The sequence below is a fragment of the Triticum urartu genome, chromosome 6A (genome assembly GCF_056163025.1).
Source record: "Triticum urartu cultivar PI428250 chromosome 6A, HENAU_Tu73, whole genome shotgun sequence".
NCBI lineage: Eukaryota > Viridiplantae > Streptophyta > Magnoliopsida > Poales > Poaceae > Triticum > Triticum urartu.
Window position 1 is genome coordinate 90,920,663 of NC_141878.1, and position 72,089 is coordinate 90,992,751.

Genomic DNA, 72,089 nt, shown 5'->3' on the forward strand with positions numbered 1-72,089 from the left:
AAGGACCCACGGAGAGAGTTGGGGATTTCGTTATTCACATATTTGAGTTTTCTCAAATTATGTAAACAGGATCATTTGATTTTATTTATTTTATCATCAATTATTTCTATTACAAAAATATGAGAGAGGGAATAAAATGACTTTCCCAAAATATAGAAATATTGAGGATTTAATAAAAAAATCAAATAAGTTTTATTTCGAAGTTTTTCGGTATTTTATTTGAATTTAGGAAAATGCGCGTTTTTCGAAATTGCATTTAGGGCCCAAATAAATGTTCACTTTTTCGGGCTTGATTTTAGAAGCCCGGGAAAATTTATTTCGGGATTTTTGGAGTCCGTTTAGTATTTCTTTTTATTTTTCTTCCGAGCGGAATTTATTTTAAAAAAAAACGCGGAACCGACTATGGGCCGTATTCGGCCAAGACTCCCTGGCCGGGGCCTTTATAAGTCGCCACCCTGGGGTAAGAGAGGCCAGCCGCCCAGCCCGAGAGCCCAGCCAGCCGAAACCCTAACCCTAGCCCAGCCCCCCCGCCGCCGCCAGCCGCCGCTGCCCGCCGCCGCCGCGGCCGGAGCCGCGCGCCGCCCGAGGTTCGCCGCCTCGACTTCCATGCTGTTTTTATTTAAAAAAAAATTCCGTTCGTTATTTTTCTTTTTCGTCGGATTTTCCGCGGTTATTTTCTGATCGCGATTTCTGATCCGATTTTCGTTTTAGTATAACTTTTCGCTCGTTTATCGGAATCAGGCGATTCAAGTGCCTGGAGTTTCGTTTAGAAACCCTCTTTCCGAATAATCAACTTAAACAAGTTTTTGCTACTGTAAAATTTTCCCTAGATCCAGATTACTAGAACGAAGTTGTTTTCTTTCGCCGTTTGAATTCTTTTGCTTCGTTCGATTTGATTCTTTTGCAAACCAGGGTTCTTAAGTTGAACTTTCTGGTTAGATCTTCTATTTGAGTTTTACCTGTGCATTAGATGAGTACTTATTGTATGCTTGTTGTTTATCTGTGATAGAATACCCAGAGTGCGCCGCCTGTTACTTCGAATCTCTAGGTTTCGCGGATCATCAGCAAGGCAAGTAACACTTTGATCATACCTTTTTCTACAACCCAGTTTTATTGCATTAGATCAAACCTCACACATTGCATGATTAGGATCTAATTAAACTATGGGATGGGAAGTAGATGCGGTAGTACCTATTACTTGTTTATTATCAAACCTTTGGGAGTTACTTCTACGTTTGCTTATGCCATGCTATGCTAGTAGACGTGGATTGGGTGAGTGATATCCATGACAGATGTGAGTTTGTTAATTAAGGGTTTATCTAAGGTGGCAACCTAAACACACATCTGGGTGGATTGAGGCACCTTGGGTTTCCAGGACTTGCCTGTTTTTCTTTGGGCCGCCACCCAGGCTCAAAGGGATCATGAGATTATTCATACTAGAAACTTCCGTGTGCAGCCACAAGCCATTATGGGCTCTGGCATAGTTGAGTAAGTCGCGCGAACTCTTACAGGGTAGACTAGCAGATGTAGGGGAAAGTAGGTGTACCGGTCTATCCATCGTAAGGTGCTAGTGCTTTTGAAAGACTGTGTCTCAGTCATCCGTTTCTCAAACACCATGTAGTGCGAGAAATCAAACGGAGGCGATCGAGTCTTGTGGGGAAAAGTGCGCAAATCTCTGCAGAGTGTATCAAACTAATCATGATTAGCCGTGTCCCTGGTTATAGACATCTTGAGTATCTGGTACCTGGATTATCATGTGAATCTCAACATGTTACTCTAAAGTTAAATTGTTGGGTTTAATTGTTACTTTAAATGGGATTGAGAATGCTGTCAACCATTCTCAATGTTTAACAACCACCATGATAGTAATTAAATTTATTCCTTTGAAGTAGGGAAAAATTGGCTTTACGCAAAAACTGTAACCATAGAGCTTTCCACCAGCCAAATATGCATATAGTATAGCTGTTGCATTCCATTACTCTCTATGTGTTACCTTGCCAGCATATTCCATGTGCTGACCCTTTTTCGGGCTGCAACGTTAATGTTGCAGACTTTTCAGACGATGATTAAGGAGTTTTTAGGTCGTGGTTCCATACTCAGTGATGCCATTGGAGTTGATGGACTCACTTATCTTCCAAGCCTTCCGCTGTTATCGTCACTAGATGGCCTTAAGCCATATTTATTGTAATAAGTTCTCTTTTGAGACACTCGATGTAATAAGTGTGTGATTGCTACTCTGCTATAAATCCTCTGAGTACTGTGTGGTGTCAGCATTACTGATCCAGGGATGACACTGGAGCACAGAGATCAGACTGTTTGAGGTCTGGTCGCTACAGAGATGGTATCAGAGCACACGCTGACTGCAGGACACGACCACTAAGCTAAAGACCTAGATCACTACTCACTCTCTTCTCTTCTGACTTCTCATCTTTTGTACTCTTTAGGATGGCGGATGCAAGGAACAAGTTCACACAACCAGATGAAGATACACCCTTTGGACGCCACTTGAAGGAAGTCACTAGATACCTGAACATAGGAGTACCAAGCTTCATGGGAACCTACAACGCCACTTCACCTGAAGAAGAGCGCTGGATGATTCAAGTTCAAGTTCCAGGAAGGACGTTCATGCCAGTCACTGAGCCCATAGAGTTTTCTTTTGATGCACCAACTTGGAGTCTAGGAAAGAGTATGGCAGCTCACATCGCCATGGGACGCATTGGAGAAGTCTACCGCAAGGATCTCAAGGATACTATCTACCAGATTTGTGGGCGCCGAGATGAACACTGGGAGATGATCAGCACTAGGAAAGATAGATCAATTGCAGCTTTTATCCAGGAGTTAAACCATCACATTCAACGACAGGAGAATCAGATGTGCGCCGACATGATAGATCTGAAGAAGGCTAAGACTAGAATCAAGGAACTGGAGGAAGAACTGAAGGTTACACGTGAAGATTATGAAGAAGAAATTGAAGTATTGGTGGATAAGAATGCCGACCTAACCATGAAGCTAGCAGTATTTATGGGAGGCCCGATGCCAGTAGATGAAGACGAGGAGCCCAAGGAGATTAGCCCGGAAGACTACATCATCATTGACGGCACCGACTCGGAAGCAGATGGTAGCGATGATGACTATGTTGATGAAGCCGGAGCAGATATCATGGAGTCTACAACCGTAGAATATTTCTAGTAGACCACCTCATCAGTAGTAGTAGTCCACCATGTAAATATAGTAGTCCGAGCACTTTTGCGATAGTTAGATCGATTGTATGCCTTTGTTTGTTTGAATGAAGTGAATTGTGTGCTTTTGCCTCATGTGCATATGGGTAGTGTTTTCTCATTAGACCCCCTCTATTCTTATATCTCGTCTTTTCTAAACCCTCAGATGCCTCCGAGACGTGACCCCGGATTTGCCTTTCCGCCAGAGCTCACCCAGTTGATCCAGCAGCAGAACACCTTGATGCAGTTGCTAGTTAGGGGAACAACAACAACAACCCACCACCACCACCACCACCTGTTGACCACTTAGTCCGTTTTCTTAGGCTGAATCCGCCGGTGTTTTCCAGCAGCACCGAGCCGATAGTAGCAGATGATTGGCTCCGCAAGATAGCTAGGGAGTTGACCACATCAGGATGCACAGATGCGGAGAAGGTGAAGTTTGCCGCACATCAGTTAGAAGGACCCGCAGCATCCTGGTGGGAGAATTTCACAGCCACCTTCCCAGTCGACACTGTCACATGGGACCAGTTTCAGCAGGCTTTTCGTACTGCCCATGTTTCAGCAGGAGCAATGGCCATGAAGAAGCGTGAGTTTCGTAACTTGCGCCAAGGAGGACGGATAGTTGGCCAGTATGTGGAGGAGTTTAGTAAGCTAGCACGTTATGCCCCAGATGACGTTGCTACAGATGCAGCTAAGCAGGAGAAATTCCTAGAAGGACTGAATGATGAGTTGAGTATGCAGTTGATGGTAACCACCTTCAACAACTACCAGGAGTTGGTAGATCGTGCTCTAATGATTGAAGGGAAGCAGCAGCAAATCGAGAACCGCAAGAGGAAGTATGGACAAGGAAAGTATAATTCAGGAGCTCAGCAGAAGCCATGTTTTACCCCTAGACCGGGAGGACATTTTCAGCATACCCATGGAGTAGGTAGCTCGCACAATCACAATGGCACCAAGAATGGTAATGGGAATGGAGGAAGCAACAGACATAACCGCAACACCCCATCAACCCCAGCCAAGAAGGACTTGAGCCACGTCACTTGTTATAAGTGTTCGAAGCCAGGACATTATGCAAATGAATGTCCTGAAGGCCAAAACGGCAATGGAAGTTCTGGGAAGAAGCCGAACCCTTTCAACAGGGGACAGGTGAACCACGTTAATGTGGAGGAGGTTGAAGCTCAGCCCGATGCAGTAATAGGTAATTTTTTGGTTAAGTCATTTACTGCACTTGTTCTTTTTGATACTGGTGCATCGCATTCATACATATCAAGGGGATTTGTGGAAAAGTATAGCCTGCCCACTAGGATTCTTAAAACACCTATGCTAGTAAGCTCACCAGGAGCAGAGTACATGGCCAGTCAAGGATGTTTTCAAGTGCCATTAAGTATAGGAAGGCATGTTTTCCCAACGGATTTAATTATTCTGGAATCCCAAGGTTTGGATGTGATTCTTGGTATGGATTGGCTGTTGATGTATGGAGGAAACATCGATTGCGCCAGTAAGACAATTTTGCTCACAACGCCAGAAGGAAGAAGGATCAAGTATGTATCCCGACATGTGCCAAAGAGGACCCAATTAAATTTCCTAACAGGAGTTGTGCAGGAGGAAGTACCCGTGGTAAAGGATTTCCCTGATGTATTTCCCGAAGAGTTGCCAGGCATGCCACCAGATAGAGATATTGAGTTTTTGATTGAGCTATTGCCAGGCACTAGGCCAATATCAAAGAGACCATATAGGATGCCAGCAAAGGATTTGGTGGAAATTAAGAAGCAGATTAAGGAGTTATTGGATAAAGGTTACATTCGCCCAAGTTCTTCGCCTTGGGGATCACCAGTACTATTAGTAGAGAAGAAGGATGGATCGTTAAGGATGGTTGTTGACTATCGAGGATTGAACGAAGTAACAATCAAGAACAAGTACCCACTACCAATGATCAATGATCTGTTTGATCGATTGCAAGGAGCTAAAGTGTTTTCCAAGATCGATTTGCGATCAGGGTACCATCAGTTGAAGATTCGAGAGCAGGATATTCCGAAGACAGCTTTTACCACCAGGTATGGGCTGTATGAGTATACCGTTATGTCATTTGGACAGACTAACGTGCTTGCCTATTTTATGAACATGATGAACAAAGTGTTTATGGAGTTTTTGGATAAGTTCGTCGTAGTGTTCATTGATGATATCCTGGTTTATTCGAAGAATGAAGAGGAGCATAAGCAGCATTTGCGTTTGGTACTTGGAAAGCTCAGAGAACATCAGTTATATGCCAAGTTCAGCAAATGTGAGTTTTGGTTGAAGGAAGTAGGATTCCTCGGACACGTTATATCCGGAGAAGGTATAGCTGTTGATCCCACTAAAGTTGATACCGTGACCAAGTGGGAAGCCCCAACTACCGTTGGAGAGATCCGGAGTTTTCTTGGACTCGCAAGATACTACCGGAGATTTATTGAGAATTTCTCAAAGATTGCAAAGCCTATGACGGAGTTGCTGAAGAAGGATACTAAGTTCAAATGGACTGGGGAGTGTGAGGCTAGTTTTCAGGAATTGAAGAACCGTTTGGTTACCTCACCAGTGTTGATTTTGCCAGATCAAACCAAGGATTATGAGGTGTATTGCGACGCTTCACGTCGAGGACTTGGAGCAGTGCTTATGCAAGAAGGGAGAGTTGTTTCGTATGCTTCACGACAACTGAAGCCTCACGAATTGAATTATGCCACGCATGATTTGGAGTTAGGAGCCGTAGTGCACGCATTGAAGACATGGAGACATTTCCTCATCGGAAATCATTGTGAGGTGTACACGGATCACAAGAGTTTGAAGTACATTTTCACGCAGAAGGAGTTGAACCTCAGACAAAGAAGATGGTTGGAGCTCATCAAGGATTATGATAAGAAATTGCATTATCATCCCGGAAAAGCTAATGTAGTAGCTGATGCATTAAGCCGCAAGAGCCATGTCAATACGTTAATGACGGGAGAAATTGTTGGGGAATGTAGTAATTTCAAAATTTTCCTACGCACACGCAAGATCATGGTGATGCATAGCAACGAGAGGGGAGAGTATGATCTACGTACCCTTGTAGATCGCAACGGAAGCGTTGACACAACGTAAAGGAAGTAGTCGTACGTATTCTTCCCGATCCGACCGATCCAAGCACCGTTACTCCGGCACCTCCGAGTTCTTGGCACACGTACAACTCGATGACGCTCCCCGGGCTCCGATCCAGCAAAGCTTCGGGGAAGAGTTCCATCAGCACAACGGCGTGGTGACGATGATGATGTTCTACCAACGCAGGGCTTCGCCTAAGCACTACAACGATATGACCGAGGTGGAATATGGTGGCAGGGGGCACCGCACACGGCTAAGGAACAATCACGAGGATCAACTTGTGTGTCCTAGGGTGCCCCCCTGCCCCCGTATATAAAGGATCCAAGGGGGGGGGGTGCGGCCGGCCTAGAGGAGGGCGCAGGAGGAGTCCTACTCCTACCGGGAGTAGGACTCCCCTCCCCGTTCCTTGTCCAACTAGGAGAGGTGGAGGGAGAGAAGGAAAGGGGGGGCGCTGCCCCTCCCTCCTTGTCCAATTCGGACTAGGGGGAGAGGGGGCGTGCGGCCTGCCCTGGCAGCCCCTTCCTCTTCTCCATATTAGGCCTATGAGGCCCATTAACCTCCCGGAGGGTTCCGGTAACCCCCCGGTGCTCCGGTTTTATCCGAAACTACCCCGGAACCCTTCCGGTGTCCGAATATAGTCATCCAATATATCAATCTTTATGTCTCGACCATTTTGAGACTCCTCGTCATGTCCGTGATCATATCCGGGACTCCGAACTAACTTTGGTACATCAAAATGCATAAACTCATAATAACTGTCATCGTAACGTTAAGCGTGCGGACCCTACGGTTCGAGAACAATGTAGACATGACTGAGACAAATCTCCGGTCAATAACCAATAGCGGGACCTGGATGCCCATATTGGCTCCTACGTATTCTACGAAGATCTTTATCGGTCAGACCGCATAATAACATACGTTGTTCCCTTTGTCATCGGTATGTTACTTGCCCGAGATTCGATCGTTGGTATTCCAAATACCTAGTTCAATCTCGTTACCGGCAAGTCTCTTTACTCGTTCTGTAATACATCATCCCGCAACTAACTCATTAGTTGCAATGCTTGCAAGGCTTATGTGATGTGCATTACCGAGAGGGCCCAGAGATACCTCTCTGACAATCGGAGTGACAAATCCTAATCTCGAAATACGCCAACCCAACATCTACCTTTGGAGACACCTGTAGTACTCCTTTATAATCACCCAGTTACGTTGTGACGTTTGGTAGCACCCAAAGTGTTCCTCCGGTAAACGGGAGTTGCATAATCTCATAGTCATAGGAACATGTATAAGTCATGAAGAAAGCAATAGCAACATACTAAACGATCGAGTGCTAAGCTAATGGAATGGGTCATGTCAATCAGATCATTCACTTAATGATGTGATCCCGTTAATCAAATAACAACTCCTTGTTCATGGTTAGGAAACATAACCATCTTTGATTAATGAGCTAGTCAAGTAGAGGCATACTAGTGACACTTTGTTTGTCTATGTATTCACACATGTATTATGTTTCCGGTTAATACAATTCTAGCATGAATAATAAAAATTTATCATGATATAAGGAAATAAATAATAACTTTATTATTGCCTCTAGGGCATATTTCCTTCAGAAATACCCAAGGAGTTAGCAGAAAATCTTCGTGAACTATGCTTGGGAATAGTTCCGAGAGGCTATGTAGCAGCGTTGGAAATTCAGTCAACTTTGATGGACAGAATCAGGGAAGCTCAGAAATCTGACGAAGAGATTGCCGTTATAAAAGAGAAAATGAGCCAAGGAAAAGCTAAAGGATTTCGTGAGGATGAGCACGACACCCTATGGTTTGAAGATCGTGTTTACGTGCCCAATAACCCGGAGATCAGGAAGTTGATTTTGCAAGAGGCACATGATTCACCGTATTCGATTCACCCAGGAAATACCAAGATGTATTTGGATTTGAAGGATATTTTCTGGTGGACCGGAATGAAGAAGGATATTGCGGAGTATGTAGCAGTTTGTGATATATGTCAGAGAGTAAAGGCAGAGCATCAGAAGCCAGCAGAATTGTTGCAACCATTGCCGATACCCAAATGGAAGTGGGATAAGCTAGGAATGGATTTTATCACGGGATTACCAAGGACTCGTTCAGGCTATGACTCGATTTGGGTTGTAGTTGATCAATTGACGAAGGTAGCACATTTCATCCCAGTAAAGACCACTTACACCAGTGCTAAGTTGGCAAAGATATACATGACCAGGATCGTATGTCTGCATGGAGTTCCGAGGAGCATCGTATCAGATAGAGGAACCAAGTTTACCTCAAAGTTCTGGAAGCAGTTGCATGAGACTTTGGGTACTAGGCTAGAATTTAGTACAGCTTTTCATCCGCAGACAGATGGATAGACCGAGAGAGTCAATCAGATTTTGGAGGATATGCTGAGAGCTTGTGCGCTAGATTATGGATCTAGTTGGGACGATAATTTGCCATATGCAAAGTTCTCTTACAATAATAGCTATCAGACCAGTTTGAAGATGGCCCCTTTCGAAGCTCTATACGGAAGGAGGTGCAGGACACCGTTGTCATGGGACGAAGTTGGAGACCGCCAGTTGTTTGGACCAGATCTGATTAAAGAGTCTGAACAGAATGTGAAGTTGATTCGCGATAGGCTCAAGGTAGCCCAGTCCAGGCAGAAGAGCTACGCAGATTCTAAACGCAAGGAGACAGTTTACGAAGTCGGAGACAGAGTTTATCTTCGAGTATCCCCACTTCGAGGGATTAAGCGCTTTGGAGTTAAGGGGAAGTTAGCGCCACGATTTGTAGGGCCATATCGAGTTTTGGAGCGTATGGGAGAAGTGGCCTACAAGTTGGAATTGCCAGAAGGATTGACAGGAGTTCATGATGTGTTCCACGTTTCTCAGTTGAAGAAGTGTCACGCAGAGATGGCTGACATACCTTTGAGAGACGTAGTGCCATTGGAAGCAATTCAGTTGGATAACGATTTGACCTATGAGGAGAAACCAGTCAAGATTCTCGAGTTTGCCAGCCGAGTTACTCGCAGCAAGGTTATCAAGTTTTGCAAAGTTCAGTGGAGCCACCACACGGAGGATGAAGCCACCTGGGAGCGAGAGGAAGATTTGCTCAAGGACCACCCTCACCTATTTTCTAGCCAACCCGAATCTCGAGGGCGAGATTCATCTTAAGGGGGGTAGGTTTGTAACATCCCAAATTTTCAATTTGGAATGTTATACATTAGGTCATCATGCATATCATATTTTATTTTGCTTTTGGTTTTGATCCTAGAAAATCCTAAGCAACTCAAGGACCCACGGAGAGAGTTGGGGATTTCGTTATTCACATATTTGAGTTTTCTCAAATTATGTAAACAGGATCATTTGATTTTATTTATTTTATCATCAATTATTTCTATTACAAAAATATGAGAGAGGGAATAAAATGACTTTCCCAAAATATAGAAATATTGAGGATTTAATAAAAAAAATCAAATAAGTTTTATTTCGAAGTTTTTTGGTATTTTATTTGAATTTAGGAAAAATGCGTGTTTTTCGAAATTGCATTTAGGGCCCAAATAAATGTTCACTTTTTCGGGCTTGATTTTATAAGCCCGGGAAAATTTATTTCGGGATTTTTGGAGTCCGTTTAGTATTTCTTTTTATTTTTCTTCCAAGCGGAATTTATTTAAAAAAAACGCGGAACCGACTATGGGCCGTATTCGGCCAGGACTCCCTGGCCGGGGCCTTTATAAGTCGCCACCCCGGGGCGAGAGAGGCCAGCCGCCCAGCCCGAGAGCCCAGCCAGCCGAAACCCTAACCCTAGCCCAGCCCCGCCGCGGCCGCGGCCGCCGCCGCCAGCCGCCGCCGCCGGAGCCGCGCGCCGCCCGAGGTTCGCCGCCTCGACTTCCGTGCTATTTTTATCTATAAAAAATTCCGTTCGTCGTTTTTCTTTTTCGTCGGATTTTCCGCGGTTATTTTCTAATCGCGATTTCTGATCCGATTTTCGTTTTAGTATAACTTTTCGCTCGTTTATCGGAATCAGGCGATTCAAGCGCCTGGAGTTTCGTTTCGAAACCCTCTTTCCGAATAATCAACTTAAACAAGTTTTTGCTACTGTAAAATTTGCCCTAGATCCAGATTACTAGAACGAAGTTGTTTTCTTTCGCCGTTTGAATTCTTTTGCTTCGTTCGATTTGATTCTTTTGCAAACCAGGGTTCTTAAGTTGAACTTTCTGGTTAGATCTTCTATTTGAGTTTTACCTGTGCATTAGATGAGTACTTATTGTATGCTTGTTGTTTGTCTGCGATAGAATACCGGAGTGCGCCGCCTGTTACTTCGAATCTCTAGGTTTCGCGGATCATCAGCAAGGCAAGTAACACTTTGATCATACCTTTTTCTACAACCCAGTTTTATTGCATTAGATCAAACCTCACACATTGCATTATTAGGATCTAATTAAACTGTGGATGGGAAGTAGATGAGGTAGTACTTATTACTTGTTTATTATCAAACCTTTGGGAGTTACTTCTACGTTTGCTTATGCCATGCTATGCTAGTAGACGTGGATTGGGTGAGTGATATCCATGACAGATGTGAGTTTGTTAATTAAGGGTTTATCTAAGGTGGCAACCTAAACACACATCTGGGTGGATTGAGGCACCTGGGGTTTCCAGGACTTGCCTGTTTTTCTTTGGACCGCCACCCAGGCTCAAAGGGATCATGAGATTATTCATACTAGAAACTTCCGTGTGCAGCCACAAGCCATTATGGGCTCTGGCATAGTTGAGTAAGTCGCGTGAACTCTTACAGGGTAGACTAGCAGATGTAGGGGAAAGTAGGTGTACCGGTCTATCCATCGTAAGGTGCTAGTGCTTCTGAAAGACCGTGTCTCGGTCATCCATTTCTCAAACACCATGTAGTGCGAGAAATCAAACGGAGGCGATCGAGTCTTGTGGGGAAAAGTGCGCAAACCTCTGCAGAGTGTATCAAACTAATCATGATTAGCCGTGTCCCCGGTTATGGACATCTTGAGTATCTGGTACCTGGATTATCATGTGAATCTCAACATGTTACTCTAAAGTTAAATTGTTGGGTTTAATTGTTACTTTAAATGGGATTGAGAATGCTGTCAACCATTCTCAATGTTTAACAACCACCATGATAGTAATTAAATTTATTCCTTTGAAGTAGGGAAAAATTGGCTTTACGCAAAAACTGTAACCATAGAGCTTTCCACCAGCCAAATATGCATATAGTATAGCTGTTGCATTCCATTACTCTCTATGTGTTACCTTGCCAGCATATTCCATGTGCTGACCCGTTTTCGGGCTGCAACGTTAATGTTGCAGACTTTTCAGACGACGATTAAGGAGTTTTTAGGTCGTGGTTCTATACTCAGTGATGCCGTTGGAGTTGATGGACTCACTTATCTTCCAAGCCTTCCGCTGTTATCGTCACTAGATGGCCTTAAGCCATATTTATTGTAATAAGTTCTCTTTTGAGACACTCAATGTAATAAGTGTGTGATTGCTACTCTGCTATAAATCTTCCGAGTACTGTGTGGTGTCAGCATTACTGATCCAGGGATGACACCGGAGCACAGAGATCAGACTGTTTGAGGTCTGGTCGCTACAGAGATGGTATCAGAGCACACGCTGACTGTAGGACACGACCACTAAGCTAAAGACCTAGATCACTACTCACTCTCTTCTCTTCTGACTTCTCATCTTTTCTACTCTTTAGGATGGCGGATGCAAGGAACAAGTTCACACAACCAGATGGAGATACACCCTTTGGACGCCACTTGAAGGAAGTCACTAGATACCTGAACATAGGAGTACCAAGCTTCAGGGGAACCTACAACGCCACTTCACCTGAAGAAGAGCGCTGGATGATTCAAGTTCAAGTTCCAGGAAGGATGTTCATGCCAGTCACTTAGCCCATAGAGTTTTCTTTTGATGCACCAACTTGTAGTCTAGGAAAGAGTATGGCAGCTCACATCGCCATGGGACGCATTGGAGAAGTCTACCGCAAGGATCTCAAGGATACTATCTACCAGATTTGTGGGCGCCGAGATGAACACTGGGAGATGATCAGCACTAGGAAAGATAGATCAATTGCAGCTTTTATCCAGGAGTTAAACCATCACATTCGACGACGAGAGAATCAGATAATATCAACGTTGTGCTAGTTGAGTAGTTGTGAAATTTAGAAATGCTTGTGTTGAAGTTTGAAAGTCCCGTAGCATGCACATATGGTGAACGTTATGTAACAAATTTGAAACATGAGGTGTTATTTGATTGTCCTCCTTATGAGTGGCGGTCGGGGATGAGCGATGGTCTTTTCCTACCAATCTAACCCCCTAGGAGCATGCACGTAGTGCCGAGGTTTTTGATGACTTGTAGATTTTTGCAATAAGTATGTGAGTTCTTTATGACTAATGTTGAGTCCATGGATTATACGCACTCTCACCCTTCCATCCTTGCTAGCCTCTTTGGTATCGTGCATTGCCCTTTCTCACATTGAGAGTTGGCGCAAACTTCGCCGGTGCATCCAAACCCCGCGATATGATACGCTCTTTCACACATAAACCTACTTATATCTTCCTCAAAACAGACACCATACCTACCTATTATGGCATTTCCATAACCATTCCGAGATATATTGTCATGCAACTTTCCACCATTCCGTTTAACATGACACATTCATTATTGTCATATTGCTTAGCATGATCATGTAGTTGACATAGTATTTGTGGCAAAGCCACCGTTCATAATTCTTTCATACATGTCACTCTTGGTCCATTGCATATCCCGGTACACCGCTGGAGGCATTCATATAGAGTCATCTTTTGTTCTAGTATCGAGTTGTAATCATTGAGTTGTAAATAAATAGAAGTGTGATGATCATCATTTTCTAGAGCATTGTCCCAAGTGAGAAATTATAAAAAAAAGGAAGAGAAAGGCCATAAAAAAGAGAGAAGGCCCAAAAAATGAGAGAAAAAGAGAGAAGGGGCAATGTTACTATCCTTTGCCACACTTGTGCTTCAAAGTGGCACCATAATCTTCATGATAGAGAGTCTCTTGTTTTGTCACTTTCTTATACTAGTGGGAAATTTCGTTATAGAACTTGGCTTGTATATTCCAACTATGGGCCTCCTCAAGTGCCCTAGGTCTTCGTGAGCAAGCAAGTTGGATGCACACCCACTTAGTTTCTTTTGTTGAGATTTCATACATTTATAGCTCTAGTGCATCTGTTGCATGGCAATCCCTACTCCTTGCATTAACATCAATCGGTGGGCATCTCCATAGCCCATTGATTAGCCTCGTTGATGTGATACTTTCTCCTTTTTGTCTTCTCCACATAACCCCCCTCATTATATTCTATTCCACCCATAGTGCTTTGTCCATGGCTCATGCTCATATATTGCGTGGAAGTTTATAGGTTTGAGATTACTAAAGTATGAAACAATTGCTTCGCTTGTCATCGGGGTTGTGCATGATGAGAGCATTCTTGTGTGACGAAAATGGAGCATGACTAAACTATATGATTTTGTAGGGATGAACTTTCTTTGGCCATGTTATTTTGGTAAGACATAATTGCTTAGTTAGTATGCTTGAAGTATCATTATTTTTATGTCAATATGAACTTTTTTCTTGAATCTTTTGGATCTGAATATTCATACCACAATTAAGAAGAATTACATTAAAATTATGCCAAGTAGCACTCCGCATCAAAAATTCTGTTTTTATCATTTACCTACTCGAGGACGAGCAGGAATTAAGCTTGGGGATGCTTGATACTTCTCCAACTTATCTATAATTTTTGATTGCTCCATGCTATATTATCTACTGTTTTGGACATTATTGGGCTTTATTATCCACTTTTATAATATTTTTGGGACTAACCTATTAACCAGAGGCCCAGCCCAGAATTGTTGTTTTTGCCTGTTTTAGGGTTTCGACGGAAAGGAATATCAAACGGAGTCCAAACCGAATGAAACCTCCGGGAACGTGATTTTCTCAACGAACAAGACCCAGGAGACTTGGACCCTACGTCAAGACACAAAAGAGGAGGCCACGAGGTAGGGGCGCGCGCCTACCCCCCCCCCCCCCCCCCCGGCGTGCCCTCCACCCTCGTGGGCCCCCTGTTGCTCCACCGACGTACTCCTTCCTCCTATATATACCTACGTACCCCTAAACGATCAGATACGAAGCCAAAAATCTAATTCCACCACCGCAACTTTCTGTATCCACGAGATCCCATCTTGGGGCCTGTTTCGGAGCTCCGCCGGAGGGGGCATCGACCACGGAGGGCTTCTACATCAACACCATAGCCCTTCCGATGAAGTGTGAGTAGTTTACCTCAGACCTACGAGTCCATAGTTATTAGCTGGATGGCTTCTTCTCTCTTTTTGGATCTCAATACAATGTTCTCCCCCTCTCTTGTGGAGAACTATTTGATATAATCTTCTTTTTGTGGTGTGTTTGTTGAGACCGATGAATTGTGGGTTTATGATCAAGTCTATCTATGAACAATATTTGAATATTTTCTGAATTCTTTTATGTATGATCGGTTATCTTTGCAAGTCTCTTCGAAGTATCAGTTTGGTTTGCCTTACTAGACTGATCTTTCTTGCAATGGGAGAAGTGCTTAGCTTTGGGTTCAATCTTGCGGTGTCCTTTCCCAGTGACAGTAGGGGCAGCAAGGCACGTATTGTATTGTTGCCATCGAGGATAAAGAGATGGGGTTTTCATCATATTGCATGAGTTTATCCCTCTACATCATGTCATCTTGCTTAAGGCGTTACTCTGTTTTTAACTTAATACTCTAGATGCATGCAGGATAGAGGTCGATGAGTGGAGTAATAGTAGTAGATGCAGGCAGGAGTCGATCTACTTGTCTCGGACGTGATGCCTATACACATGATCGTACGTAGATATTCTCATAACTATGCTCAATTCTGTCAATTGCTCAACAGTAATTTGTTCACCCACCGTAGAATACTTATGCTCTCGAGAGAAGCCACTAGTGAAACCTATGGCCCCCTGGTCTATCTTTATCATATTAATCTCCTACTACTTAGTTATTTCCTTTGCTTTTTAGTTTGACTTTATTTTACTTTAGATCTTTATCACAAAAATACCAAAAATATTATCTTATCATATCTATCAGATCTCACTCTTGTAAGTGGGCATGTAGGGAATGACAACCCCTATTCACGTTGGTTGCGAGGATTTATTTGTTTTGTGCAGGTACGAGGGACTCGCGCGTAGCCTCCTACTGGATTGATACCTTGGTTCTCAAAAACTGAGGGAAATACTTATGCTACTTTGCTGCATCATCCCTTCCTCTTTGGGGAAAACCAACGCAGTGCTCAAGAGGTAGCACCGTTAAGCGTAGCTTTGCATAATTCTCGTTTTACTTGTCATTTGCAAGCCGTGCATCCGTTTCCAGTGATCCTTATATCGATTTCGACCAAAATCACCCCAACTTTGCAGCAGCATACTTGGTTTGCCAAGTTGATGCATTGATCATTCTTTTCCTTTCGGAGTACCCATATGCATTGCACATCATATCTTGCATTTTATGCCATGTCTTGCATCATGTTGCTTCTGAATTGCACCATGATTGATTGTTCTTCCGTTGCTTGTGTTCTTTCTTTGGGTAGAGCTGGGAGACGATTTCGTGAACGAGGAACCTATTGAGTACGCTAATGAGGAGGAAGCTTTTGTCAACTCTGAGAACTTTGCAGGCAAGATGACCATTTTCCTCGATATCACTTCTATCTTTGCTTGCTAGTTGTTTGTTCTATCGCTATGTCGCGCTACCTCCCACTTGTTTATCATGCCTCCCATATTGCCATGTCAAGCCTCTAACCCACCTTCCTAGCAAACCGATGTTTGGCTAAGTTACTGCTTTTTCTCAGCCCCTCTTATAGCATTGCTAGTTGAAGGTGCCTTGCATGTTGTTCCATGTTGGAACATCGATGTGTTCGGATATCATAATATCTCTTATTTAATTAGTGCATCTATATACTTGGCAAAGGGTGGAAGGCTTGGCCTTTCACTCGGTGTTTTGTTCCACTCTTGCCGCCATAGTTTTCGTCATACAGGTGTTATGTTCCTTGATTTTGCGTCCCTAACAAGATGAGGGTTTATGGGCCCCTCTTGACAGTTCGCTTTGAATAAAAATCCTCCAGCAATGCCCAACCTTGGTTTTACCATTTGCCTAATCACAACTAAAACTTGCATAGGGACTTTCCGGACCCCGTGGACTTAATCAACCCCCGGGCCAGTGCTCCACATGAGTGTTGGTCCAACCTAGAGCACTGTGCGGGGCCGCCCCTTGGCAAATTGGGGTATTTGGTATATACCTGTACGCGTAGCTCATCTAGTGTACCCTGAGAATGAGACCGCGCTACTCCTATCAGGCTAGGTCGGTGCATCGGGAGGTCTTGCTAGACCAGTTTTACCTTTGTCGAAATATCTTGTGCACCGGGATTCCGAGTCTGATCGGAGGGTCCCACGATGGAGGATTGTCTCCGCGAACCATGAGATTGTCATGGGCTAAGTTTGGACACCCCTGCAGGGTTTAAACTTTCGAGAGCCGTGCCCGCGGTTATGTGGCAGATGGGAATTTGCTAATATCCGGTTGTAGAGAACTTGAGACTTGAATTAATTAAAAGACACCAACCACGTGTGTAACCGTGATGGTCTCTTTCCGTTGAGGTTTGGGAAGTGAACACGGTGGGGTTATGTTTCAACGTAAGTAGTTCAGGATCACTTCTTGATCACTTCTAGTATTCGATCGTTGCGTAGTTTCTCATCTTACTCTTGTACTCGTATGTTAGCCACCCTATTTGCATAGCGCCTGCTGCAGCTCCACCTCTTAACCTTATCCTACCCATAAGCTTAAATAGTCTTGATCTCGTGGGTTTTGGATTGCAGAGTCCTCGTGACTCACATATACTACCAAAACAGTTGTAGGTGCCGATGATACAGATGCAGGTGATGCAACCGAGCTTAATGGGAGTTCGAGGAGGACCTTGGTCGTTACTATGTTCGTTTCCTGATGATCAGTAGTGGAGCCTAGTTGGGACGATCGGGGATCTAGAAGTTGGGTTATCTTCTTTTCTTTTGGATTTGTCCGTAGTCGGACTATGTGTGTACTCTGAAAGATGTATGATTTATTTAAGTATTGTGTGACGTGGCGATTGTAAGCCAACTCTATTTATCCCTTTCTTGTTCATTACATGGGATTGTGTGAAGATGACCCTTCTTGCGACAAAACCACAATGCGGTTATGCCTCTAAGTCATGCCTCGACACGTGGGAGATATAGCCGCATCATGAGCGTTACATTGTATATCTGCAAATTGTTATTTTGATAGTTGCCTTGTATATAAAAATGGAGTACGTTATACAAGAAGAGAAGAGGTGCACACACGCACTCGTCCTCTCTCACGCATGCATTTGTAGCTACGAATTGTAGTGTTCTTAACCATCTGATTGGCTCTATCATAGGTTTCGCGTTGCTCCTTGGACTTGAGATTGAGAAGTTTAAAACGCGGAGGCTAAGCTGGAGGCGCGAGGTTTTGGTTAATGTGCGGGCCGCACACGGCACCAACACGACACGAGCTTCGTCTACCTGGTGCGCATGCAGTCGAGTGAGTTGTCCAAGTATAGACACAACCAGGCTCTCCTTGGTATCTGCGCCTTGACTTATGCGCAGAGAAATTAGGATCGGAGGGAGTACTACTAGTAGTAGTAGAATACTACTTTGATGTGTCACGTCAACTCGCACAAGTATGCAACACTTCCTGAACAAACAAGCATATAAGCAGTTGCCGTTATACTTCTTACCCAAAGGATCTTTATATCCAGTAGACACAAAATATCCGTTCGACTGTTGGAAATTACTTTAGCTGCTGATCTAATGTCGAAGTAATTGCTGCATCGCCACCAAAACCCACCATCTGTTAAGCTAAAGTAGACAGAGGTAACCCCTATATTAGCATATTACTAAGATAAACAAAAGGCACTGTAGAATCATTTAGGACATGAGCTTGTCAATCTGAATGTGGAGGGACACCAACTTAGCCCCGGCCAACAGCTTGGGCGAAACTGTGAAGAAGGTCAGCTCTTGCACGATGACGTCGCCGGGATCCTTGCTGCTTCTCACCTCCATTTCCACCTTGACGGCATCGGTCCTACCTTTGGGCTCCCCCGGTGGGCCGTTCGCCCAAATCTTGGCCACGTAGTGCGGTAGTGGGGGTGCCCCCGCTCTGATGCAGATGACCGACATAGCGATAGGTGTGCCGATGTCGAGCATGCCGCCGACCAAGAAAAACATGTGGCCGTCCTCTTCCGCGAACAGCAAGAGCCGTGGCTCCGACAGTGGCACTTGCAGCTGTTGCACCTTGCCGTACTAGATCCTGTGCACGGGCATGGGGTGCACGGTGCAGCTGTGGTGAGAGAGCGCCCGCGGCGAGCCTTCGTAGCCGTAGATGGGCATGGGGCATTTGCATGGCGCGAGCGGACACACGCTTTGGTGATCGGCGAGCTTGTGGTAAGTGACGTAGAGCCCACAGCCTTCGTGCGGGCACTCCACCCTCACCGAGGAGAGGATGGTGTCCACCACCGTGTTCCCCACATCGAAGCCACTGCCGCGCTCGCACTTCTGGCACTGCTGCTGGTTCCCGGGGCGCTCGACGCGGCAGTCCGCGCAGGCCAGGTGCCCTCCCTTGCACTACACAAATCAACCGAACAGCACATCAATCAAGAAACATGCACCTTGGTCAATCAGCCGAACGGACGAGGTGTATTCGAACCTTATACACTGGATTCTTCAAGGGGCAGTGGAGCATGGTGAGGTCCATCGAGACCATAGAGAGCTCCATCGTCGGGTCCTGTTCCGTCTGCATGATCTCGCCCTCCTCGTGCACAACCTTCTCTCGCTTTAGGTCCGGGGCATTACGAAGCTTTACCGTCACATATTCATACTACTTCAAGGTGCATCAGATCAACACACACAAGTATCAAAAGGAGAGTCACGGCATGCATGCATGCATTGTAATTAATGCATCGGTAAACACAAATTATTAAAATATATCGAGTGTAGTGCTTTGATGTGTCGCGTCAACTCGTACAACAACGAGAAGTTAGGTTACTAGAACGCCCTCTCCCTCGCGGATTGAGGTCCGGTGCCTTAACTGCACCTGCCTTTCGCTGTATGACACGTGGGCCACCCACCTGTTGGGCCCACCTGTCATACATGCTAAGGTAGGATCAGTAAGTCAATGAAGCTGCATCCCTCCCTAGCCCATGAGCATGGTGGTTGGCAAGACTAGGAGAAGCTTTCGCTACACGCTCTCCCTCCCGCACGCGATGGACATGTAGCAGTTCATTCGGTGTTAGATGCCTAGAAGCATACTGTAGTACTCCTTCACTGCAGTAGTACTCCATCATTGTTCGAGTTCCTGAAGAGGTGAAGAGCCAAGCGCAGTCCGGATGCTCGTGTGGCAGTTTCATGTGTAGAGTAGTCTAGGATATCGTGTACCATGCCTCTAAGCTTAAAATCGTTGGGGTAGGCTCCATGCTATGAGGCCGTCTCAAAGAATGTGCACCTCGAGGCCGCGCTCGCCGCGCAGCGCCTCACCATGCAAGAAACGGTCAACCCGCACATCCACGTCTACAAGGAAATCGTCTACATAGGCCACTACAAGGCCAGCGAGGACAGAAAGACGTTGGCCTTCTTCTAGCGGCTGGAATCTTTGGACGCCATTGTTCAAAAGCACGTTGACCTGGCCATGAAAGCCTCTACTACTTAGCCACCGTTCGGTGGGCCAGCGCCCTAAGTTGAGGAGGTGGACATCGTCGATGGATGCATCTCTTCTTCTTGCCTCCTGTAACCAGCACTCCATCGCCTCGTGGCCTTAATGTTTTATTAGTATAGTACTCCCTCCATTCCCAAATATAAGTCTTTCTAGAGATTCCAGCAAGTGACTACATACGGAGCAAAATGAGTGAATCTACACTCTAAAATATGTCTACATAGATCCGTATGTTGTATTCCATTTGAAATATCTAAAAAGGCTTATATTTAGGAACAGAGGGAGTATATGTTATTTTTATTCCAGTCGTAATGTTTTCACTGTGAGGTGGGGCCGCAGTTGAGAAAACCGACCATTGGCAAATCCCCACCCACCCATCGAGCGTCGGCTTAGTTTAGAATTAGAAGAGAGGAACGAGGGAGAAGAGCTAGCTGTAGCACGAACACTGTTGTCAGATGGGACTCGTGTTGATAGAATAGGAGTACTGAGCACTCGTACCTCTTTTTTGAGGGAAAAGGTAGACATGTGGGAGAGCCAGCATCCGGGTCGACGTGTCATGCACCAAATTAGAATGCGGAATGGAAGGGGGCATTACCCCGGTCGTAGCGCCAGTAATTCATAACTATAATGAGTAGTCATATAACAAGTCTTTCCAGTAGTAACGCGCCGTCAAATCTCATAGCCCGGCCTTTCCAGCAGTAACTAAGTTGAAACCACTACTCCCTCACCCTCCTCGCCTCTCTGTCAAACCGCCTACGCAAAAACTGCCATGGGTAATGCCCGGGAAAAGCCGCACCCTCAACTTTTAACTACGTGAAAATAGTTTGAGCTTGTTCATTCTATATAAATACTAGTAGTACTGTATGGTTATTCACCCGTGGAGTTGTTCAATGAATAGAGGGCTGGGGAGCACAATTGAACAATACTACTACTAGTAGTAAGTAGGAGTTGTATAGTTAGTCACCTTAAATAGAGAGTTTCTTTTCTTTAATGCCATGTACACAAACTGAAACGCTTGTTGTGGAGAGAAAAAGATAATCACTCCACCATATATGTACGCAGGGGCCTACCACCCGTTTCCAGGCACCGGCGACGTCTTACTGGCTCCCACAATGATAAGCCACCCGTTGGCATATGTCGCACCTACCACCCGACATTTGGCGCCCACCGTGGGGCCAGGTGCACCGTCGTCCGGAGACCTGTTCTGGACGGGAACCCTCTTCCTCCCCAGCGAGCGTAGCCAGCCCGGCACACCCGATGGCGCTTGCCACGATGCGCTGCAAGGCGTCACCAGCATCTGCGCGGCGAGCAGCCTCGCCGATCTCCTCGACGAAACCCTCATCTCCGACGAGCTCGCCTCTGATGCGGGCACCGACCACCTCGCCAACCTCCTCGGCCAGCTCCATGTCTCCAGCGAGCCCGCTGTGGATATGGAGTCGGTTGGCTCCACCGACCCGATCCGTGTCGACTCCGACACGGCCTCCTTCGACACCTTCCCCACCAACGTCGCGTTCTACAACGACCCGCTTCCTCAGACCGACGGCCGTGATACGGTCACCACCGAAGTGATGGTCATCGGCCACGGCAGCCCGGCCGACGAGAGCGCCCACGACGCCCCGCACGCGGTGGCCCACGACTTGTCCACCACCCTCCCGGCTGATGCCGACGACGAAGCACTGGAGGCCCACCGCCTCGCCCTCCTCGCAGAGGGTCGGAGGCTGGCTTCCGTGAGACGCCTCACTGAGGCCTACCAGCGCGAAGCTGACCGTGCCGCCTTCGGCACGCCAGCCCCGGGCGGGCCAAGCCGGGCCGGCATTGTCAAGCAACGCGGCGCCGTCATTGCCGACACGCTGGGAGTCGACCGCCCGGTCTATGCCACTCCGCTCGAGAACTTGCGTGGTGCCCAGGCGGCCGTAGATGAGTTGGACGGCTTGGAGGCCGAAGACCTCCCCCACATGACCCGGCGCATCCAGCAACTGATTGACGCGGCCGCACGGCGGCACGAAGCTGACGCCCGCGGGAAGCCCTCCCCCGCGCCGAGATCACGGCGCGATTTCCCGGACACCGACTACGAGCAACACCCGCGCGCGGCGCGAGAAAGAGCCGGCGGCCAGCCGAAGCCGGACCCGAATCTCCATCGAGCGAGACGCGGACGGCCATCCCTGAGCCATGGAATGGCGGGGCAACCCGCCTCCGCCTCGACCCCGTGGAGAGAGATATCCCACCCCGCCGCCAGTGGCGCACCCGACTCTCAGCGGCCGACTAGGTCGCCGCGAAGGAGTCGGCGAGAATGACGCCCGCCATCGGATCGACCGCCTGGCGCGATCCCTGACGCTGGAAGAAGAGGACGATGTCGGCCCGCCTTGTTTCGGCCCCCGCATCCGCGATGAGCCTTTCCCCAAAGGGTTCTCGCTCCCAAGAGACACGCCCAAGTACAACGGCTCCGTGAAGCCAGAAGATTGGTTGATCGACTACTCCACGGCGGTCAGCATAGCCAACGGCAACCGGCGCGTTGCCGTGAAGTACGTGCCCCTCATGCTGTAAGGCACGGCGCGGACCTGGCTCAACAGCCTCAAGCCTCTCAGCATCAACAGCTGGCTGGACTTCACCGAAGCTTTCATCCGCAACTTCACCAGCACCTACAAGCGGGCCCCCAAGCCCAGACAGCTCTCCCTGTGCGTGCAGGGCCCAGCCGAGTCCACTCGCGACTACCTCACGCATTGGGCCGAGCTCCGCAATTCTTGCTGTTGGGGAACGTTGCAGAAAACAAAAAAATTTCCTACGGTTTCACCAAGATCCATCTATGTGTTCATCTAGAAATGAGTGATTAGATGCATCTACGTACCTTGTAGATTGCGAGTGGAAGCGTTCAAAGAACGTGGATGAGGGAGTCGTACTCGACGTGATTCGAATCACCGAAGATCCTAGCACCGAACGGACGGCACCTCCGCGTTCAACACACGTACGGAACAGCCACGTCTCCTTCTTCTTGATCCAGCAAGGGGGAAGGAGAGGTTGAGGGAGATGGCACCAGCAGCAGCACGACGGCGTGGTGGTGATGGAGCTGCAGTACTCCGTCAGGCCTTCGCCAAGCGCTATGGAGGAGGAGGAGGTGTTGGAGAGGGAGGAGGCAACCAAAGGCGTGGGAGAAAAGCCCTCCATCCCTCACTATATATAGGAGGGCCAAGGGGGGGGGGGCGCCGGCCCTAGGAGATCCAATCTCCTAGGGTGGGGCGGCGGCCAAGGGGGGTTTCCCTCCCCCCAAGGCACCTAGGAGGTGCCTTCTCCTCCTAGGACTCTTTCCCCTTGTAACCCTAGGCGCATGGGCCTCTTGGGGCTGGTGCCCTTGGCCCATGTAGGCCAAGGCGCACCCCCTACAGCCCATGTGGCCCCCCAGGACAGGTGGCCCCACCCGGTGGGCCCCCGGGACCCTTCCGGTGGTCCCGGTACAATACCGATAACCCCGAAACTTGTCCCGATGGCCGAAATAGTACTTCCTATATATAATTCTTTACCTCCGGATCATTTCGGAACTCCTCGTGACGTCCGGGATCTCATCCGGGACTCTGAACAACATTCGGGTTACTGCATATACATATCCCTACAACCCTAGCGTCACCGAACCTTAAGTGTGTAGACCCTACGGGTTCGGGAGACATGTAGACATGACCGAGATCGCTCTCCGGTCAATAACCAACAGCGGGATCTGGATACCCATGTTGGCTCCCACATGCTCCTCGATGATCTCATCGGATGAACCACGATGTCGAGGATTAAAACAACCCCGTACACAATTCCCTTTGTCAATCGGTATGTTACTTGCTCGAGATCCGATCATCGGTATCCCAATACCTCGTTCAATCTCGTTACCAGCAAGTTACTTTACTCGTACCGTAATGCATGATCCCGTGACCAAACACTTGGTCACTTTGAGCTCATTATGATGATGCATTACTGAGTGGGCCCAGTGATACCTCTCCGTCATACGGAGTGACAAATCCCCGTCTTGATCCATGTCAACCCAACAGACACTTTCGGAGATACCCGTAGTATACCTTTATAGTCACCCAGTTACGTTGTGACGTTTGGCACACCCAAAGCACTCCTACGGTATCCGGGAGTTACACGATCTCATAGTCAAAGGAAAAGATACTTGACATTGGAAAACTCTAGCGAACGAACTATACGATCTTGTGCTATGTTTAGGATTGGGTCTTGTCCATCACATCATTCTCCTAATGATGTGATCTCGTTATCAATGACATCCAATGTCCATAGTCAGGAAACCATGACTATCTGTTGATCAACGAGCTAGTCAACTAGAGGCTTACTAGGGACATGTTGGTGTCTATTATTCACACTGTATTACGATTTCCGGATAATACAGTTATAGCATGAATAAAGACAATTATCATGAACAAAGAAATATAATAATAATACTTTTATTATTGCCTCTAGGGCATATTTCCAAGAGTCTCCCACTTGCACTAGAGTCAATAATCTAGTTACATTGTGATGAATTGAACACCCATGGAATTCTGGTGTTGATCATGTTTTGCTCTAGGGAGAGGTTTAGTCAACGGATCTGCTACATTCAGGTCTGTATGTACTTTACAAATCTCTATGTCTCCATCTTGAACATTTTCATGAATGGAGTTGAAGCGACGCTTGATGTGCCTTGTCTTCTTGTGAAACCTGGGCTCCTTTGCAAGTGCAATAGCTCCAGTGTTGTCACAGAAGAGCTTGATTGGCCCCGACGCATTGGGTATGACTCCTAGGTCGGTGATGAAGTCCTTCACCCAAATTGCTTCATGTGCTGCCTCTGAGGCTGCCATGTACTCCGCTTCACATGTAGATCCCGCCACGACGCTCTGCTTGCAACTGCACCAGCTTACTGCCCCACCATTCAAAATATACACGTATCCGGTTTGTGACTTTGAGTCATCCAGATCTGTGTCGAAGCTAGCGTCGACGTAACCCTTTACGACGAGCTCTTCGTCACCTCCATAAACGAGAAACATTTCCTTAGTCCTTTTCAGGTACTTCAGGATATTATTGACCGCTGTCCAGTGTTCCTTGCCGGGATTACTTTGGTACCTTCCTACCAAACTTACGGCAAGGTTTACATCAGGTCTGGTACACAGCATGGCATACATAATAGAACCTATGGCTGAGGCATAGGGGATGACACTCATTTCTTCTATATCTTCTACCGTGGTCGGACATTGAGCCGAGCTCAATTTCACACCTTGTAACACAGGCAAGAACCCCTTCTTAGAATGATCCATATTGAATTTCTTCAATATCTTATCAAGGTATGTGCTTTGTGAAAGACCTATGAGGCATCTTGATCTATCTCTATAGATCTTGATGCCTAATATATAAGCAGCTTCACCAAAGTCCTTCATTGAAAAACTTTTATTCAAGTAGGCCTTAATGCTGTCCAAGAGTTCTATATCATTTCCCATCAAAAGTATGTCATCTACATATAATATGAGAAATGCTACAGAGCTCCCACTCACTTTCTTTTAAACGCAGGCTTCTCCATAAGTCTGTGTAAACCCAAACGGTTTGATCATCTCATCAAAGCGAATGTTCCAACTCCGAGATGCTTGCACCAGCCCATAAATCGAGCGTTGGAGCTTGCACACCCTGTCAGCATTCTTAGGATCGACAAAACCTTCCGGTTGCATCATATACAATTCTTCCTTAAGGAAACCATTAAGGAATGCCGTTTTGACGTCCATCTACCATATCTCATAATCATAAAATGCGGCAATTGCTAACATTATTCGGACAGACTTCAGCTTGGCTACCGGTGAGAAAGTCTCATCGTAGTCAACCCCTTGAACTTGTCAATAACCCTTAGCGACAAGCCGAGCTTTATAGATGGTCACATTACCATCCGCGTATGTCTTCTTCTTAAAGATCCATTTATTTTCTATGGCTCGCCGTTCAACGGGCAAGTCAGTCAAAGTCCATACTTCGTTTTCATACATGGATCCTATCTTGAATTTCATGGCTTCTAGCCATTTGTCGGAATCCGGGCCCGCCATCGCTTCTTCATAGTTCGAAGGTTCACCGTTGTCTAACAAAATGATTTCCAAGACAGGGTTGCCGTACCACTCTGGTGCGGAACGTGTCCTTGTGGACCTTCGAATTTCAGTAGGAGCTTGATCAGAAGTATCTTGATCATCATCAATAACTTCCTCTCTAGTCGGTGCAGGCGCCTCAGGAACATTTTCTTGAGTTGCGCCATTTTCCGGTTCAAGAGGTAATACTTCATCAAGTTCTACTTTCCTCCCACTTACTTCTTTCGAGAGAAACTCTTTCTCTAGAAAGGATCCATTCTTGGCAACAAAGATCTTGCCTTCGGATCTGAGGTAGAAGATATACCCAATAGTTTCTTTAGGGTATCCTATGAAGACGCATTTTTCCGATTTGGGTTCGAGCTTTTCAGGTTGAAGTTTCCTGATATAAGCATCGCATCCCCAAACTTTTAGAAATGACAGCTTAGGTTTCTTCCCAAACCATAATTCAAACGGTGTCGTCTCAACGGATTTTGACGGTGCCCTATTTAAAGTGAATGCGGCAGTCTCTAAAGCATAGCCCCAAAAAGATAGTGGTAAATCGGCAAGAGACATCATAGATCGCACCATATCTAATAGAGTGCGATTACGATGTTCGGACACACCGTTACGCTGAGGTGTTCCAGGCGGCGTGAGTTGTGAAACGATTCCACATTTCCTTAAGTGTGTGACAAATTCGTGACTCAAGTATTCTCCTCCACGATCTGATCGTAGAAACTTGATTTTCCTGTCACGTTGATTCTCAACCTCACTCTGAAATTCCTTGAACTTTTTCAAAGGTTTCAGACTTGTGTTTCATTAAGTAGACATACCCATATCTACTCAAGTCATCAGTGAGGGTGAGAACATAACGATATCCACCGTGAGCCTCAACACTAATTGGACCGCACACATCAGTATGTATGATTTCCAATAAGTTGGTTGCTCGCTCCATTGTTCCTGAGAACGGAGTCTTGGTCATTTTACCCATGAGGCTTGGTTCGCACGTGTCAAATGATTCGTAATCAAGAGACTCTAAAAGTCCATCAGCATGGAGCTTCTTCATGCGTTTGACACCTATGTGACCAAGGCGGCAGTGCCACAAGTATGTGGGACTATCATTATCAATCTTACATCTTTTGGTACTTACACTATGAATATGTGTAGCATTACGCTCGAGATTCATAAAGAATAAACCATCCACCATCGGAGCATGACCATAAAACATATCTCGCATATAAATAGAACAACCATTATTCTCGGATTTAAATGAGTAGCCATCTCGAATTAAACGAGATCCTGATACAATGTTCATGCTCCAACTTGGCACTAAATAACAATTATTGAGGTTCAAAACTAATCCCGTAGGTAAATGTAGAGGCAGCGTGCCGACGGCGATCACATCGACCTTGGAACCATTCCCGACGCGCATCGTCTCCTCGTCCTTCGCCATTCTTCGTTTATTCCGCAGCTCCTGCTGTGAGTTACAAATATGAGCAACGACACCGGTATCAAATACCCATGAGCTGCTACGAGTACTGGTAAGGTACACATCAATTACATGTATATCACATATACCTTTCGTTTTGCCGGCCTTCTTGTCCGTTAAGTATTTGGGGCAGTTCCGCTTCCAGTGACCACTTTCCTTGCAATAAAAACACTCAGTCTCGGGCTTTGGTCCATTCTTTGGCTTCTTCCCGGCAGCTTGCTTGTCGGGTGCGGCAACTCCCTTGCCGTCCTTCTTGAAGTTCTTTTTACCCTTGCCCTTCTTGAACTTAGTGGTTTTATTGACCATCAACACTTGATGTTCCTTCTTGACTTCTACCTCTGCTGATTTCAGCATAGCAAATACTTCAGGAATGGTCTTTTCCATCCCCTGCATATTGAAGTTCATCACAAAGCTCTTGTAGCTCGGTGGAAGCGACTGAAGGTCCTGTCAATGACCGCGTCATCTGGGAGATTAACTCCCAGCTGAGTCAAGCGGTTATGTAACCCAGACATAGTGAGTATGTGCTCACTGACAGAACTATTTTCCTCCATCTTACAGCTAAAGAATTTGTCGGAGACTTCATATCTCTCGACCCGGGCATGAGCTTGAAAAACCTTTTTCAGCTCTTCGAACATCTCATATGCTCCATGTCTCTCAAAACGCTTTTGGAGCCCCGGATCTAAGCTGTAAAGCATGCTGCACTGAACGAGGGAGTAGTCATTGGTACGTGCCTGCCAAGCGTTCATAACGTCTTGTTCTGCAGGGAGAACAGGTGCATCACCTAGCGGTGCTTGTAGGACATAATCTTTCTTGGCAGCTATGAGGATGATCCTCAGGTTCCGGACCCAGTCCGTGTAGTTGCTGCCATCGTCTTTCAGCTTGGTTTTCTCTAGGAATGCGTTGAAGTTGAGGACTACGTTGGCCATTTGATCTACAAGACATATTGTAAATATTTTAGACTAAGTTCATGATAATTAAGTTCATCTAATCAAATTATAATGAACTCCCACTTAGATAGACATCCCTCTTCTAGTCATCTAAGTATAACATGATCCGAGTTGGCTAGGCCGTGTCCGATCATCACGTGAGACGGACTAGTCAACGTCAGTGAACATCTTCATGTTGATCGTATCTTCTATACGACTCATGCTCGACCTTTCGGTCTTCTGTGTTCCGAGGCCATGTCCATGCACATGCTAGGCTCGTCAAGTCAACCTAAGTGTATTGCGTGTATAAATCTGTCTTACACCCGTTGTATGTGAACGTAAGGATCTATCACACCCGATCATCACGTGGTGCTTCGAAACGACGAACTTTAGCAACGGTGCACAGTTAGGGGGAACACTTTCTTGAAATTATTATGAGGGATCATCTTATTTACTACCGTTGTTCTAAGCAAACAAGATGCAAAACATGATAAACATCACATGCAATCAAATAATAATAGTGACATGATATGGCCAATATCACATAGCTCCTTTGATCTCCATCTTGGGGCTCCATGGTCATCTTGTCACTGTCATACTCATCGACATGTAAGTTGTGATTCCTTTTACAATAGCATGAACATCTCATACATCACATATAGATCATTCATCATTCATCACAGCTTTGGCCATATCATATCACAAAGCACTTGCTGCAAAAACAAGTTAGACGTCCTCTAATTGTTGTTGCAAGTTTTACGTGGCTGAAGTAGGGTTCTAGCAAGAACGTTTTCTTACCTACGTGAAAGCCACAACGTGATTTGTCAACTTCTATTTACCCTTCATAAGGACCCTTTTCATCGAATCCGCTCCAACTAAAGTAGGAGAGACAGACACCCGCCAGCCACCTTATGCAACTTGTGCATGTTAGTCGGTGGAACCGGTCTCACGTAAGCGTACGTGTAAGGTTGGTCCAGGCCGCTTCATCCCACAATACCGTTGAAGCTTGATAGGACTAGTAGCGGCAAGAAAGTTGACAACATCTACGCCCACAACAAATTGTGTTCTACTCGCGCAAGAAGAACTACGCATAGACCTAGCTCATGATGCCACTGTTGGGGAACGTTGCAGAAAAAAAAAATTCCTACGGTTTCACCAAGATCCATCTATGAGTTCATCTAGCAACGAGTGATTAGATGCATCTACGTACCTTGTAGATTGCGAGCGGAAGCGTTCAAAGAACGTGGATGAGGGAGTCGTACTCGACGTGATTCGAATCACCGAAGATCCTAGCACCGAACGGACGGCACCTCCGTGTTCAACACACGTACGGAACAGCCACGTCTCCTTCTTCTTGATCCAGCAAGGGGGAAGGAGAGGTTGAGGGAGATGGCACCACCAGAAGCACGACGGCGTGGTGATGATGGAGCTGCAGTACTCCGTCAGGCCTTCGCCAAGCGCTATGGAGGAGGAGGAGGTGTTGGAGAGGGAGAAGGAGGCAACCAAAGGCGTGGGAGAAAAGCCCTCCATCCCTCACTATATATAGGAGGGCCAAGGGGGGGGGCGCCGGCCCTAGGAGATCCAATCTCCTAGGGTGGGGCGGCGGCCAAGGGGGGTTTCCCTCCCCCCAAGGCACCTAGGAGGTGCCTTCCCCTCCTAGGACTCTTTCCCCTTGTAACCCTAGGCGCATGGGCCTCTTGGGGCTGGTGCCCTTGGCCCATGTAGGCCAGGGCGCACCCCCTACAGCCCATGTGGCCCCCCGGGACAGGTGGCCCCACCCGGTGGGCCCCCGGGACCCTTCCGGTGGTCCCGGTACAATACGGATAACCCCGAAACTTGTCCCGATGGCGGAAACAGTACTTCCTATATATAATTCTTTACCTGCGGATCATTCCGGAACTCCTCGTGACATCCGGGATCTCATCCAGCACTCCGAACAACATTCGGGTTACTGCATATACATATCCCTATAACCCTAGCGTCACCGAACCTTAAGTGTGTAGACCCTACGGGTTCGGGAGACATGTAGACATGACCGAGATCGCTCTCCGGTCAATAACCAACAGCGGGATCTGGATACCCATGTTGGCTCCCACATGCTCCTCGATGATCTCATCGGATGAACCACGATGTCGAGGATTAAAACAACCCCGTACACAATTCCCTTTGTCAATCGGTATGTTACTTGCTCGAGATCCGATCATCGGTATCCCAATACCTCGTTCAATCTCGTTACCAGCAAGTTACTTTACTCGTACCGTAATGCATGATCCCGTGACCAAACACTTGGTCACTTTGAGCTCATTATGATGATGCATTACTGAGTGGGCCCAGTGATACCTCTCCGTCATACGGAGTGACAAATCCCCGTCTTGATCCATGTCAACCCAACAGACACTTTCGGAGATACCCGTAGTATACCTTTATAGTCACCCAGTTACGTTGTGATGTTTGGCACACCCAAAGCACTCCTACGGTATCCGGGAGTTACACAATCTCATAGTCAAAGGAAAAGATACTTGACATTGGAAAACTCTAGCAAACAAACTATACGATCTTGTGCTATGTTTAGGATTGGGTCTTGTCCATCACATCATTCTCCTAATGATGTGATCTCGTTATCAATGACATCCAATGTCCATAGTCAGGAAACCATGACTATCTGTTGATCAACGAGCTAGTCAACTAGAGGCTTACTAGGGACATGTTGGTGTCTATTATTCACACGTGTATTACGATTTCCGGATAATACAGTTATAGCATGAATAAAGACAATTATCATGAACAAAGAAATATAATAATAATACTTTTATTATTGCCTCTAGGGCATATTTCCAACACTTGTGAGGGGTGCACGAGGTGCAAGCCATCGAATACTTCACTGCCGGGTGCTGAGAAGGTACCCTCCTCAAGCACAAGCTCCTCTGCGACGAGCCGACTACCCTTGACGAGCTTCTGGACATAGCCGACAAATACACCACCGCCGACTCTTCGATGAAGACCGAGCTTCGGGTAGATGCGTCCGGAAAGTACTCAACCTGGCGCCCAAGACGTCGGCAGGGGATTCCGGCCGACGCCCACACCCGAACAACCACAAGCGCAAGGGCCCTGCGCCGCCTCCCGCTAGTCGGCAGGTGGCCACGGTCGAAGACGCGCCGCCTGAAGGACGACCCGCGCCCAAGAAGCCCAAGGGCGGCCGGCTGGCTTGGCAGCCGGCTTTCTCCTACGAGCAAACTCTCGACGCCCCGTGCAAGTTCCACAGTGACACGAAACCGTCCAACCACACAACCCGGAAGTGCCATTGGCTCACCCGAATCTCTAAAGGAGAGGGGCTCGCGCCGCCACCGCCTGCCGGCCCGCCGCCTCCGCCTCCACCGCCTCCGGCCGCTCGGCCCGCAGTCGGAGCCGTGCACGACGAATTCCCTGACGAGCAAGCAACCTACATCGTCTTTACAAGCCAGCCCGAAGACCGGCGCAGCAAACGCCGAGAGCACCAAGAAGTCAGCGTGGTCTCTACCAACCCCGCCGGACACATGCATTGGTCAGAAAAGCCCATCAGCTGGAGCCGGGCCGACCATCCAGAAGTGATGCCGTCTCCCGGCTCTTATGCGTTGGTCCTGGAAGCCACCCTCGTGACGGACAGACACGTTGCCCGCTTCTCCCGCGTGCTGATAGACGGCGGGAGAAGCATCAACATCCTGTACCGTGACACCCTGGAAAAGCTAAATGTCAAGACAAAGCAGCTCATGCCGACTCGGACAGTTTTCATGGCATCGTACCCGGCTTGTCCTGCGGCCCTATTGGCAAGATCAAGATTGATGTACTTTTTGGGGACAAGGAGCATTTCCGCCGGGAAGCGATCTGGTTTGAAGTAGTGGACCTGGAGAGCCCTTACCATGCATTGCTTGGCCGACCTGCCTTGGCCAAATTCATGGCAGTTCCCCACTATGCATACCTCAAGATGAAGATACCAAGCACCAAAGGCGTCATCACCGTAGCCGGCGATTACAAGAAGTCTTCCGAGTGCGCTGCCGCCAGCAGCCGGCTGGCCGAGTCCCTTGTGATTGCCGAAGAGAAGAAGATGTTGGACCGGGTCGTGGCCCTGGCCAGCAAGCAGCCGAACCAGTCCCCCGACCCCAAGGAGTATGATGCCCAAGGATCTTTCCAGCCGGCCAAAGAAACCAAGAAGATACCCCTTGACCCCGAGCACCCCGAAAGGTTTGCCGTCATCGGGGCAAACCTGAATAGCAAATAGGAAGGCGAACTCGCCGATTTCCTCCGTGAGAATCGGGACATCTTTGCATGGTCCCCCAAGGACATGCCGGGTGTTCCGAGGAAATTCGCCGAGCACAAACTACACGTCCGAGAAGACGCAAAGCCAGTCAAACAACCCCTTCGCCGACTGTCGGAGGAGAAACGCAGGATTGTAGGGGAGGAGATAGCCCGACTTCTGGCATCCGGCTTCATTATGGAAGTTTTCTTTCCAGAGTGGCTCGCCAACCCGGTCCTCGTGCTAAAGAAGAACAACAAGTGGCGCATGTGTATAGACTACACAAGCCTCAACAAGGCCTGCCCCAAAGATCCCTTTGCCCTGCCAAAGATTCACCAAGTGATAGACTCCACAGCCGGATGCGAGCTGTTGAGTTTCTTGGATGCTTACTCAGGATATCACCAGATAAAGCTAGATCCGGACGACCGCCTGAAGACCGCCTTCGTCACGCCATTTGGAGCCTTCTGCTACCTGACTATGACATTCGGCTTGAGAAATGCCGGTGCTACTTTTCAGCGTTGCATCCAGAAGTGCCTCCTCAAGCAACTCGGCAGAAACGCTCACGTCTACTTGGACGACATTGTGGTGAAGACGGAGAAGCGCGGCACCTTGCTGGGAGACCTCAAGGAAACGTTTGAGAACCTACGCCGGTTCCAAATCAAGCTCAACCCCGAGAAATGCGTGTTCGGAGTGCCAGCCGGCCAGCTCCTAGGCTTCCTGGTCTCCGAACGCGGCATTGAATGCAACCCGGTGAAGATCAAGGCCATCGAGAGAATGGCGATCCCCACCAAGCTTCGAGACATCCAAAAGTTCACCGGATGCTTGGCCTCCTTGAACCGCTTCATCAGCCGGCTCGGAGTGAAGGCTCTCCCCCTCTACCGCCTCATGAAGAAGAGCACTCACTTCAAGTGGAACGACCAGGCCGACCAAGCTTTTCATGAGCTGAAGAAGATGCTGGCCACGCCGCCCGTCCTAGCGGCGCCGACTGAGAAAGAGCCCATGCTCCTTTACATTGCCGCAACCAGCCGGGTGGTCAGCACCGTCATCGTAGTCCAATGCCTAGAAGAAGGCCGAGCCCAGCCGGTCCAGCGGCTGGTGTATTATTTGAGCGAGGTGTTGTCCGCTTCAAAGCAGAACTACCCGCACTACCAGAAGATGTGTTACGGCGTGTACTTCACCACCAAAAAGCTGAAGCCCTACTTTCAAGAGCACCCCGTCACGGTCGTATGCACCGCCCCGCTGGCCGAGATCATAGGCAACCGGGACGCATCCGGCCGGGTGGCGAAATGGGCCATCGAGCTGGCCCCTTACACAATCTTCTACCAGCCCCGCACCGCCATCAAGTCCCAAGCACTGGCCGACTTCCTCGTCGACTAGGCCGAGACCCAGTACCTGCCGTCGGCTCCCGACTCCACCCATTGGCGCATGCACTTCGACAGGTCCAAGATGCGCACCGGCTTGGGAGCCGGCGTCGTCCTTACCTCTCCCAAAGGCGACAAGCTCAGATACACGCTGCAGATTCACTTTGCCGCCTCCAACAACGTGGCCGAGTACGAGGCGCTCATACACGGGCTCCGGCTTGCCAAAGAGCTAGGCATTCGCCGGATCCTATGTTATGGCGACTCGGACTTGGTGGTCCAGCAATCATCCGGTGATTGGGACGCCAAGGACGCAAATATGGCAAGCTACCGCTTCCTGGTCCAACAACTCAGCGGATACTTTGAAGGATGCGAGTTCCTCCATGTACCGCGAGCCGACAATGAGCCAGCCGATGCCCTGGCTCGAATAGGCTCCACTCGGCAAGCAATACCAACCGACGTTGCTCTACAACGCCTCCTCAAGCCGTCCATCAAACCCTCTCCAGAATCCGATTCCATCTTCGTACCGCCTGACCCCGACGCGGCCGGGTCCGGCTCGAAGAACCAAGTAGTCGGCCCGGGGACTTCGGCAACCGGCTCGGGGACTGCCACACCCGGCTCGGGGACCGCAGTAGCCGGCCCGGGGACTGCACCAGCACAACAGCCGGCGGCCGACTCCAGCATTTCACCACCCAGCCCGCCCACCCTGGTGGCAGTAGCCACATTGACAGTAGGAGAAGTCGCGGCTCCGTCATGGGCTCAGTCCATCCTCAACTTCCTAGTAAACCAAGATCTGCCGGCTGACGAAACAGAGGCAAGACAAGTCCAACGCCGAGCCGGAGCATACACAATCGTCAACAGAGAACTAGTCAAGCGCAGTGTCACTGGAGTCCTCCAACGGTGCGTCGAGCAAGAGAAGGGCATTGCAATCCTCAGAGACATTCACCAAGGAGAATGCGGCCACCATGCGGCCTCAAGATCACTCGTCGCCAAAGCTTTCTGCCATGGTTTCTTCTGGCCGACTGCTTTGGATGACGCCAAAGAATTAGTTAAATATTGCAAGGGGTGCCAACTCTTCAGCTGCAAGCAACACATGCCGGCTTTGGCACTCAAGACCATTCCCCTCACTTGGCCCTTCGCCGTTTGGGGACTGGACATGGTGGGCCCATTCAAGACGGCGCGCGGCGGCATGACGCATTTGCTCGTCACCGTGGACAAATTCACCAAGTGGATTGAGGTAAAGCCGATCAAGAAGCTTAATGGGCCGACTGCTGTGACATTCATCGCAGACATAACAACTCGGTACGGCGTGCCACACAGCATCATCACCGACAATGGCACGAATTTTGCCAAAGGAGCCTTGGCACGTTTCTGCGCAGCCCAAGGTATCCGGCTGGACTTAGCGTCCGTCGCCCACCCGCAGTCAAACGGCCAGGTCGAGCGAGCCAACGGCCTCATCCTCTCCGGCATCAAGCCCCGACTGGTCGTACCACTGGAGCGTTCAGCCGGCTGTTGGCTCGATGAGCTGCCGGCTATCCTCTGGAGTCTGCACACTACACCAAACAAGTCAACCGGCTTCACCCCTTTCTTCCTTGTGTATGGTGCCGAGGCGGTCATCCCAACTGACATCGAGTTCGACTCGCCTCGGGTAACCATGTACACGGAGGCGGAGGCCAAGGAAGCACGAGAAGACGGCGTCGACCTGCTGGAAGAAGGCCGGCTGTTAGCCCTCAGCCGGTCTGCCATCTACCAGCAGGTTTGCACCGCTACCACAGTCGGAAGGTCAGGCCAAGATCTTTTCAAGAGGGCGATCTTGTGCTCCGGCTGATCCAGCGAACAGCCGGCCAGCACAAGCTCTCGGCCCCTTGGGAGGGCCCCTTTGTCATCAGCAGAGCCTTAGGCAACGACTCCTACTACCTGATCGACGCGCAGAAGCCGAAGGCACGAAAGAGAGACGACTCCGGCAAGGAGTCGGAACGACCATGGAACGCCAACCTCCTTCGAAGATTTTACAGCTAAAATGCAGTATGTATCACGCTAACTTTTGTACTAAGTACGAGACAATAGGCCCCTTGGGAGGGCTCGGGGACTGCCATCTTTTATCTATGAATGAAAAGTATCATGCTTATGACCTTGTCATTTCATTTACTTGTTCCGTCCGGCACCGGGTTCGACTACTTGGCTCGGGGACTGGCCGACTGGAGTTATATTAGAAGTCCTACCCGCAGTCAGACAAGTAGTGTGCCGGCTCCCAAGCCTTCTCTTGCCAAAAGTTGCAGTTCGAAGAACCGGCTGTCCGGCTGGCAAGAGTTAAAGGCAGGAACGGGCGCCCACACGAAAAACGGCTAGGGACTAACGGACTAATATAACAAAAGCCGGTTTCTCTCCCACCGCCGACTGGCTACCAGAGTAGCCGGCTGGCCGGTTTCCATTCACTTCACTTCAATCCAAGAAAGCTCGAGTACTTGCCTCCCCAAAGAGGGAAGGCGGCAAAGGAAAAAGCCTAAGGATAAAAAGCATACGCGAATGGAAACCAAACATGCACATAATAATATTTACATAAAAGCCCTCCAAGAGGCCAGCATTCAACATAGTTTGGATACACCCCCAGTGGGTGGAACTGCGAAAACTTAATAAACATTGTTCAAAAGGCAACAAGCTGGAAAAATAAGGACGGCGGGTCAAGCCGGCGGAGCGACCGACGAGCCGGGCTGGTCGACGGAGACGGTTGTGCTGGCTGAAGGAGCGGCCGGCTGGCGAACCTCGGCTTGATCACCGCCTCCCGCAGAGGGCGCGCTTCCACGCGCCTCGTTGCTGGAGGCACGGTCAGCTTGAGGTCGGCCGGTTGTTCCACTAGCCGGCTTGACGTCTTCGCCGTCCTCTTCTTTGTCATCCTCGCCCTCGTCGCTGGAGGCGATCTCCTCCGCCGAGTCTTCGCCCACCGCCGGGTTCAGTCCGAACCACTCCTCTGGCTGGACAACGCCATCATCGTTGATCTCAGGTGCAAAAATGCTGATGTCGGTGCACTCGACGATCGTCGAAGCACGCTGGGCGATAGCCGGCCGCACCTCCTCCAGCTCCGCGTCGGCCTCCAGCCGCCAAGTGCGCAGCTGGTCCAGGTTCAGCCCTGGATACCAAGCCCGAACGAACTCCAATGCCCGCCCGGCTCCAAGACGGGCCGCCGACGCCTTCCAAGCTTCAAAGCGACCGACTGCGACCTCCAGCCAGTGGCAGTTCGGTTTGGGGTGCGGGGGATCGTCTCGCCGGGCCATAGGGCGGCCAACACCTGCGCACCGGCATGTTGGAGCCGGCGAAGCATCCGATGAGCCGGCTGCAACCACGCCTGGACAGCCAAGAGCTGCTCCTCAAGCGTCCGGTTCGCGTCCGGCGCGATGTTGGCCCCCGCCTGACGGCGCCTCGCGATTGGCCTCGATGCTTTGGGCGGTGAAGGCGGAGTAGCCGGGAAAGTATTCTGCACAAGAAAATAGGCAGCAGCACAAGTCAAGCCAAAAACCAGGCGCCAAGGGGCAGGAGAGGAGCGTGGAAGGCGGCTTACCGTCGATCAAGTCCTCGATGCGGCCGAAGCCTTCATCTAGTGCTCGCCGGGTCTCAGCCCAGCTCGCCGCCTCGGTCTCAAACTATGCCTTCAGGGTGGCCTCGCTATCCTGCGCTTTCTGCAGGGCCGCCTTGTGGCTCTTCTCTTGGTCGGCCAGCTTCTTGGCCAGGCGATCACGCTCCTGGACCAAGGCAGCGTACTCGGCATCCTTGGTATGAAGGGTGGCCTGCGCTTCGCCGAGCTCCTTCCTCAAGTCGGCGTTGGCCCCTGAAGACAAAGAAAAAGAAAAACCAATAAGGAAAAAGTCGTCAAGAAAGATCCGACCCGACTGCTCAGCAGTCGGCCCGAATCTCGGGGACTACACCCAGTGGGTGCGCTGACGCGCCCCCATAGGAGACAAACAAGATCAAGTACTTACTTCGGCTGTCGGCCAGGTCGTCGGTCCTCCGACCCAACTCCCGAGCCTGGGAGTTGAAGGCGGCAGCACGGGACTTATGATATTCCTGGAAGTTCAGACAGGAAGCAAAAATAAGGTAGCCGTCAAGAAAGATCCGACCCGACTGCGCAGCAGTCGGCCCGAATCTCGGGGACTACACCCAGTGGGTGCGCTGATGCGCCCCCACGGAAGAAATCTAGAGATCAAAGCGGCCAAGAATGGAAGACTCACCCGGATGGCGGCCCGCGTCGACAGGAACTCCTGAGTGTACTGCTGTAGCAGGGCGGCCTGAGCTTGAAGCCGGCTCCGGACCTCTTGAGCTGCCACATTCAGCTCGCCAGTCCCCCCGCTGGGAGTCCACTCGAACGTGGCGGTGCTGGCCGTCTCCAGAGCCTCCGCCGACTGACCGGCGCCCACGACTCGGCGTGACTCCGGTGGAGCGGCGCCTCCTCCTGTGCGCCGGGCGTCACCGGCTGCACCTCGAGGCCGGCTCTGTCCTCCGGCTCACCCCCGGCCGGCTCCTCTGGCGCTGCTGACGATTGGCCGCCTTGGCCCGCTCCGGTTGGCGCTGCTGGCGGCGCTCTCCTCGCGAAGGCCACGGGGTCCTCCCCCCTCCATCAGCGGCGGGTCTTGGACGATTTCCTCTGCCAAGGGCAATGGGGTGTCAGGGGCCACGGCTCGGAGGGGAATGGCGAGCAGCGGAGGCTGGTTGCACGAACCCTCCGCCTCCGTCTGCGCGGTCGCCGCCTCCGCCTGGGCCTTGGCTACCGCGTCGGCCTGCTCCCTCGCCGCCTGGGCGGCCGCTTTTTCCGCCGCCTTGCGCTCCTCCTGCACCTCACGGCTCGGAGGGGAATGGCGAGCAGCGGAGGCTGGTTGCGCGAACCCTCCGCCTCCGTCTGCCCGGTCGCCGCCTCCGCCTGGGCCTTGGCTACCGTGTCGGCCTGCTCCCTCGCCGCCTGGGCGGCTGCTTTTTCCGCCGCCTCGCGCTCCTCCTGCACCTCACGGGCGTTCCGCTCTGTGGCCTCCCTGAGGTCGGCGCGGGGGTCCACGCGGCGGGAGCTCGAAGACCCTCCAGTCGGCCCAACTATGGAGCCGCCCGGACCCTGCTCAAGGGAAAGCGGCGCCCTGTCCAGCAAGCGGGAAAAAGTTAAGAAGGATGTTCAAACAAGAAGAGAATGATGAAGAGCATGTGACAAGGCAGTCGACGACTTACGCTGAGACCGCCTGAGGCTGCTTCACCGCCTTGCGGAAGCGGGCCGCTTTCGCGGCCGCCTCATCTCGTTTTGTCGCCGCGGTAGAGGCTTTGGACTTCTTCGGCCGACTGCCGAAGAGGATTGACGCGGCCCGATGCTTCTGTGCACCGCCGCTGGCAGCCCGCACGGCGGACGAGCCCGCGCCTTGATGGTCGGCCGCCGGCTGTCGACACGGGGCGACTTCGGCTTCAGCGTCATCCGGCCAGTCCTCGAAGCGGGCGGTGAGCCTTGTGCCTCCGGGCTCGGCGTCGTCCCCCACGACGGCGTCTTCCATGGCGGCCGCCCCCAAATCCGGATCGTCGACGTCGTCCGCCGTGCGGTCGGGGGCGTACTGGCGTTCTATCCCTGCTGCCCCGGTCATCGGCGGAAGAAGGGGGTTCTGCTAAGAAGAACCGACCGATCAGAAGCCGGCCATCATAAAGCCGGCTACCAACAAAAAGAAGAAAGAGAGGAAAGCTTACCATGGGCGAAGGGTTGGCGCGAGAATACGGCGCCTTGCCGTATCGCCAGTCTTCGGCAAGCTTGCAATTGGAGATGTAATTCACCATGTATGATACCTCCGCATGAGGCATCTCCCTGGTGCTCAGCCGGCTTGGATCGAAGCGGCCGCTCATCTGACACATCATGTGGGGCCGGCTTTGGAGAGGAGATATCGGGCGCTCCACGAAGGCGGCCACCAAGTCGGCTTCGCTCAGGCCTTCTGACTGGATCATCACCCGAAGCCGGGAGATGGCAGCGTTCCCGGCCTGAGACAGTGACCGGGACCGGAAACTCCATGAGGGCTGCCTCCCAGCCGGCGGGCCGGCTACGTAAGCCAGCAGGTTGACGTGGTCTCCTTGCTGGGCGACGTTCTTCACGTAGAAGTACGACTTCTGCCAGATCTTCACCGACTGGATCAGGGGGATGGGCGGGAACGGGTTGTTCTCACCCGCCCTCCTCATGGCGATGAAGGCCCCGCAGGGGGCGGGCACGCCTGCGACGACGGTGCCGAGTTTACTCTAGAAGAATTCCCCCTAGAGCTCCAGCGTGGGGAGCAGCCCCAAGAAACCTTCGCAGAGAGAGACGAAGGCCGACAGCAACATCACTGCGTTAGGCATGAGGTGATGCGGCTGAAGATTGTAGAACTCGAGGAAGGAGCGCAGGAATCCGCTCGCCGGAAGGCCGAAGCCGCGCAGGAAGTGCGAGTGGAAGACGACCCGCTCGCCCTCCTCCGACGCCGGCGAGATCTTCGTCTCTGGCGCCAGGCGGACCCGCATGAGGTTGGCGTCGGGCAGGCGCCGAGTCTGGCGGAGGAACTCAACATGGTCCTCATGGACGTTGGAGCCATCCCATGAGCTTGACAGCGCCATGGGAGCAAGACGATGTGGCGGCGCGGCGGCGCTGAGACGGGAAGCTGCAGCGGCAACGAGGGGAAGAAAGAAGGAAGAGAGGGGGCGGAGCGAGAGAGAGCGTGCAAACCTCTGTCTCTCCCCCTCCTCCCCCTACTTATAGGCTCGGCGGAGCCGAGGAGGCGTGGCGTGGGGAAACGTGGGGATCGATCGTGCCCACTCCCCCATGTCACGCGTTTATTGCGCCCTAATGGCGAAATAAAATCGCCATGAGAAGGCGAGCGGTCCACCTGGGCCGCAGAAGATCAGCGTTCGGACCGAGGCCTAGGAGTGGCGGACCCAGGCCTGCGGCGGCGTACCGTCGCGCGCGTGCACTGGCAGGGTCTCGCTGCCACGTGGCCCGCGGGAGGGCCCGCGGTCAGCATGCGGGTCGACCACTTTCCCGCCTGCAAGACGCAGGGCTCCCCGAAATCGGCATACACCAGCAAAGCTGGCTCTTCAGGATAGGAAGCTGACCAAGCTTCTCGTCCCTTTGTCCGCCTCGAAGCTCGATCAGCTTCGGGAACTACTGTCGGAGTAAATGGCCACGGGTAGCCTAGCCGGCTTCCCCTGGCCCTTCTGAAAAAATTACGAGCCCGTCCGGCTCTCAAGAATCCAAGACATGGGGCCGCCTTCCCCTTGTTGGCTGTCACCAGGCCGGCTTTCGGAAGGCAGCCCGACTTTAGCCGTCATGAAGAAAGCCATGGGAGGGCCGACTTTGAGAAGCCGGCCGCGAGAAGGCCGACTCCTAGAAGCCGGCTTCCACAAAGCGGTCGAGACCGTACCCTCAAAGTTTGCATCCACCTAGCGGCGATGTGACGGGGCGTGGCTACAGTGAAGCCAGCCACCCCCGAATCCCGGAGCACTCCCGGCACAGTGCGCCGTACGGGTGGCCATGACCCGTCCGGCGCGACACTATTGCCATGTTGCCCCTGATGTCATCCACGACGGGCTACCAGTACGGCCCACGGGCAGTGGGCCCCTTCGGGCAGAGAGACACCCGAAGGCGGCCATGCCTCCCCTAGTCGGCCCAAGACGGAGCCGGCTCCCCGCAGCCGGCTTGCCACCTCCCTCGAAGGAGACGCCCCATTAAGGAGACAAGACGTGGTGAGGCTACCGCGATCGCCCGACGGGTGGTGGCACTGTAGCCGCGCCTACCACGATGAAGCCCACGTCACCAAGATGGTGCAACAGTAACCAGCCGCCGACCAGGTCTTGGACAGTGGGGCCTGCCTGTCGACCAAGGGGCCGGCAGCCGGCGGGACCCACCAGTCGGCGGGCCCCAGCAGCCGGCGTAGAAGCCGGCGAGCGCAGTCATAGACGGCTGGGCCCCGCGCCCAGTCGGATTACCATTGTACCCCCAAGGGGTAGGCCTATATAAACCCCCCGGGGCACCCATGCAAAGGGTTGGACCCCCTGCTAGTTCTAGACACCACACAAGGAGAAGAAGCAAGCTAGCCGCGCCCTTCTTCCTCCTCCCACCGAACAGCTCAAGGAGCATTGTATAGCTACTTGTCCATCTAGTGATCATGCGGAGACCCCGCAGAGCAGCAGTAGGGGTGTTATCTCCACGGAGAGCCCCAAAGCTGGGTAAGATTCGCCGGCGTGCATGTCTTCGCCTCATCCCGTTTCCAGGCACCGGCGATGTCTTACTGGCTCCCACAATGATAAGCCACCCGTTGGCATATGTCGCACCTACCACCCGACACTCGCATGCTGCCGAGGTCTCCGAGCTGAAGCGGAGGCTGGAGCGGACCAAGAACGAGCTCGGCAAGGTTAAGGTTCGGCTCCAGGAGAAGCAAGGTGATGAACGACTTTCTATATGTTCGGGAAGGGATAAACGATGTATATTGACAGCGGTATTGTGATATGTGCAGAGGTCGCGACCGAAGTCGAGGCCCTGAGGAAGGCCTTGGGCGAGCCTGAGGAGCAGGCTGTCCAGCAGCAAGCCGCCCGTAAGAAGCTAAATGCCCGGGTCAAAGAAGTCCACCAGGAGCTCCAAGATGCGGTGAAAAAATGCGAGGCATTGGAGCATGATGCGTCAGTTCGAGGGACCGAACTCACCAAGGCTCGTCAGAGCGCAGAGACCACACGGAATGAGGCCCAGGCCACCCTCCAGGAGATCCAGGAGGCCAAGAAGATCATAGCAGGTAAGGCATTTAAGATGCAAAGCAAGTATGCGGAGAAGCAGTACCTTTTACTAACCCGGGTTCGGAGTTCCCCAGGGGTTTTGCGGATTTGCCACGCAGTGTATCAAACGCCGTGGAGTTCTATCGGGCCGAAGGAGGGGGGGTTCTTCGGAGAGGCTCTTCTAGTCGCAGTATGCGGCACCAGAGCATCCCGTGTCCTTCACCTATCAGCTGAAACAGCTGGTGGAGCTGCATAGGGTGGTAGAACTAGCCATTAAGGATGTGATAATCCGGCTGTGGCCAGCCGAAGCTATGCCTAGTAGCTGCTTCTAACTCGTGAGGCGGATGGTGAATGCATGTCCTCGGCTGGACGTTATCAAGTGCTCTATCTGTATTGAAGGTGCCCGTATGGCCTTCGCTCACTTCAAGATGTGGTGGGTGAAGATGAACGCTGTTGAAGTCGCCAGCGGGCCACCGGAGGGCAAGGAGCACCGCACACCCGAGCGATATGTCGAGGATGTTTGTAGAAGGGTCTCGACTTGTAGCGGCACAATGTTCGCAGGACATTATATTTGAATAAACATATTCATGTTGCCTTTGTCTTGTATTATCGGAACAAAGCCAGTTTTGTAAAGTAATTTTATTATGCTTTGAATTGTTTCCTCCAATGCAGCTGTGTTGTGTGTAACCTGAGGGTTGGCCAGTCGTCGTCTTCTGCCCTCGCGTAGATAGTATGGAGGTGTTCGGGATGGAATCTAAACAATCTTGATCCAATTACATGGTCCTTGAAGGAGTTGTTTAGCACAACGAACAAGGCAATCAGACTTTATGGCTTTAACGCCCTCACTTAGCCATAGGAGTTTTATAATAAAGCATGGGCGCAGCCCCTGGTTTAATCCAGAGTACTATCAGCATATGATCAGGAAGTGCTGATCTCGCGTAAAACGGAAAAAATCTTTAACGATTTGTAACCCTCGAGTAGCTGACCGGCTCTCACCACATCATGGCAGTCAGTTTTCGGCTTTCTGTACTGAGGTGCTCGTCTGGTTAAAGCCAAGGCACAATCGCAGTAGTTCTCCCTTTACTACCCTAGCCAATGGAGCGGAACATAGGGTAGCAAGCACAGGAGCCAGGCAACCCAACTATTGACCAAAGACATGATTCAAAGCCAGTGCATATAATGCTAAATTCGGGGTGCCAAACATATATAAAAAGTGTTCGGACTATGCTGTCGTATTGTGGGGCGACAAGTAGCCCCTGGCGAATATTAAACATAAAAGAGTATCGATGCAGCAAATAAGCAGATCAAAAATAAAAACGAAGTAAGAAGCGGAAACCACAGGGACTGGGCCATGAACCATTTTGTTATAACTGGATGGATACGTCAAGGCATATCTTGTACATGTGGTGCGAGAAGTATCCGACCATTTAACATGCCGGCACCAATTAGGCACAGCGTGCGGGTCCTGAGAAATAAGTATGAATGTCGTCAAGAAGAACGTATAAAGGTTACCCTACACACCAGTGTTGCTTGCCTCCGTTGTATTTCAGTCCTTCTAAAGGACTTGACATCAGGCCCGCGGAAAAAGGTGCATGAAACAAGAAAAAGAAGTAAAAGTATGTGTGTCTGGGATCGGTCTTGCCGGATTGTAGACCCCGGGTCATCACGTGCCTCCGTCGATGTCCATGGAATTTTGAGTGCGTAATTGTGTACGCGTGGTACGAATGCCAGTACCTTATTGGGGCTGGGACGGAGGCCGAATTGCTAGTCGAGCTCTTGACGAGCCGCGCTGTCCTATTGCAGTGTACTCCGGACCCGCTTGATGGTGTCCAGGGGCTCAGCAGCTGGGTTATAATGCTGCTTGAGAAGGCCACTCTGTACTTCAGCTGCTAGGGCGGCGGTCTGCTCCTCTGTTCAGAGGGAGAGTTCTGTATTGCCATTGACTGTTATGACGCCACGTGGACCGGGCATCTTGAGCTTGAGATAAGCATAGTGTGGCACTGCGTTAAATCTAGAAAATGCGATTCGTCCGAGCAGTGCGTGGTAGCCGCTGCGGAACGGGACGATATCGAAGATTAACTCTTCGCTTCGGAAGTTGTCCGGAGAACCGAAGACCACCTCCATTGTGATTGAGCCCGTATAGCGGGCCTCTACACCTGGTATGACTCCTTTAAAGGTAGTATTTGTCGGTTTGATTCACGAGGGATTAATGCCCATCTTCCGTACTTTATCCTGATACAGCAGGTTGAGGCTACTTCCGCCACCCGCCAGGACTCGTGTTAGGTGGAATCCGTCGATGATTGGGTGTAGGACTAGTGTGGACGAACCGCCGTGGCGGATACTAGTCGGATGATCTCATCGATCGAAGGTGATCGGGAATGATGACCATGGATTGAACTTTGGGGCGACTGGCTCTACCACGTAGACGTCCCTGAGTGCCTGTTTGTGCTCCTTTCTGGGGATGTGCATGGCGTATATCATGTTCACCATTTTGACTTGGGGGGGGGGGTATCTTCTGTCCCCCGGTGTTCGGTTGCCGGGGCTCTTCATCCTCGTCCTCGCTTTGTGATCCCTTTTCTTTGTTTTCGGCATTTAACTTGCCAGCCTGCATGAAGACCCAACAATCCCTGTTGGTATGATTGGCTTGCTTATCCGGGGTGCCGTGAATTTGGCACGGATGGTCGAGTATGCGGTCCAGGCTGGAAGGTCCCTCGTTGTTTCTTTTGTAGGGTTTCTTCCATTGGCCGGACTTGGAGCCACTGAATCCGGCGTTGACTGTGGTATTTTCGGTGTTGTCGCCATTGCTTCTGTGTTTGTGTCTATTGCGCTGGAGCTTGCCGATGCTATTCTTGGCCTCTCTAGTGCCTGCCTCGTTGGCTGTGTTTTTTCTGTGAGCCAGCCAGCTGTCCTCGCCTGCGCAAAAGCGGGTCATGAGTGCCGTAAGGGCTGCCATTGACTTCGGTTTTTCTTGTCTGAGGTGGCGTGCTAGCCATTCATCCCGGATGCTGTGTTTGAAGGCTTCTAGGGCCTCGGCGTCCGGACAGTCAACGATCTGGTTCTTTTTGGTTAGGAACCTAGTCCAGAATTTTCTGGCCGATTCTCCGGGTTGTTGAACTATGTGGCTTAGGTCATCGACATCTGGTGGATGCACATTAGTTCCTTGCAAGTTGTCGAGGAAAGCCTCTTCCAAGTTCTCCCAATTGCTGATTGAGTTCTCAGGCAGGCTATTTAACCAGTGCCAAGATGGTCCTTTGAGTTTTAATGGAGGTATTTGATGGCGTGGAGGTCATCTCCTCGAGCTATGTGGATGTGTAGAATGAAATCCTCGATCCATACTGCAGGATCGGTTGTGCCGTCGTATGATTTGATATTGACCGGCTTGAACCCCTCGGGGAATTCATGATCCAGTACTTCATCTGTGAAGCAGAGCAGGTGTGCGGCGCCTCTATATTGGGTCGCATTGTGGCGGAGCTCTGAAGGGGTCCGTCTGCGGCATTCGGCTCAAGCGTGGTTAGGTTTGTCACGTCCGAATACGTAGCCGTCGCCGCGCCTCGAGGCACGTCCTCGTGTTCCGTAGATCGATCTTTTGTGTCCTGCTCTACTATCCAGGGTCTGTCGGAGGTCGTACATATGACTGCGGACTCTTCCGTCCCTATTTTGATGGGGTGGTGGGGTGGTCTACTGTTCGGCCTGAGTTGCCGCTTTATCTCGACCGCGGGGTGGCCGTTCCGCCGCCCTGTCCCAACCACGTGGTGGTCGATCCGCATTACGCGAGGGAGATATATGCTTCGGCACCTCCTCGTCGAATTGAGGTAGCAGTCTGCGTTTCGGGTAGCTCTTGGCTGGGCGGTAGAGGTCGTATTCCTCGGCTGTCAGGACATCAGTCCATCTGTCGACGAGCAGGTTTGGTTCAGCTTGGAGCTGTTGTTGTTTCTTTTTTCAGGCTCCTTGCAGTGGCTATGAGTTGAAGCTTGAAGCACTCCTGATCGAGAGGATCCTCAGGAATGATGAAGTCTTCATAGTCGAGGCTTGTCTCCTCCTCGGAAGGCGGACAGTAACTATCATCCTCCGGGTCATCTTCTATGGCCTGTTCGTCAGGGTTGTCTTGCCTTCTGTCGTGTTCTTGTTCGGATTCGGCCCTGGCGGGGTCTTCACTGTTTTCGGCGTCGCCCGGAGTACAATTTTATCCAGTGCCAGTGTTGCCGTCCTTTGAGCGACGGGGCTTAGGGCAGTATTTGGGCCGCCGGCACTTGGACTCTGTCTCAGAGGTTTTGTTCGCATCCGGCTCTTCTTTGTCGTCGCCAGATCCTTTAGGTGTATCAACGATGTACACGTCGTACGAAGAGGTAGCCGCCCAACGTCCAGTGAATGGCGGGTCTTGGCCTTGCTCCTTGTCGACATCGTCGTCCATGCCGTCGATGTCTTTAGAGCCATAGTCAAGCACGTCGGTTAAGTCATCGACGGTGGCTATGAAGTGGGTGGCGGGTGGGAAGCAAGATTCCTCATCATCCGTCTCTATCTCAAACCGGACATAGTTCGGCTGGGAGTCCTTTTCCATGGACAGATTCTTTAAAGATTTTAGCACGTCACCCAAAGGCGAGTGCTGGAACACGTTAGCGGTGCTAAACTCGAAAATCAATAACCGATCTAGCTCGGTGTCCGCGGGTGTACACAGTCCGGAACTAATAGCCGAAGACGAGTCCGAAGTTCCGTTAAAGCGAATATCGCAGGGCGTCGAGTCCACGTGTGGCTCTAGCGTCGCGGACTCTGAGGCCTCGGATGGCTCGATCTTCTTTGGCTCTAAGGTCGTTGCAGCCGCAGGAATCATCTCCTGGGTGTGATCCGATGATAGATTTAAGTCTCGTTCATCGAGATGAGGGGGAGCGATCGCCGCGGGCTCAAGTCCCTCGAAGATCAAGTCTCCACGGACATCCGCGGCGTAGTTCAAGCTTCCGAATCCGACGTGATGGCCAGGGGCGTAACTGTCGATCTGCTCCAGATGGCCAAGCGAGTTGGCCCACAGTACGAAGCCGCCGAATACGAGGATCTGTCCGGGGAGGAAGGTTCCTCCTCGGGCAGCGTCATTATTGACGATTGAGGGGGCAATCGAACCTTTTGTCGATGACATAGTGGAACTCTCAATGAAAGCACCAATGTCGGTGTCAAAACCGGCGGATCTCGGGTAGAGGGTCCCGAATTGTGCGTCTAGGATCGATGGTAACAGGAGACGGGGGACACAATGTTTACCCAGGTTCGGGCCCTCTCTATGGAGGTAAAACCCTACGTCCTGCTTGATTGTTATTGATGAATATGAGTGTTACAAGAGTGGATCTACCACGAGATCGTAATGGCTGAACCCTAGAAGTCTAGCCTATGTGAGTATGGTAATGAGTATATGTATTGTCTTTTTCCGGACTATTCCCTACGGTTTATATAGACATCGAAGGGATCTAGGGTTTACATGGAGTCGGTTACATAAGAAGGAATCTTCGGTTGCCAAGCTTGCCTTCCACGCCAAGTAGAGTCCAATCCGGACACGGTGCAGTCTTCGGCCTTCATGTCTTCACAGCCCATCAGTCCGGCCCATAAATAACAGGCCGGACGCCCGAGGACCCCTTAGTCCAGGACTCCCTTAGCCCCCACCTAATCTGTTAAATTAATTAAACTGCTAAATTGCACTGTCTCTATGACAGCTAGGTCCCACCAGCCTATTTGACCAGTCAGTGTTGACCCAGTCAACTGCTGACTGGACTATTGACTTTGACCCTGACCCCACCTATCATACACTGAGGTTGGCACCGCACTATGTGACAAAAGTATTTACTAATTAATTTGGAATATAAATAAATCCATAAATTGAATAACACTTTGAAAATTAATATAAAATAAACCATATCTCGGATGAAAATACTTTATACATGAAAGTTGCTCAGAATGATGAGACGAATCCGGATACACACTCTGTTCGTCTGCCACACATCCCTAGCATAGTGAACATGCAACAATCCTCCTCCATTTCATCTGTTCGAAAATGCCAAACACCGGGAACACTTTCGCGGATGTTTCTCCCCTTCGCCGGTAGCACCCAGTACTGTGTTAGGTCACCCCTAGCACCGCGTATTGCCTTGTTATGTTTTGTGATGCTGTGTTTGCTTCGTATTTACAGTTTCTTCCCCCTCTTATTCTTCGATAGACTACGAGACTGACGCTGCTGCTGCCCCGATTGACTACATTGTTGACGACCCCTTCTTGCCAGAGCAACCAGGCTAGCCCCCCCTTGATCACCAGATATCGCCTATTCTTCTCTCTACTGCTTGCATTAGAGTAGTGTAGCATGTTACTGCTTTTTGATCATCATATTCTGATGCATAGCCTGTCTTTGCCACTACTCTTGTTACCTTTACCTGCAATCCTAAATGCTTAGTATAGGATGCTAGTATTCCATCAGTGGCCCTACATTCTTGTCCGTCTACCATGCTATACTATCGGGCCGTGATCACTTGGGAGGTGATCATGGGTATATACTTATATACATAATATGTGATACATGTGGTGACTAAAGTCGGCTCGGCTCGTAGAGTACCCGCAAGTGATTCCGATGTGGGGGCTGAAGGGGCTGGTGGTTCCATCCAGGTAGTGGTGGGCCTGGGTTCCCGATGGCCCCCGACTGTTACTTTGTGGTGGAGCGACAGGGCAAGTAGAGACCACCTAGGTGAGAGGTGGGCCTAGCCCTGGTCGGCGTTCGCGGATACTTCAATTAACACGCTTAACGAGATCTTGGTATTTCATCTGAGTCTGGCCACTGGCCTATATGCACTAACCAACTACACGTGAACAGTTATGGGCACTCGACGTCGTGGTATCAGCCGAAGCCTTCTTGACGTCAGCGACTAAGCGGCGCGCACCAGATTGGACTGGAACGCCTGCTCTTGTATTAGGGAGGCTAGGTTTGCTTACCGGCCGTGTTTGCAATGTGCAGGTGTGAAGGAAATATGCCCTAGAGGCAATAATAAAGTTATTATCTATTTCCTTATATCATGATAAATGTTTATTATTCATGCTAGAATTGTATTAACCGGAAACATAATACATGTGTGAAAACATAGACAAACAGTATGTCACTAGTATGCCTCTACTTGACTAGCTCGTTGAATCAAAGATGGTTAAGTTTCCTAGCCATAGACATGAGTTGTCATTTGATTAAAAGGGGTCACATCATTATAGAATGATGTGATTGACTTGACCCATTCCATTAGCTTAGCACTTGATCATTTAGTTTGTTGCTATTGCTTTCTTCATAACTTATACATGTTCCTATGACTATGAGATTATGCAACTCCCGTTTACCAGAGGAACACTTTGTGTGCTACCAAACGTCACAACGTAACTGGGTGATTATAAAGGTGCTCTACAGGTGTCTCCAAAGGTACTTGTTGGGTTGGCGTATTTCGAGATTAGGATTTGTCACTCCGACTGTCGGAGAGGTATCTCTGGGCCCTCTCGGTAATGCACATCACTTAAGCCTTGCAAGCATTGCAACTAATGAGTTATTTGCGGGATGATGTATTACGGAACGAGTAAAGAGACTTGCCGGTAACGAGATTGAACTAGGTATTGAGATACCGACGATCGAATCTCGGGCAAGTAACATACCGATGACAAAGGGAACAACGTATGTTGTTAAGCGGTCTGACCGATAAAGATCTTCGTAGAATATGTAGGAGCCAATATGAGCATCCAGGTTCCGCTATTGGTTATTGACCAAAGACATGTCTCGGTCATGTCTACATTGTTCTCGAACCCGTAGGGTCCGCACGCTTAACGTTACGATGACAATTTCATTATGACTTTATATATTTTGATGTACCGAAGGTTGTTCGGAGTCCCAGATATGATCACGGACATGACGAGGAGTCTCAGAATGGTCGAGACATGAAGATTGATATATTGGAAGCCTATGTTTGGACATCGGAAGTGTTCCGGGTGAAATCGGCATTTTACCGGAGTACCGGGAGGTTACCGAAACCCACCCCCGGTAACCTAATGGGCCTTAATGGGCCTAGTGGAGGAAGTGGAGAGGAGGCCAAGGGGCAGCCGCGCGCCCCTTTCCCCTAGTCCGAATTGGACAAGGAGGGGGGTCGGCGCCCCCCCTTTCCTTTTCCCTCTCTCTCCTTCCCCCCAAGTCCTAGTCCAACATGGAAAGGGGGGAGTCCTACTCCCAGGAGGAGTAGGACTCCTCCTGGCGTGCCCCTTGCCTGGCCGCACCTCCTCCCCCTTGCTCCTTTATATACAGGGGCAGGGGGGCACCCAAGAGACACAACAGTTGATCATTGATCTCTTAGCCGTGTGCGGTGCCCCCCTCCACCATAGTCCTCGATAATATTTTAGTGGTGCTTAGGCGAAGCCCTGCGACAGTAGAACATCAAGATCGTCACAACGCCGTCGTGCTAACGGAACTCTTCCCCGTCATTCTGCTAGATCAGAGTCTGGGGATCGTCATCGAGCTGAATGTGTGCTAGAACTCGGAGGTGCCGTAGTTTTGGTGCTTGATCGTCACAACCGCGTTGTGCTAACGCTTCCGCTTTTGGTCTACGAGGGTACGTAGACAACACTCTCCCCTCTCGTTGCTATGCATCACCATGATCTTGCATGTGCGTAGGATTTTTTTTGAAATTACTACGTTTCCCAACAGTGGTATCAGAGCCAAGTTTTATGCGTTGATGTAATATGCATGAGTAGAACACAAGTGAGTTGTGGGCCATATAAGTCATACTGCTTACCAGCATGTCACACTTTGGTTTGGCGGTATTGTTGGATGAAGCGGCCCGGACAGACATTACGCGTACGCTTACACGAGACTGGTTTTACCGCCGTGCTATGCACACAGGTGACTAGCGGGTGTCAGTTTCTCCAACTTTAGTTGAACCGAGTGTGGCTACGCCCGGTCCTTGAGAAGGTTAAAACATCACTAACTTGACAAACTATCGTTGTGGTTTTTATGCGTAGGTAAGAACGGTTCTTGCTCAGCCCGTAGTAGCCACGTAAAACTTGCAACAACAAAGTAGAGGACGTCTAACTTGTTTTTGCAGGGCATGTTGTGATGTGATATGGTCAAGACGTGATGAGATATAAGTTGTTGTATAAGATGATCATCTTTTGTTGAAGTTATCGGCAACTGGCGGAAGCCTTATGGTTGTCTCTTTATTGCATAAGATGCAAGCGCCAAATAATTGCTTTACAATTATCGCTATGCGATAGCAATAGTTGCAAGAGAAATAGTTGGCGAGATGACCATGTGACGACACATTGATATAGATCAAGATGATGGAGATCATGGTGTCATGCCGGTGACGATGGAAATCATGACGATGTTTTGGAGATGGAGATCAAAGTCACAAGATGATGATGGCCTTATCATGTCACGTATTTTGATTGCATGTGATGTTTATCTTTTATGCGTCTTATCTTGCTTTAATTGACGGTAGCATTATAAGATGATCTCTCACAAAATTTCAAGGTATAAGTGTTCTCCCTGAGTATGCACCGTTGCCAAAGTTCGTCGTGCCCAGACACCACGTGATGATCGGGTGTGATAAGCTCTACGTCCATCTACAACGGGTGAAAGCCAGTTTTGCACACATAGAATACTCAGGTTAAACTTGACGAGCCTAGCATATGCAGATATGGCCTCGGAACATTGGAGACCGAAAGGTCGAGCGTGAATCATATAGTAGATATGATCAACATAGTGATGTTCACCATTGAAAACTACTGCATTTCATGTGATGATCGGTTATGGTTTAGTTGATTTGGATCACGTGATCACTTAGAAGATTACAGGGATGTCTTTCTAAGTTTGAGTTCTTAAGTAATATGATTAATTGAACTTTAATTTATCATGAACTTAGTCCTGGTAGTATTAGCATATCTATTTTGTAGATCAATTGCTCGCGTTTAGCTCCCTTGTTTTATTTTTGATATGTTCCTAGAGAAAACTAAGTTAAAAGATGTTAGTAGCAATGATGCGGATTGGATCCGTGTTCTGAGGGTTATCCTCATTGCTGCACAGAAGAATTATGTCCTTGATGCACTGCTAGGTGACAGACCTATTGTAGGAGCAGATGCAGACGTCATGAACGTTTGGCTAGCTCAATATGATGACTACTTGATAGTTTAGTGCACCATGCTTAACAGCTTAGAATCGGGACTTCAAAGACGATTTGAACGTCGTGGATCATATGGATGTTCCAGGAGTTGAAGTTAATATTTCAAGCAAATACCCGAGTTGAGAGATATGAAGTCTCCAACAAGTTCTATAGATAAAAGATGGAGGAGAATAGCTCAAGCAGTGAGCATGTGTTCAGATTGTCTAGGTACTACAATCGCTTGAATCAAGTGGGAGTTAATCTTCCAGATAAAATAGTGATTGACAGAATTCTCTAGTCACCATCACCAAGTTAGTAGAACTTCTTAATGAACTATAGTATGCAAGGGATGATGAAAACGATTCCCGAGCTTTTCATGATGATGAAATCGATAAAGGTAGAAATCAAGAAAGAGCATCAAGTGTTGATGATTGACAAGACCACTAGTTTCAAGAAAAAGGGCAAAGGGAAGAAGGGGAACTTCAAGAAGAACGGCAAGCAAGTTGCTGCTCAAGTGAAGAAGCCCAAGTATGGTCCTAAGCCTGAGACTAAGTGCTTCTACTGCAAAGGGACAGGTCACTGGAAGCGGAACTGCCCCAAGTATTTGGCGGATAAGAAGGATGGCAAAGTGAACAAAGGTATATTTGATATACAGATTATTGATGTGTATTTTACTAGTGTTCGTAGCAACCCCTCGGTATTTGATACTGGTTCAGTTGCTAAGAGTAGTAACTCGAAACGGGAGTTGCATAATGAACAGAGACTAGTTAAGGGTGAAGTGACGATGTGTGTTGAAATTGGTTCCAAGATTGATATGATCATCATCGCACACTCCCTATACTTTCGGGACTAGTGTTGAACCTAAATAAGTGTTATTTGGTGTTTGCGTTGAGCATGAATATGATTTGATCATGTTTATTGCAATACAGTTATTCATTTAAGTAAGAGAATAAATTGTTGTTCTGTTTACATGAATAAAACCTTATATGGTTACACACCCAATGAAAATGGTTCGTTGGATCTAGATCATAGTGATACACATATTCATAATATTGAAACCAAAAGATGCAAAGTTAATAATGATAGTGCATCTTATTTGTGGCACTGTCGTTTAGGTCATATTGGTGTAAAGCGCATGAAGAAACTCCATGTTGATGGACTTTTGGAATCACTTGATGCTTGCGAACCATGCCTCATGGGCAAGATGACTAAGACTCCGTTCTTCGGAACAATGGAGCGAGCAACTGACTTATTGTCAATAATACATACTGATCTATGCGGTCCGATGAGTGTTAAGGCTCACGGCAAGTATCGTTATTTTCTGACCTTCACAGATGATTTGAGCAGATATGGGTATATCTACTTAATGAAACACAAGTCTAAAACATTTGAAAAGTTCAAAGAATTTCAGAGTGAAGTGGAGAATCATCGTAACAAGAAAATAAAAGTTTCTACAATATGATCGCAGAGGTAAAATATTTGAGTTAAGAGTTTGGCCTTCAGTTAAAAAAATGTGAAATAGTTTCACTACTCACGCCACCTGGAACACCATAGTGTAATGGTGTGTCTGAACGTCATAACCGTACTTTATTAGATATGGTGCGATCTATGATGTTTCTTACTGATCTACCACTATCGTTTTGGGGTTATGCATTAGAGACGACTGCATTCACGTTAAATAAGGCACCATCTAAATCCGTTGAGACGACACCGTATGAAATATGGTTTGGCAAGAAACCTAAGCTATCGTTTCTTAAAGTTTGAGGTTGCAATGCTTATGTGAAAAAGTTTCAACCTGATAAGCTCAAACCCAAATCGGAGGAGTGCATCTTCATAGGATCCCCAAAAGAAAATGTTGGGTACACCTTCTATCACAGATCCGAAGGCAAGATATTCGTTGCTGAGAATGGATCCTTTCTAGAGAAGGAGTTTCTCTCAAAAGAAGTGAGTGGGAGGAAAGTAGAACTTGATGAGGTAACTGTACCTGCTCCCTTATTGGAAAGTAGTTCATCACAGAAATATGTTCCTGTGACTACTACACCAATTAGTGAGGAAGCTAATGATGATGATCATGTAACTTCAGATCAAGTTGCTACCGAACCTCGTAGGTAAACCAGAGTGAGATCCGCACCAGAGTGGTACGGTAATCCTGTTCTGGAGTTCATGTTACTTGACCATGACGAACCTACGAACTATGAGGAAGCGATGATGAGCCCAGATTCCACAAAATGGCTTGAGGCCATGAAATCTGAGATGAGATCCATGTATAAGAACAAAGTATGGACTTTGATTGACTTGCCCAAAGATCAGCGAGCCATTGAGATTAAATGGATCTTCAAGAGGAAGATGGACATTGATAGTAGTGTTACTATCTACAAAGCTAGAATTGTCACAAAATGTTTTCGACAAGTTCAAGGTGTTGACTATGATGAGAGTTTCTCACTTGTATCTATGCTGAAGTCTATCCGAATCATGTTAGCAATTGCCACATTTTATGAAATCTGGCAAATGGATAAACAAAACTGCATTCCTTAATGGATTTATTAAAGAAGAGTTGCATATGATGCAACCAGAAGGTTTTGTCAATCCTAAAGGTGCTAACAAAATATGCAAGCTCCAGCGATCCATCTATGGACTGGTGCAAGCATCTCGGAGTTGGAATATACGCTTTGATAAGTTGATCAAAGCATATAGTTTTATACAGACTTGCGGTGAAGCCTGTATTTACAAGAAAGTGAGTGGGAGCACTACAACATTTCTGATAAGTATATGTGAATGACATATTGTTGATCGGAGATAATGTAGAATTGTTCTGCAAAGCATAAAGGAATGTTTGAAAGGAGTTTTTCAAAGAAAGACCTCGGTGAAGCTGCTTACATATTGAGCATCAAGATCTATAGAGATAGATCAAGACGCTTGATAAGTTTTTCAATGAGTACATCACTACTAGGGAAAAGCCTATACACGGAATTTTACCAATAGCGCTGTACAAAATTAAGCGCTGCTGCTACTTAGTAGCAGCGCGCGTAAATAAACCGCGCTACTGCTATGACTTTAGCAGTAGCGCGTACTACCGAAAAGCGCTGCTGCTACGTTTGAACTGGGCGCACATGGCTAGCCCAACCTAGCAGTAGCGCGTATAATGGCCGAGCGCTACTGCTAATCTCCTTAGCTGCAGCGTGCTTACGTGTAAAGCGCTGCTGCTAACGGAAATAAAATAAAGTGAAAAACAAGTAGAAAAGTAAATGAAAATGAAAGAAATAGAAAATGGAGAAAGGGAAAAAATAAAATGTAAAGAAAAATAAAATAAAAAAGGGAAAAAAGGAGAAAGGAATAGCAGTAGCGGGTTTCAGTAAACGCGCTATAGCTAACTTAGCTATAGCGCGTTTCCGGGAATGCACTACCGTTACGTTCACTTAAACAGCGGTTTCCCTCCACCCTGCCCCCCGGCCAGCAATTCTTCCCCAAATCGTCCCTCGCCCTCGCCGCCGTCTCCTCACCGCCGCCGCCCGAGGCCGCCCTCAGCCTCACCGCCGCCGCCCGAGGCCGCCCTCAGCCTCACCGCCGCCGCCCGAGGCCTCCCTCAGCCTTACCGCCGCCGCCCGAGGCCACCCTCAGCCTCACAGCCACCGCCCAAGGCCGCCCTCCACATCACTGTCGGCGCCCTCCACCTCACCGCCGCCCGAGCCCGCCCAGGACCGCCCTTGCCCCTGCCCGAGCCCGCCCTCTCCGCCCCTGCCTCCGTCACCGAGCACCTCCCCGCCACCATCTCTCCCCTCTCTGTAAGTCCCCCACCCCTCCCCCTCACTCATCTCTCTCTGTATTTTAGAGAAAAAATTAGATGTTAATTAGATGTTTTTCAGTTAGGGCACTAGAGTTTTGCTAGGTTAATTAGGTTAGTAGTGCTGCTAGTAGTATTGGTACAGTAGGTTAATTAGGTGATGTTAAATGAATAACCTAAATGAATGAAATTAGTAGTTAACTGAATTTTTTTCTTTTCATCATTATAGAGCACTAAAGTTAACTGAATTTTGTTCTATTAGTAGTTAAATGAATTTTGTTCTATTAGTAGTGGGACCGATGTGCTAGGGTTAGGGTAAATCCAAAACTCGGTTTGACCGATTACTCAAACTCGATGGGACCGATTTGGGTAATAAGTGAGACTGAGATTTGGCCAAGCAAAACTCGGTGGAACCGATTGCATATCTCGGTGGGACCGAGAATATTGCAATGGGTAACAGAGAGTTTGCAAGCCCATCTCGGTGAGACAGAGATCCCATCGGTGAGACCAAACTGATTAGGGTTTGGCAGTGGCTTATGACAAGTGAAACTCGGTGGCGCCGGATAGGAAGAATCGGTAGGACCGAGTTTGGCTTAGGGTTTAGGTCATATGTGGAAGTGGGAAAGTAGCTGAGGGTTTTGGAGCATATCACTAAGCACATGAAGCAAGAGGCTCATTAAGCAACACCTCATCCCTCCTTGATAGTATTGGCTTTTCCTAAAGACTCAATGTGATCTTGGATCACTAAAATGTAAAATGATGAGTCTTGAGCTTGAAGCTTTAGCCAATCCTTTGTCCTTAGCATCTTGAAGGAGTTCCCACAACCTTTAGTCCATGCCACTCCATTGTTGAACTTATCTGAAACATGCTAGATCGAAATGTTAGTCCAACAAGAGATATGTTGTCATCAATTATCAAAACCACCTAGGGAGCACTTGTGCTTTCAATCTCCCCCTTTTTGGTAATTGATGGCAACATACATCAAAGCTTTAGACAAAGATATAAAGAACAGCAAGTAAAGCTTTGGAAGGACATGTAACAAGCATAGGCTCCCCCTACATGTATGCACTCATGTAAATATGAAATATAGAGACATGTGAGAGCATAACCATGACAGAGTAGGCAATGTGTTACATGCATCTTGGCCATATGCATTAGAGCAAAAGATTATCAAGGAAAATACCTTCATGCTCATGAGTCCTTCTTGCAAACAGTATGTACATAAGCAAGAACTCCTCATACTCATGATTTTGATGCATATACTTACCTTGTGGTCTTGAGTTGGCTTAGGATGGAATGAACCTGCACAAACAAGGTTAGATAACACAGGTACGTCCACTAGCCAGAGCAAACAAAATAAACCACAAGAATACCAAGACTGGGATGACATGTAGAGAGCGAGTACAAGGTACCACATTGAATTCAACATGTCCCCAAGAATAAAGATATGCAATGAATTTGACTGATTTCTTTCCCTTAGGTGTCTTGCTCCCCCTGAATCTTACATGGGATATTGGGAGAAGATAGGAAACAGAAAATCAGAGCTGAAAGATATGAATAGAACTTAATTCAAATGAGTTCATATGAACATGTCTTTCCCCCGAAAAGACATGTGGCATCTCTCCTCTTGAACATCAAGCATCTGGGATCCTTGAGTATTCTCTCCCCCTTGGAGATTTCTTTCTCCCCCTTAATATATGGGATCCTTGAGTATTCTCTCCCCCTTAGTACTTTCTCTCCTTTGTAGGTGATAAGCTTTTGATGTGATCTCTCTCTCCCTGATGATAAGCTTTGATGTGATCTCTCTCTCCCCCTTTGACATCAATTTCCAACAAGGTTTTTCCTGGAATCCGTCGAATAGGTTTGGTCCTTGAGATTCAGTACAAAGTGGGAATAAAACTGTGATGCTTGTAGAGGACAAGATTCATTGAGTGGAGCTGGATCAGAAGAAATATAGAATATGTGGCAAACTGTTTTTCCTGTTGCGAAATCGGTGGCACCGAGTGGCATGTTTTGGTAGTACCGAAGGGATTCGGTTGGACCGAAAATGGCAATTCGGTGAAACCGAGTTCATCACAGAGAAAAACACTTGTCACCTCATCTCACTAGTCAAGTAAGATCTCACAAAGATTTGCAATGAATTAGCTGAAAGATTTGCAAGGAATTTGATGCAGAAATATGCAGAACAAAAATCAAAAAGAAAAGAGTGAAAGTTTCTAGATGAATTTTTTTTTGTTTGAAAAAGAAGGAAACAAATATGCAAGGGACAAATGCAATAACTCAGAAAAGAACACAAGAGAACTTCATCTAGAATTGGGCGGTGACATAGTCACCTATGTTAGAGTATATTGACTTAGGAGTCAAGTGAGGACACTTGATCGTAGGTCATACTCATCATTTTAAGCTCAAAATGGGGTTACCATTTTTCGTTTAAGCATCTTGATGTATTCTCACCTTGTTAAGTTGCTTTGACTCATGTCTTGGAGTAAAGCTTCTCTAAGATGGAATAACATACCTTGGGTGGTGGTGTGGTTCTTGCTCATGTAGTTGAACTTGTGTGGGTGCTCAAGGTTGATGTAGCTCATCAAGAGTTGGGAGCACCACTTGGAGTTTGAGTTCATCTACCTACATGGGTTAGTTCTTGCAAGGAAGAGCACTTGTGTATCCAAAAATGACAATCATGAAGCTTAACATAGAATTTGTCAAAGGATATGTTTGAATGGTTTTGTGCTTCCTTGTCTTCAACCACTATTGTGTAGAGTCTTGGTCTTGTAGAGATTTCTCAAGATGTGAGTAAGTCGCAATCTCATGGAATTAGATTCAACCAAGCACCTACATGGGTTAGGCAACATGCAAGGTGCAAATATATCCAAGACATAAGATAGTTATCATAAGAGATATATCATGGATTAGTCATAAGCTCATGTCTTGCATGTATCCAATGGAGTTTCTACTCCAAGTTCGAAGCATCAATGATGTTCAATTCTCCTCTCAACCTGCAAAACACTTTCTCATCAAGTGGTTTAGTGAATATATCCGCTAATTGCTTGTCGGTGCGAACATGCTTAAGATTGATGTCACCCTTAGCAACATGATCTTGAATGAAATGATGACGAACTTCAATATGCTTAGTTCGAGAATGTTGTACAGGATTATGACCAATTTTGATAGCACTTTCATTGTCACAAAGCAGTGGAACATGTTTCACATAAATCCCATAATCTTTAAGAGTTTGGGTCATCCAAAGTAATTGAGCACAACATGAACCAGCGGCAATGTATTCCGCTTCGGCGGTGGATAAGGATACCGAGTTTTGTTTCTTGGAAGACCAAGACACAAGAGATCTACCAAGAAATTGACAAGTACCCGAAGTGGACTTTCTATCAACCTTGTCTCCGGCATAATCCGAGTCAGAATAGCCAACAAGATCAAAAGAAGACCTCTTAGGATACCAAATGCCAAAATTTGGTGTATGGATTAAATATCTCACTATCCTTTTCACAGCCTTAAGATGACAATCTTTAGGAGCAGCTTGATATCGTGCACACATGCACACACTTAGCATAATATCAGGACGTGAAGCACATAGGTATAACAATGAACCAATCATAGAGCGATAAACCTTTTGATCCACTGGTTCACCATCTTTGGTTAAATCATTATGTCCACTAGTAGGCATGGGTGTAGACATACCTTTGCATTCTTGCATATTGAACTTCTTGAATAAGTCCTTGGTGTACTTTGTTTGAGAGACAAATGTACCTTCCTTAGTTTGCTTGATTTGCAACCCGAGAAAGAATTTGAGTTCACTCATCATAGACATCTCAAACTTATCTGACATTAGCTTTCCAAACTTTTCACTAAAGAGAGGGTTAGTTGAACCAAATATGATATCATCAACATAAATTTGGCATACAAATAGTTCTCCATTAACCCTTTTAGTAAAAAGAGTAGAATCAATTTTACCAATTTCAAAACCACTTGTAGTAAGGAACTTGGTCAAGCATTTATACCATGCTCTAGGAGCTTGTTTAAGACCATAAAGAGATTTGTGAAGTTTGTAAACATGATTTGGTTTCTTAGGATTGATAAAGCCGGGAGGTTGTTTGACATAAACTTCCTCCTCTATTTCACCATTTAGAAAAGAACTTTTAATGTCCATTTGGTACAAGGTGATATTATGGTGATTAGCATAGGCAAGTAAGATGCGAATGGACTCAAGTCTAGCAATGGGAGCATACGTCTCACCATAGTCCATACCTTCGACTTGTGTGTACCCTTGGGCGACGAGACGTGCTTTGTTGCGAACCACTTGTCCATCTTCATCTTGCTTGTTGCAGAACACCCATTTGGTACAAATGATGTTGTGGTTGTTGTCGGGCTTCTCGACCAATGTCCAAACTTGGTTTCTCTCAAAATTATGTAGCTCTTCATGCATAGCGTTTATCCAATCCGGATCTTCCAATGCTTCTTCAACCTTGATAGGTTCTATGCTAGAGATGAATGAATAGTTTTCACAAAAGTTAGCTAAACGAGTTTTTGAGCGAGTGATTCTCCTGGTTTGTATATCATTGAGGATTTGCTCGACGGGATGATCTTTGGCAATTCTTGCTCGAACTCGTGAGAGCTTTTGCTTGGGTCTTCGTTGAACATCTTCTTCATCTTGTTCTTCTTCTTGGCCTTCTTCATTGTTGACGTCGTCGTTCTCTTGTCGTGGTGGAGAAGGAGGTTGTTGATGTTCATCTTGACGTACTTCCTCGTTTTCTTCATCTTGGTGTGTCCCACTTGTGGATGCTTCCGTGTCGATTCTTGGTTCACCTTGTCGTGAAGTAGAAGCTTCCACTTGGACGGATGAAGTACTCTCCTTCACCTCCGTTGGACGAATTTTGCCAATGGACAAGTCTTGAATTGCTTCTGAAGGGTCTTTGTCTCCTACATCAATTGGCAATTGCTCTACTTGTGAGCCATTAGATTCATCAAACTTCACATCTACCATCTCTTCAACCTTTTGGGTGAAATTGTTGTAGACACGGTAAGTGTGAGAGTTTGAGCCATAACCAAGTAGAAAACCTTCATGAGATTTAGGAGCAAACTTTGAACGACGATGCTTATCAAGAATGTAGCACTTTGAGCCGAATACTCGAAAGTATCCAACTTGGGGTTTGTTACCGGTGAGAAGCTCGTATGCCGTCTTGCCGAGTAGCTTGTGAAGATATAAGCGATTTGTTGCGTGACAAGCTGTCTCAACCACTTCTGCCCAAAAGTGCTTTGGCGTCTTGTATTCATCAAGCATCGTTCTTGCCATTTCGATGAGCGTCCGGTTCTTCCTCTCAACAACTCCATTTTGTTGAGGTGTGTACGTAGCCGAGAACTCGTGTGAAATCCCTTCTTCGTCAAGAAAGGTGTCCACATTTGCATTCTTGAACTCCGTTCCGTTGTCACTCCGAACCTTCTTGATCTTCACATCAAACTGATTTTGGGCCTTCCTAGCGAAGTTTCTGAAGATCTTCTGGACCCGTGACTTGTCATTAAGAAAGAACACCCACGTAAATCTTGAAAAATCATCAACTATAACTAGACCAAAGGAATTTCCACCGAGACTCTTGTAGGCGTTGGGACCAAAAAGATCCATGTGAAGTAGCTCGAGTGGCCTCCTTGTGGTCATGATGTTCTTCACGGGATGTCTTCCTCCAACCTGTTTACCTGCTTGACAAGCACTGCAAAGTCTATCCTTATCAAATATGACATCGTTGACTCCAAGGATATGATTTCCTTTAATAAGCTTGTCAAGGTTTCTCATGCCAACGTGACCTAGTCGTCTATGCCACAACCAACCTTTTGAGGATTTAGCAACAAAGCAAGTTTTAGGTTGTTCCTTTTTAGAGAAATCGACAATGTAAAGATCACCTCTATGCATACCTGTAAAGACCATTTTATGATTGTCTCTACGAAATACTTGGCAATCTACCTCAGTAAATAGGACATTCAAACCGAAATCAGCAAGTCTAGATACTGAAAGTAAGTTGTAGCCAAGAGATTCAACGAGCATGACATTTTGAATGGAACTATCATGTGAGATGGCCACCTTACCAAGGCCAACCACTTTACCCTTTTAATTATCACCAAAGGTGACATATTTTCGAGGGCCGTCATTTTCAGCAAGCTCACGAAACATTTCTTCATCTCCGGTCATATGATCAGTACATCCACTATCAAGAACCATTCCTTTCCTCCTGATTCATATCCCCGAAGATTTGCCATAAGACCAAAATGTCTCATTGCATCATCAAGATCGAAGTCACTATCATCATCATCATAATATTCATGTTCATCATGATCTTGTGACTCATCATTTCCTAGAGAGGGTAATTCATTAGATAAATGATCATCAAGGTGGTCACTTTTATGAATTCTTATAGCTTTGAATATGGTATCATTAATGATTCCAACATATCCTTTAGCATGCTTAAGATTAGTAAGTTCAAATAGACATTTACCAAAACTAGGATCACTAGAATTCATCTTACTCAAGGCAATAGATTTATGGAAAATTTCATCCAAAGTTTTCAAGGAATGATCGGGAAGTCGTTCCTCAAGAAATTTCCATATAGTATAGGCACAATTTTGAGTAGGCAAACTAGCAATCAAGTTTTTGGGCAATCCTCTAATGATGAGCTCAATAGTTCTAAGATTGCGAATCATGTCAATATCTTCATCTAGGGTAGGATGCAAAGGATCAATATGAAGTGCACAAGGGCTAGCAATATACTTGTTCAAACGATATTGATTGAAGATTACAAGCATCTCATTTTTCCACTCATGAAAATACTTTCCATCAAGAATAGGCACTCTATGTCTAAGACTCCCTAGAGTAGACACATCCATCTTCCTCCAATGGTGATTAAACCAAGGCAATGGAGACCAATGCTCTGATACCACTTGTAGGATCTAGAAGTAGATGTGTCTAGAGGGGGGGATTAGACACTTAATGCTAAAGTTGCAATTTTTAAGCTTTTTCGGTTTAAGTGGAGTTTAGGCACAATTTCAACACACAAAATACATATCAAGCAAGCATGCAAAGAGTATATGAGAAGCGGAATGTAAAGCATGCAACTTGCAAGAATGTAAAGGGAAGGGTTTGGAGAGATCAAACGCAATTTGAGACACGGATGTTTTTCCCGTGGTTCGGATAGGTGGTGCTATCCTACATCCACGTTGATGGAGACTTCAACCCACAAAGGGTAACGGTTGCGCGAGTCCACACAGGGCTCCACCCACAAAGGGTAACGGTTGCGAGAGTCCACACAGGGATCCACCCACGAAGGGTCCATGAAGAAGCAACCACCCACAAAGGGTCCACGAAGAAGCAACCTTGTCTATCCCACCATGGCCATCGCCCACACAGGACTTGCCTCACTAGCGGTAGATCTTCACGAAGTAGGCGATCTCCTTGCCCTTACAAACTCCTTGGTTCAACTCCACAATCTTGTCGGAGGCTCCCAAGTGACACCTAGCCAATCTAGGAGACACCACTCTCCAAGAAGTAACAAATGGTGTGTAGGTAATGAACTCCTTGCTCTTGTGCTTCAAATGATAGTCTCCCCAACACTCAACTCTCTCTCACAGGATTTGGATTTGGTGGAAAGAAGATTTGAGTGGAAAGCAACTTGGGAAGGCTAGAGGTCAAGATTCATATGGTAGGAATGGAATATCTTGGTCTCAACACATGAGTAGGTGGTTCTCTCTCAGAACATATGAGTTGGAATGGTGTATGCGTTCTGATAGCTCTCTCATCGAATGAAGAGGAGGTGGAGGGGTATATATAGCCTCCACACAAAATCCAACCATTACACAGTTTTCCAATCTCGGTGGGACCAAATCAACAAACTCGGTCGGACCGAAAAGGTAAACCTAGTGACCGTTAGAGATTTCGGTGGGACCGATGTGCTAGGGTTAGGGTAAATCCAAAACTCGGTTTGACCGATTACTCAAACTCGGTGGGACCGATTTGGGTAATAAGTGAGACTGAGATTTGGCCAAGCAAAACTCGGTGGAACCGATTGCATATCTCGGTGGGACCGAGAATATTGCAATGGGTAACAGAGAGTTTGCAAGCCCATCTTGGTGAGACCAAGATCCCATCGGTGAGACCAAACTGATTAGGGTTTGGCAGTGGCTTATGACAAGTGAAACTCGGTGGCGCCGGATAGGAAGAATCGGTAGGACCGAGTTTGGCTTAGGGTTTAGGTCATATGTGGAAGTGGGAAAGTAGCTAAGGGTTTTGGAGCATATCACTAAGCACATGAAGCAAGAGGCTCATTAAGCAACACCTCATCCCTCCTTGATAGTATTGGCTTTTCCTAAAGACTCAATGTGATCTTGGATCACTAAAATGTAAAATGATGAGTCTTGAGCTTGAAGCTTTAGCCAATCCTTTGTCCTTAGCATCTTGAAGGAGTTCCCACAACCTTTAGTCCATGCCACTCCATTGTTGAACTTATCTAAAACATGCTAGATCGAAATGTTAGTCCAACAAGAGATATGTTGTCATCAATTATCAAAACCACCTAGGGAGCACTTGTGCTTTCAATAACCGAAAGCAAAGAGGCAACGGGTTCCTAACAAACTCAGGACTACTAGAGTGGTGGTCACGGAGGTGGACGACGGCAATTTTGAGCCAACGGCGCCCAAGGAAGCGCGTCGATGCTACGACAATCAAATAGGCTGCATCGTATGGACAACCGCCACCATCACCGATGAGAAACTACAGAAGATAGAAAATATGAGGAGCTCCCTCCTAAAGAAGTTTCACCAGATATTCTTCTTCCCAGGCCGGAATGAGAAGGATTATAAAGATCCAGATGAGGACCCGGCAATGAAGAAGATAAACAAACACGCCATGACCAAGTTTAGCGACGCGTTGGCCGCCTGGAAAAATCGAGTGAAAGCAAGGATCATCGACAAGAAGGAACCCTACTCCGAGATTGTAAAGGATAATCTGACAATCACGGAAGAGCAGTTTCAAATATTCAAGGAGGCTTGCGAGGCCGAAGAGGCCAAAAAAAAGTCTAAGTACATTAAGGGGCTTCAAGAGAGGAACATTGGGAGCCACCACCTCAGAAGCCGTGGTTACGGCGGAAAGAGGTCCAAATGGGCCAAGGAGGACGCGGAAGCCATGAGTCTGGGCATCCCAGACCCCTTGGCGGAGTTCACCATCCCGCAGGAGCGTGACGTCCTCAGGGCCCGGCACCGTTGGGACCCAGTGAAAAAGGTTTACGAGACAACACCGGTCATTACGGAGTTCATGAGACTGCTGGTAATTTTAGTTTCTGATCAATTCGACTGCACACGTAAGTCATATTTGTAAACAATCATTGTGCCTTTTGTAGAGAGAGCAGCACAGGATTGCGGCCGAAAGCAACTCGTCATCTGAGGCATTGGCGAGGCCCAAGTGGGACACTCCATTCAACCGGGCGTTGAACATATTGAAACAACAACCGATGGATACTCGACCGTCGTATGGACGCGTGCACGGTGTCAGAGACGGCGCCACGTGGAAGAAGTACTACCGTGAGACCACGGAGGATAGAAAGGAAAGACAAAGGTTAAATGAAGAAAACATCGACAAGAGGGTTGAGATTGCGGTTGAGAAGAAATCAACTGAGATAGTCGCAACAGCGGTAGCTGCCACAAAACAGTTGGCTCTAGATATTTCTACTACCTTGGTTCCGGCCGTTTTCAATTGGACCAGGCAAAATCCAAAAAAAGATGCAGCAGACTTTCCCCTTGCTGACTTCTTGGCGGGGAGCAGCTGCAGCTGCATCGGCTCCCGCACCGGACGTGCTAGGCGGTGCTTCGTCTTTGGCTGAGCTCGACGCCCTCACGGTATCTGTCACACCGGCCCCCTTCAATATAAATGTATTGTAACATCCCAAATTTTCAATTTGGAATCTTATACATTAGATCATCATGCATATCATATTTTCATGCATTTTGGTTGATCCTAGAAATTTCACGCAACTCAAGGACCTTTGGAGAGAGTTGGAGATTCCGTTATTTTCATATTTGAGAGTTTTCTCGAATTTGAAAATAGGATCATTTGATTTATTTATTTCATCTTCAATAATTTTTCCGATATCAAAAAGATAAGAGAGGGAATAATATGACTTTCCCAAAATTGAGGAAAAATGAAGATTTAATGGATAAATCAATTTTTGTTTTCCGGAGTTTATTTGCATTTTATTTGGATAGGGAAAAATGCGCGTTTTCAAAAATTGCATTTTAGGTCCGGAGTAAAGTTCATTTTGTTCGACTCATTTTTAGGAGTCGGAGAAAATTTACTTTAGGAATTTTGGAGTTCGTTTAGATTTTCTTTCTTTTGTTTTCTGCACGCGAAACCGATTAAAAAAAATCTTGCAGCGCCCTGGGCCAAGGCCCAGCCAGCAGCCGGCCGGCCAGGCCATCGCCCGCGCCGCGCACGCCAGGCACCAGGAGGCCGCCGCCGCCGCCCCTTTTGGAGTCCTAGTAGGACTTTAGTCCTAATCCGTTTCCTCTTTTTCTATCCTATTCCTACTCTTTTTCTTGTCCCCTACCCCAAGAAACCCTCTCCCCTCACCAATATAAATACCCCTCTACCCCCCCCCTCCTCACATCAAGCAGCAGCAGCAGCAGCCGCAGCCACCGCCGCCGCCGCCTAGCCACCGCGCCACCTAGCCGCCGCCGCCTTTGCACCCCGCCGTCGCCGGAGCCCCTCGCTGGAGCCTCGTCGAGGTAGCCGCGCCACCCTACCCTCACCTCGGTTCGGTTTTTATTTTTGAAACCGTTCTGGTTCTTTTCTTTTTCTTCCGTTTGTTGTTTCGGTTTTCTTCCGAAACCCTAGATCGGTTTTTATTCTTTCTTTCGGACCGTTCGTCTCAATGAACGTGATCACCAATTCTTTCCCGGTTAACGACGTCCGTTCGTTTAACCGCTCTTCGTTTTCTTTCTCGTCGGATTTATTCCGCGTCTTTTCCGCGATCGCGATCGCAGATCCGATCTTCGCTCTAGTCTTTCTTCCCGCTCGTTTATCGGAATTAGGTGATTCAAGCACCTGGAGTTTCGTTTCGAAACCGCCGTTCTGTCTAATCAACTTAAACAAGTTTTTGCTACGGTAAAATTTGACCTAGTTTCAACTTGCTAGAACCGTGTTGTTTTCTTCCGCCGTTTGTTTTCCGGTTCTTTGTTCGATTCGTTCTTTCTTTGCAACCGGAGTTCTTAAGTTGAACTTTCTGGTTCGTTCTCTTGTTCGAGTTTTACCTGTGCATTAGATGAGTACTTATTGTGTGCTTGTTGTTTGTCTACGATAGATCACCCGGATTGCGCCGCTTGTTACTTCGAAACCCTAGGTCTCGCGGATCATCAGCAAGGCAAGTAACACTTTGATCATACCTTTTCTACAACCCATGTTTTATTGCATTAGTTCAATCCTCTCACTTTGCATGAGTAGGATCTAATTAAATTGTGGGATGGGAAGTATATGAGGTAGTACCTATCACCTGTATTATTATGAAACCTTTGGGAGTTACTTCTACATTTGCTTATTATGCCATGCTATGCTAGTAGACATGGATTGGGTGAGTGATATCCATGACAGATGTGAGTTGATAATTTTAATGGTTTATCTAAGGTGGCAACTTAAACACACATCTGGGTGGATTGAGGCACCTGATGTCTATCAGGACTTGCCTGTTTTTTTTGGACCGCCACCCATGCTCAAAGGGATCATAAGATAATTCATGCTAGTAACTTCCGTGTGCAGCCACAAGCCATTATGGGCTCTGGCATAGTTGACTAAGTCGTGCGAACTCTTACAGTGGTAGACTAGCAGACGTAGGGGTTATAGGTGGTACGGTCTACCCGATCGTAAGGTGCTAGCGCTTTTGAAAGACTATGTCTCGGTCATCCGTCTTCTCAAACACCATGTAGTGCGAGAAACCAAACGGAGGCGATCGAGTCTTGTGAGGAAAAGTGCGCAAACCTCTGCAGAGTGTACAAACTAATCATGATTAGCCGTGTCCCCGGTTATGGACAACTTGAGTATCTAGTACTTGAATATCATGTGAATCTCATCATGTTACTTCTAATTAATGTTGTTGGGTTTTAATTGTTCACTTAATTGGGATCGGAATGTTGTCAACCATTCTCGATGTTTCACAACCACCATGATAGTTAAATAAATTTATTCCTTTGCAGTAGGGAAAAACTGGCTTTACGCAAAACTGTAACCATAGAGCTTTCCACCAGCCATATATGCATATAGTATAGCTGTTTCACTCCATTACTCTCTACGTGTTACTTTGCCAGCATATTCCATGTGCTGACCCGTTTTCGGGCTGCAACTTCTCATGTTGCAGACTTTTCAGACGACGAGTAAGGTATTTTTAGGTCGTGGTTCTATACTCAGTGATGCCGTTGGAGTTGATGGACCCATTTATCTTCCAAGTCTTCCGCTGTTATCGACACTAGATGGCCTTAAGCCATTTTTATTGTAATAAGTTCTCTTTGAGACAACGATGTAATAAGTGTGTGATTGCCACTCTGCTATAAATCCTTCGATGTACTGTGTGGTGTCAGCATTACTGATCCAGGGATGACACCCGAGCATAGTAGACTTGATCCATTCGGGTCGGGTCGCCACAGAGATGGTATCAGAGCACACGCTGACTGTAGGACACGACCACTAAGTTAAAGCCATAGATCACCATTCTCTTCTCATTTTCTAACTCCTCATCTTTTCTACTCTTTTAGGATGACGCACGCGAAGATTAAGTACGCTCAACCGGATGAAGGCACACCTTTTGGATTTCACTTGAAGGAAGTCACCAAGTACCTGAACATTGGATTACCAAGCTTCACGGGAACCTTCAACGCCACTCTGCCTGAAGAGGAGCGCTGGAAGATTCAAGCTCACATTCCGGGAAGGACATTCGCGCCAATCACGAAGCCTATAGATAGTGTTTTCAATGCACCAACCTGGAGTCTGGGAAGGAGCATGGCAGCTCATATCACCATGGGACGCATTGGAGAAGTTTACCAAGAAGACCTCAAGGACACTATCTACCAGATTTGCGGACGCCGAGATGAACAATGGGAGTTAGTCAGCACCAAGAAGGATAGATCCATTGCATCTTTCATCCAGGAGTTAAACCAGCACATTCGACGCCATGAGAACTAGATGTGCAATTATATGATGGAGTTGAAGAATGCAAAGGCAAGGATCATCGAGCTAGAAGGAGAACTGAAGTCTACACACAAGGACTACACGGACGAGATCGTAGCTCTAGCGAGGCACAATGGCGATCTTAAGCAAGAGATTGAAGACCTCAAGGGGAAGTTAGCATCCAGGAAGGAAGACAAGTACGTCGCATGTCCGGACAACTACATCATCATTGACGACACCGATTCGGATCCAAGTGAACCCGACTTTGAAGACGAAGCTGGAGCAGATATCATGGAGTCTTCCACCGGTTCAAATTTCTAGATGACCACCAGATAGTAGTAGTATTCCCCCATGTAAACACAATAGTTCGAGCACTTTTGCGATAGTTAGACCGTTTGTAAGCCCTTGTTTGATTGAATGAAGTGATTTTGTGTGCAATTGCTCATGTGCATTTGGGTAGTGTTTTCCCTTTAGACCTCACTCTATTCTCAATTCTCGTCTTTTCTAAACCCTTAGATGCCTCCGAGACGTGACAATGGATTCCCACCGGAGCTCACTCAGTTGATCCAACAACAGAATCAATTGATGCAGATGTTAGTTCAGAACCAGCAGAACAACAACAACAACAACCCACCACCACCACCACCTATTGATCACTTAGCTCATTTCCTTAGGCTAAATCCGCTGATGTTTTCCAGTAGCACCGAGCCGATAGTAGCAGACGATTGGCTCCGCAAGATAGGAAGGGAGTTGACCACTTCAGGATGTACGGATGGTGAGAAAGTGAAGTTTGCCGCACACCAGCTTGACGGACCCGCGGCAGCATGGTGGGAGAATTTCACAGCCACTTACCCAGTTGACACTGTCACATGGGATCAGTTTCAGCAAGCTTTCCGCACTGCCCATGTTTCAGCAGGAGCTATGGCCATAAAGAAGCGTGAGTTTCGCAACTTACGCCATGGAGGAAGGACAGTTGGCCAGTACGTTGACGATTTCAGCAAGTTAGCACGTTATGCCCCAGATGACGTTGCTACGGATGCAGCTAAGCAGGAGAAGTTTCTGGAAGGACTGAATGATGAACTAAGCATGCAGTTGATGGTAGCGAGTTTCAACAACTACCAGGAGTTGGTAGATCGTGCCATCATGATTGAAGGGAAGCAACAGCAGATTGAGAACCGCAAGAGGAAGTATGGACAGGGGAAGTATAACTCTGGAGCCCAGCAGAAGCACCGTTTTACCCCTAAACCGGGATTTCAGTTTCAGCACACCCATGGAGGAGGTAGCTCGCACAACCATAATGGCCACAAGAATGGTAATGGGAATGGAGGAAGCAACGGCCAGAACCGGACCACCCCATCCACCCCAGCCAAAAAGGACTTGAGCCACGTCACTTGCTATAAGTGTTCGAAGCCAGGGCATTATGCAAATGAATGTCCTGAAGGCCAGAATGGAAATGGCAATGGAAGCTCTGGGAAGAAGCCGAACCCTTTCAATAGGGGACAGGTGAACCACATTAATGTGGAGGAGGTTGAAGATCAGCCCGATGCAGTAATCGGTAAGTTTTTGGTTAAGTCATTTACTGCACTTGTTCTTTTTGACACTTGTGCATCGCATTCATACCTATCAAGGGGATTTGTGGATAAATATAACCTGCCAACCCAAGCCCTTAGGTCACCCATGTTAGTAAGCTCACCAGGAGCGGAGTTTATGGCTAGACGATGGTGTGATCGGTTACCATTAAGGATTGGTAACTATGTGTTTCCCTCGGACCTAATAGTATTGGAATCTCAAGGATTGGATGTGATATTAGGCATGGATTGGTTATCAAAGTATGAAGGGAATATTGAGTGTGCTAGTAAGTCAATTTTGCTTACCACACCAGAAGGAAGAAGGATCAAGTATGTATCCCGACATGTGCCAAACAGGACACAAGTGAACTGCTTAACAGGAGTTGTGCAAGAAG

At 48.1% G+C, this 72,089-nt stretch overlaps 1 protein-coding gene across 1 annotated transcript; it reads right to left on the minus strand.

The window, feature by feature from the left end:
• Nucleotides 1-18,744: 18,744 nt before the first annotated feature.
• On the minus strand, nucleotides 18,745-19,216 carry LOC147964153 (putative E3 ubiquitin-protein ligase SINA-like 6). The gene is made up of 2 exons (XM_087529857.1): nucleotides 19,148-19,216; nucleotides 18,745-19,065 (listed from the first exon to the last, which is right to left on the minus strand). The coding sequence occupies exons 1-2, from the start codon at nucleotides 19,214-19,216 to the stop codon at nucleotides 18,745-18,747; spliced, it is 390 nt and encodes a 129-aa protein (XP_087385983.1).
• Between the last annotated feature and the right edge of the window lie 52,873 nt (nucleotides 19,217-72,089).

What these genes read in the sequence shown, in the direction of transcription:
- LOC147964153 (XM_087529857.1), bottom strand. Translation starts at nt 19,216, where the DNA reads ATGGAGCTCTCTATGGTCTCGATGGACCTCACCATGCTCCACTGCCCC. An exon ending in TGAAGAATCCAGTGTATAAG is followed by an intron (nt 19,066 to 19,147) that starts GTTCGAATACAC and finishes TGATTTGTGTAG; the next exon opens with TGCAAGGGAGGGCACCTGGC.